The sequence below is a fragment of the Bufo gargarizans genome, unplaced genomic scaffold (assembly GCF_014858855.1).
Source record: "Bufo gargarizans isolate SCDJY-AF-19 unplaced genomic scaffold, ASM1485885v1 original_scaffold_2114_pilon, whole genome shotgun sequence".
Taxonomy (NCBI): Eukaryota; Metazoa; Chordata; class Amphibia; order Anura; family Bufonidae; genus Bufo; species Bufo gargarizans.
Window position 1 is genome coordinate 58,053 of NW_025334648.1, and position 72,089 is coordinate 130,141.

General features: G+C 47.0%; 2 protein-coding genes across 9 annotated transcripts in view; both read left to right on the forward strand.

Annotated features, from left to right (window-relative positions):
• The first annotated feature begins 12,338 nt into the window (after positions 1–12,338).
• Positions 12,339–50,608, forward strand: MAVS (mitochondrial antiviral signaling protein). 7 transcript variants are annotated; one of them, XM_044274881.1, is made up of 11 exons: positions 12,379–12,397; positions 29,888–30,001; positions 35,007–35,134; positions 35,740–35,917; positions 42,779–43,179; positions 43,811–43,946; positions 44,043–44,135; positions 44,820–44,922; positions 45,072–45,167; positions 46,259–46,357; positions 46,937–48,249. In XM_044274881.1, exons 7-11 carry the CDS (start codon positions 44,071–44,073, stop codon positions 47,549–47,551), a joined length of 978 nt encoding a protein of 325 aa, XP_044130816.1. In that variant the 5' UTR covers positions 12,379–12,397; positions 29,888–30,001; positions 35,007–35,134; positions 35,740–35,917; positions 42,779–43,179; positions 43,811–43,946; positions 44,043–44,070; the 3' UTR covers positions 47,552–48,249. The 7 variants fall into 7 exon arrangements, with proteins under 7 accessions (XP_044130818.1, XP_044130823.1, XP_044130822.1 ...); XM_044274883.1 differs by lacking the exon at positions 29,888–30,001 and having other exon boundaries at positions 12,339–12,397; positions 46,937–48,248; XM_044274886.1 differs by lacking the exon at positions 29,888–30,001 and having other exon boundaries at positions 12,375–12,409; positions 46,937–48,248.
• A 4,568-nt stretch (positions 50,609–55,176) lies between these two features.
• The window catches only part of PANK2 (pantothenate kinase 2), a 19,684-nt gene continuing 2,771 nt past the window's right edge, over positions 55,177–72,089 (forward strand). Inside the window, exons 1-6 of one of the 2 annotated variants that reach the window (XM_044274889.1) lie at positions 55,177–55,426; positions 58,494–58,846; positions 66,550–66,803; positions 70,017–70,193; positions 70,300–70,423; positions 71,491–71,616. In XM_044274889.1, coding sequence (XP_044130824.1) covers positions 55,246–55,426; positions 58,494–58,846; positions 66,550–66,803; positions 70,017–70,193; positions 70,300–70,423; positions 71,491–71,616 — 1,215 coding nt within the window. In that variant the 5' untranslated portion in view covers positions 55,177–55,245. The remainder of the gene's footprint in view (positions 55,427–58,493; positions 58,847–66,549; positions 66,804–70,016; positions 70,194–70,299; positions 70,424–71,490; positions 71,617–72,089) is intronic. The other variant, XM_044274890.1, reaches the window with a different exon arrangement.

Here is a 72,089-nt window from a genome sequence, read left to right on the forward strand (position 1 = left end):
GGTATAGGAGTGGAACAATCGGGTCTATATCGCAATCGTATCAGTTCAGCTGAACTGGCCCCAGGATCATATGTTCGTATGCACTCATAGATGTTATAAGCCACACAAAGTCAATGGTATTATATTAGTTGTTTTACATTACCAAATCTTCATCTGTTATCGCCAATGTCCACCATCATCTGCATGAAGCTGTAGGTGAAAATTTCCCCCGCTCTTGTAGACACGGTGCGATAATGTAGCATAGTTCACCGTTGTTAAAGTTTTGGAGCGGAAATTCGGATCACCTGTAGATGTGGGTAGTCGATTCGAAGATCGCTACTATCCCCAATATTGGAATGTGCGATATTTGAAGAATGCAGTTATTGGAGCGCTCCTTTCTTGATGATCCCTCACTGTTAATTACCAAATGCGTTTCGGGGTGAAACAACCCCTTCTTCAGTGGTTTAAACAGTGATGGTCTCTTGTCCTTCTTTATATGGCATCCATAATTAGGACAATGCATGCTGGGACAGTGAGGGATATCTGGAAAAGGTGGATAAGGGTCCCATTTGTATTAAAAGGAACTCGCGAATTCTTTCTTTCCAGAGTATATGTAGTGGTCATTAAATCGATATTATATTCCTATCGAGTGTCCATATTTCTGTAGTTTTCATATGTCACTTTGTTAGGAACTTCAAAGTCCTTATGTTTCCAACAATTCCTTATTTTTGTGATATCTGTTAGTAATATTTGTAACGGTATGGGGTAAAATATATATCAAACACATATAAATCCTAAACATTTCAGTGCGTTTTTTCTGAATTTGCTAAAACAATGAGTGCTATAAAATTGGATACATAGATATTACAAACATTATGTATTGGCTGTGCTGTACCATGTATACACATAAATGTTACGCACACGCATATCCGTATAGCAGAGATATGGTATGCTTGCTGATGTTAATAACAATATAGATACATAGAACCAGCCAAACACATGCTAGTTGAAAAGAAAACGCTGGTGCGGTTCCTTTGCGTCTTCAATGCGGTTTTTCACAATTTTCCTAAAATAATTCAATAGGGTGAGGTAAGATGCAGGAGACAGTATATTAAAAATATCATGCATGGGACAATACATGACATATATATCTAATATTGCTTGTGTCAAACTTGAATAGCTCCAAGGGGGTATAAACATAGAAGACAGCCCGCGACCGGGTTTTCTAGGAGAAGAGGTACCGGCCCCTCTGTCTGATGCAAGAGAGGCGGCTGCCACAGTAAAAATTGCTGACAGCCTCTCCTCCAAACAGACTCAGGCGGCCAGGGAGTTCGTTAGTCGGAACTTGGAACTCTCTGGAAACACTTCCATAATCCAGCATGACCTTGTCACTGAGCCTCAGGCAAAAGTCTGATTAAAACCATACCAGGTACCCGAGGCTCGGCGACAAGCCATATCGGAGGAGGTGCAGCTAATGTTGCAGCTAGACTTCATTGAGGAGTCAAAAATTAAGTTGGCCAGCCCTATAGTATTGATACTCAAGCCGGACAGGACGTTGCGGTTTTGTAACGACTTTTGAAAACTTAACGAGGTTTGCAAATTCGATGCGTATCCCATTCCCCGGGTGGATGAGCTCATTGAGAGGTGAGGACAAGCCCGGTATTTTTCTGTTTTGGACCTTAACGGAGGCTGCCAAAGAGAAAACTGCCTTCATCACGCCTGAGAGGCTGTATCAATATAAGGTCTTACCCTTTGGTCTGCATGGCGCCTCTGCCACTTTTCAACGACTAATGGACATTGTGCTTCGTCCACATCATCGGTACGCTTCGGCTTACCTGGACGATATGGTCATCCACAGTACCGACTGGGAAAGTCACCCACCCAAAGTGTAGGCTGTAGTGGTCTCCCTTCGGAAAGCTGGCCTAACTGCTAACCCAAATAAATGTGCAATAGGGTTAGAAGAGACTAAGTACCTGGGGTATGTCATTGGGCGCGGAGTCATCAAACCCCAAGTGAACAAAATAGAAGAAATATGGAATTGGACTTCAAAAGGGAGTTTATAGTACGGACCGATGCCTCCGAAGTAGGCCTCAATGATGTACTGTTTCAGGAGGTCAACGGGGAGGCGCATCCCGTTGTCTTCCTTAGCCGTAAGCTCACCCCAGCCGAGACCAGGTACCGAATAGTGGAGAGAGTGTGCCTGACTATCAAGAGGGCACTAGAATCTCTCCGCTATTATTTATTGGGGAGAAAATTCCGCTTGGTGACTGAACACTCCTCTCACAAGTGGATGGGCCAGGCCAAAGACAGGAATGCCCTGGTCACCAGATGTTTTTTCTCCCTACAAAACTTCAAGTTTTCAGTGTAACACAGGACAGGCCGGTTACAGGGAAACACGGATGCCCTGACCTGGGTACACTGTCTGTCTGGCGTGTGTTCACCCCCTCAGGGTTGAACAAAGGGCGGGAGTATGTGACGCAGTGAGCGGTTTTGTCTGGGAAAACAGGTATTTTCCTCCCAGCGTGTGCTGCTAGTCTTATTTACAGCCAGGTGAGGTCAAATACCAGACCGGATTTTAAGTGACACTCCAGGTTTTGGCAGCACCTGGCTGTCCTTAAATAGGCAGCTGGGCTCAGAAGCGAGGACTGTGTTGGGATCTGGGAGCCTTGTGTCTAGATGAAGGCTTGCTACCTGTTTGGCATGAAAACAGGATGGGGACTCTTTGAGGCAGAATTGCCGCATGGTGTGAATTACCACCAACACCGCAAGGTGACTTTTTGCTTGATTATGACTGCTCGTTTTGTCACGTGCCTAAAGCGTTTATACGTCTCCTGTCAGCCACATGCTTATACCTGTTGCCCATCTTTTTCAGGGTATTTTAAGTTTTGCGCCAAATAGATGACAAAGAAGAGAAAAATCGTTCCTCTTCAGGAATACCGGAAGACTAAGAACCAGAAAATGTGCCAAACTGCAGATGCCTAAAAAAAACTACGACTTATCAGTCGACTGTCTACGGTTATTAATGGCAAACGCGGCTAACGACAAAATAGAATACCACTCCTCCTGGTTCTCCGAAACAAAGCATCTCAAGTAAGTCTCCAGATTCTGATTAGTGCGCTCAGTCTGTCCGTTCGACTAAGGATGAAAAGCCGAAGAAAAGGACTACTACCCCCAGTCAAGTACAGAATGCTTTCCAGAATCTGGAAACAAACTGAGTCCCCCGATCAGACACTACATCTGAGGGAATGCCATGTAGTTTCACAATATTATCGACAAACACCTGTGCAAGAGTTTTGTCATTAGGTAGAGCTGATAATGCTATAAAGTGCGCCATTTTACTATACAGATCAACTACCACCAGCATCACGTTTTTTCCCTGAAGAATTCGGTAAATCCGTGATAAAATCAATGGACAAATGAGTCTAAGGTCTGGACGGGATGGGTAATGGAAGAAGAGATCCAGAAGGCCGAGTGTCACCTTAGCACGACCACAGGTACAACAGGCTGATACATAGTCCTCAACACACTTATGCAACCCTGGCCACCAAAATATCTGAGAGATGAGATTGACAGTGGATCTGCTCCCCGGGTGTCCAGCAAGCACCATACAGTGATGTTCCTCGAATACCTTGTGACGTAATTCAGAAGGAACAAACAACTCTCCCGGAGGACAAGAGTCCGATGCATCTTCCTGGGCCTCTAACACCTTTGCCTCAAGGTCAGGATATAGGGTGGATATGACTACCCCTTCAGACAAAATAGGACCAGGATTTTAAGAATCACCCTCCCAGGAAAGCTGCGTGTCAAAGCATCCGGCTTGACGTTCTTAACCCCAGGGCAGTAGGTGACAAGTTAAATCTGGTGAAAAACAACGACCATCTGGCATGCCTTGGGTTCAGTCGTTTAGCCGACTCCAGGTAAACCAGATTTTTGTGATCAGTAAGCACCATAATAGAATGAATTGCTCCTTCCAACCAATGACGCCATTCCTCAAAAGCCAACTTAATGGCCAACAACTATTACCTACATCATAATTTCTTTCAGCAGCCGAATTTATTTTTTAGAGAAGAACGCACATAGTCGCCATTTACTAGGTGAAGGACCCTGCGACAAGACCGCTCCTACCCCTACCTCGGATGCGTCAACTTCCACAATGAACGCCTGTGACACATCCGGTTGCACAAGTATAGGGTTAGAAGCAAAACACTCCTTCCCCACTGAAAAGGCTTGTAATGATGCATCAGACCAGACTGAGATATCAGAACCCTTCCTAGTCATTTCTGTTAAAGGTTTAACCACAATCAAATAGTTTAGGGTGAATTTATGGTAGTAGTTGGTGAACCCAAAAAAAACACATAATCGCTTTCAGATTTTCGGGTTGATCCCAGTCCAACACAGCACGGATCTTATTGGGTTCCATACGAAAACCTGAGGATGAGAGCAGGTAACCCAGGAATTGCACCTCCTGAACTGCAAATACACACTTCTCCATCTTAGCATACAATTTATTCTCGCTTAGGATCTGTAACACCTGTCTCACGTGATCCTGATGAGTCTCCATGTCTGGAGAATAAATTAGTATGTCATCCAGATATTCAAAAACAAACCTCCCCACCAGATGATAAAAGATGTAATTGACAAAGTGTTGAAAAACCGCAGGAGCATTGGTTAACCCAAAAGGCATGACCAGATTCTAAAAATGACCATCAGGGGTATTAAAAGCCATCTTCTATTTGTCCCCATCCTTGATCCTTACCAGATTATATACCCCCCTCAGATCCAATTTAGAGAACACCTTGGCATCTACAATCTGATTAAACAAATCCGGAATTAAAGGAAGGGGGTAAGGATCATGGACCGTAATACGATTAAGCTCATGGAAGTCCAGACATGGCCTAAGAGTACCATCCTTTTTTTTTAAACAAATTAAAATCCAGCCGCCACTGGGGATTTGGACGATCTAATATGTCCCTTAGCCAAACTCTCGGTGAGAAAGATTATACAACCGAGATTTGGGCAGCTTAGCTCCAGGAATAAGATTGATGGGACACTCATACTCCCGCTGCGGAGAAAACTCTTAGTTACCACTCTCAAACTACATCAGAAAATTCGGAAATGAACGAGGGTGCAGTTTTAGTGGTTACAACAGAGAGAGATGTATTAAGACAGTTGTCTATGCAATAATCACTCTAATCGAGAATCTGTCTTGCTTGCCAATCGATGGTAGGATTATGTTTGCTTAACCATGGCAAGCCCAAAACCAAGGGAGCAGGCAGACCCTCCAACACAAAACATGAAATGGATTCCTGATGAAAATCACCTACTCTTAAACGGATGTCCTGCACTACCTGCGATAAACATTTCTGGGTAAGAGGTGCTGTGTCAATTGCAAACACAGAAATATTTTTCTCTAATGTACTAGTAGTCTTTCCATGAATACAAATGTACTGACCATCAACCAGGTGAACCCCTGCCTCACTGTCAATAAACACCTCAATTCCCACAGTTTTGGACTCTAGCACCGACTCGGCAGACAGGAGAATTTGGGTACTACCAGTAAATCACAAAAGTAAGTTTTCTGACTCCCGACCCACACCACCAATAGTAAGTTGGGGATTAAATGTTTTCTTTTTGTTTTCACCTTGACGCTGAATGTAAAGACAAATATTCACAAAATGTTACTTCTTTCCACCAAAAAAACAAACTCCCTTCATATGACCAAGGCTCTTGCCAGCAGCTCCAGGAGTAGCTCCCCCTAACTGCATAGGTTCGTCATAAGGCATAACCACAGGTGTCTCTCCACCATAAGTGTCAAAGGAAGCCGCCACATTATTTGGCAGTACGTCTTGAGGGTGAGGAACCCTAGATCTCTCTCTCAGGCGTCTATCAAGACGTACAGCAAGGGACATAGCTGCTTCCAATGACACAGGATTTTCGTAAAGGTTCAGGGCAGGCCTGGTACCCACCACCGGAACCAGCCGCCCTTGGTCTTTGGATCTGCAAGACGGTCGTGCGGAGGTCAGCTACCTCCAAAAATAGATTCTGCATCTGTCCGACCAGTGCAGACATCGGGTCAGTGCAGCTATGGATCCTAACAAAAATTACTGTTTTTTTGGGCGGTTGATAATGTCACGGATGAGGTATGGGAGGGAACACCACACAGACAACAGGAGCGAATGGAAAAGCCACTAGGCCTCAACACAAAGGAAAGGGTCACCTCCTATAGAGACCCTACTCCTTGCCCTGACTCCTATCCGTATGGGCACACCTTGAAGGTAGGAATACCCATACACCGTAACCTGGAGACCCTGAAGAGCCCTAGGGTAGTGGCAGGGCTTTTGACGACCCGTTCCTTCCCAGATAAAAGAACCAGTGTCTATCTGAGGCCTAGTAACAACAGATCAGCATCTGATCGGCGGGGATCCGACACCCGGGACCCCTGCTGAACAGCTGTTTGAGAAGGCAGCGGCAGTAGTGCCGTGGCCTTCTCGCTGTTTATCGCAACCCCAGTGACGTCACGACTGGCCTGGGCGCAGTTAAGCTCCATTCAAGTAAACAGAGCTTAGCCCCGCCCAGGCCATTTATACTAGTAGTGACGTCACTGGGCATGCGGTAAACGGCGAGAAGGCCGCATCGCTACTGCCTTCTCAAACTGCTGATCGGTGGGGGTCCCGGGTGTCGGACCCCCGCCGATTATATGCTGATGATCTGTCCAGAGGATAGAGCGTCAGTTTAAAAAAAAACTACAGAACCCCTTTAACTTCTGTAGTGGGATGGACGAGCAGGAACTCAAGAGAGGACCACAGACCAGCTCTTCCAAAACCAAATGAAGCGATCAACCGAATAGTCAGGAGGGTGAGGTCGGACTATATAGAGGAAGTGTAATGACCACTAAGCTACACCTGAAACAAGTGGTGTGGTCATTAACAACAACCGCACTGAAGCAAGAGTAGTCACTGTGTACATACATTACATTACTTTTCCTGTACTGATCCTCAGTTACATCTTGTATTATACTCCAGAGCTGCACTCACTATTCTGCTGGTGGAGTCACTGTGTACATACATTACATTACTTATCCTGTACTGATCCTGAGTTACATCCTGTATTATACTCCAGAGCTGCACTCACTATTCTGCTGGTGCAGTCACTGTGTACATACATTACATTACTTATCCTGTACTGATACTGAGTTATATCCTGTATTATACTCCAGAGCTGCACTCACTATTCTGCTGGTGCAGTCACTGTGTACATACATTACTTATCCTGTACTGATCCTGAGTTATATCCTGTATTATACTCCAGAGCTGCACTCACTATTCTGCTGCTGGAGTCACTGTGTACATACATTACATTACTTATCCTGTACTGATCCTGAGTTACATCCTGTATTATACTCCAGAGCTGCACTTACTATTCTGCTGGTGGGGTCACTGTATACATACATTACATTACTTATCCTGTACTGATCCTGAGTTATATCCTGTATTATACTCCAGAGCTGCACTCACTATTCTGCTAGTGCAGTCACTGTGTACATACATTACATTACTTATCCTGTACTGATCCTGAGTTACATCCTGTATTATACTCCAGAGCTGCACTTACTATTCTGCTGGTGGGGTCACTGTATACATACATTACATTACTTATCCTGTACTGATCCTGAGTTATATCCTGTATTATACTCCAGAGCTGCACTCACTATTCTGCTAGTGCAGTCACTGTGTACATACATTACATTACTTATCCTGTACTGATCCTGAGTTACATCCTGTATTATACCCCAGAGCTGCACTCACTATTCTGCTGGTGGACTCACTGTGTACATACATTACATTACTTATCCTGTACTGATCCTGAGTTATATCCTGTATTATACTCCAGAGCTGCACTCATTATTCTGCTAGTGCAGTCACTGTGTACATACATTACATTACTTATCCTGTACTGATCCTGAGTTATATCCTGTATTATACTCCAGAGCTGCACTCATTATTCTGCTAGTGCAGTCACTGTGTACATACATTACATTACTTACCCTGTACTGATCCAGTGTTACATCCTGTATTATTGTCACAAAATGGTAGGGATAAGTGCAGTCCTAAACTCCACCCACTCCTCTATCCCTACCTACTGGCACGGTCCATCCTAACCGACGGGGTACAACTGGGCAGCAGTCCCTAGCTTACGTACGTTCATGGGGCCTAAAGGAAGGGAACAAGGGGAGAAAACAAAAGACGCAAAGCTTCCCAGGCTGGGTAAGTACCGCAACAGGAACCAATGGAAGCCGAGGTCAAGAGCCAGGAGGTAACACAGGCACAAATGGGTTAATACAAAATCGAAGTCAATACAAGCCGAGATTGCGTCAGTACAAGGGGTAACAAGGTCAAAGTCAAATACAAGCCGAAGTCAAACAAAGTCACACATGCAGAGAACGCTAGTGAGGTAACAAGACCAATCACAGGCAGCCTGTGGCCAGCAGGTTACCTGTTTAAATAGGTCTAATTGATGGGTCACGTGACCCATGTCCAGAAGATCTAAACACCTGAGCGCTGACTCATTGCCATCGGCGCTCAGTCCCCCCCCTGCTCGTTGTCTATCTAGGGCAGTGATAGGCAAACTGCGGCTCTCCAGCTGTTGCAAAACTACAACTCCCACCATGCCCTGCTGTAGGCTGAAAGCTGTAGGCAGCCTTTGCATGCTGGGAGTTGTAGTTCTGCAACAGCTGGAGAGCCGCAGTTTGCCTATCACTGATCTAGGGGATGAAGGACGCTGGCCACGCCGAGGAGACGTGTGCAGCCGCATCCTCGCACCTTCTCAGGAATGGTATGCCAGCGGCGCTGCAGGGAGCTTACATGTATTACTTATCCTGTACTGATCCTGAGTTAAATCCTGTATTATACTCCAGAGCTGCACTCACTATTCTGCTGGTGCAGTCACTGTGTACATGCATTACATTACTTAGGCCTCTTTCACACTTGCGTTGTCCGGATCCGGCGTGTACTCCACTTGCCGGAATTACACGCCGGATCCGGAAAAACGCAAGTGTACTGAAAGCATTTGAAGACGGATCCGTCTTCAAAATGCTTTCAGTGTTACTATGGCACCCAGGACGCTATTAAAGTCCTGGTTGCCATAGTAGTAGTGGGGAGCGGGGGAGCGGTATACTTACAGTCCGTGAGGCTCCCGGGGCGCTCCAGAATGACGTCAGAGCGCCCCATGCGCATGGATCATGTGATCCATGCGATCACGTCATCCATGCGCCTGGGGCGCCCTGACGTCACTCTGGAGCGCCCCGGGAGCCGCACGGATGGTAAGTATGCTGCTCCCCGCTCCCCACTACAGTTTACCATGGCTGCCAGGACTTTAGCGTCCCGGCAGCCATGGTAACCATTGAGAAAAAGCTAAACGTCGCATCCGGCAATGCGCCGAAACGACGTTTAGCTTAAGGCCGGATCCGGATCAATGTCTTTCAATGGGCATTCATTCCGGATCCGGCCTTGCGGCAAGTGTTCCGGATTTTTGGCCGGAGCAAAAAGCGCAGCATGCTGCGCTATTTGCTGCGGCCAAAAAACGTTCCGTTCCGGAACTGAAGACATCCTGATGCATCCTGAAGGACGGACTGTCCATTCAGAATGCATTAGGATAATCCTGATCAGTATTCTTCCGGCATAGAGCCCCGACGACGGAACTCTATGCCGGAAGACTATAACGCAGGTGTGAAAGGGCCCTTATCCTGTACTGATCCTGAGTTACATCCTGTATTATACTCCAGAGCTGTACTCACTATTCTGCTGGTGGAGTCACTGTGTACAAACATTACATTACTTACCCTGTACTGATCCTGAGTTACATCCTGTATTATACTCCAGAGCTGCACTCACTATTCTGCTGGTGGAGTCACTGTGTACAAACATTACATTACTTACCCTGTACTGATCCTGAGTTACATCCTGTATTATACTCCAGAGCTGTACTCACTATTCTGCTGGTGGAGTCACTGTGTACAAACATTACATTACTTACCCTGTACTGATCCTGAGTTAGATACTGTATTATACTCCAGAGCTGCACTCACTATTCTGCTGGTGGAGTCCCTGTGTACATACATACATTACTTATCCTGTACTGATCCTGAGTTACATCCTGTATTATACTCCAGAGTTGCACTCACTATTCTGCTGGTGGAGTCACTGTGTACATACATTACATTACTTATCCTGTACTGATCCTGAGTTACATCCTGTATTATACTCCAGAGCTGCACTCACTATTCTGCTGGTGGAGTCACTGTGTACATACATTACATTACTTATCCTGTACTGATCCTGAGTTACATCCTGTATTATACTCCAGAGCTGTACTCACTATTCTGCTGGTGGAGTCACTGTGTACAAACATTACATTACTTACCCTGTACTGATCCTGAGTTAGATACTGTATTATAATCCAGAGCTGCACTCACTATTCTGCTGGTGGAGTCCCTGTGTACATACATTACCTATCCTGTACTGATCCTGGGTTACATCCTGTATTATACGCCAGAGCTGCACTCGCTATTCTGCTGGTGCAGTCACTGTGTACATACATTAAATTACTTATCCTGTACTGATCCTGAGTTAAATCCTGTATTATAATCCAGAGCTGCACTCACTATTCTGCTGGTGCAGTCACTGTGTACATATATTACATTACTTATCCTGTACTGATCCTGAGTTACATCCTGTATTATACTCCAGAGCTGTACTCACTATTCTGCTGGTGGAGTCACTGTGTACAAACATTACATTACTTACCCTGTACTGATCCTGAGTTACATCCTGTATTATACTCCAGAGCTGTACTCACTATTCTGCTGGTGGAGTCACTGTGTACAAACATTACATTACTTACCCTGTACTGATCCTGAGTTAGATACTGTATTATACTCCAGAGCTGCACTCACTATTCTGCTGGTGGAGTCCCTGTGTACATACATACATTACTTATCCTGTACTGATCCTGAGTTACATCCTGTATTATACTCCAGAGTTGCACTCACTATTCTGCTGGTGGAGTCACTGTGTACATACATTACATTACTTATCCTGTACTGATCCTGAGTTACATCCTGTATTATACTCCAGAGCTGCACTCACTATTCTGCTGGTGGAGTCACTGTGTACATACATTACATTACTTACCCTGTACTGATCCTGAGTTAGATACTGTATTATACTCCAGAGCTGCACTCACTATTCTGCTGGTGGAGTCCCTGTGTACATACATACATTACTTATCCTGTACTGATACTGAGTTACATCCTGTATTATACTCCAGAGCTGCACTCACTATTCTGCTGGTGCAGTCACTGTGTACATACATTACATTACTTATCCTGTACTGATCCTGAGTTACATTCTTTATTATACTCCAGAGCTGCACTCACTATTCTGCTGGTGGAGTCACTGTGTACATACATTACATTACTTATCCTGTACTGATCCTGAGTTACATCCTGTATTATACTCCAGAGCTGTACTCACTATTCTGCTGGTGGAGTCACTGTGTACAAACATTACATTACTTACCCTGTACTGATCCTGAGTTAGATACTGTATTATAATCCAGAGCTGCACTCACTATTCTGCTGGTGGAGTCCCTGTGTACATACATTACCTATCCTGTACTGATCCTGGGTTACATCCTGTATTATACGCCAGAGCTGCACTCGCTATTCTGCTGGTGCAGTCACTGTGTACATACATTAAATTACTTATCCTGTACTGATCCTGAGTTACATCCTGTATTATACGCCAGAGCTGCACTCGCTATTCTGCTGGTGCAGTCACTGTGTACATACATTAAATTACTTATCCTGTACTGATCCTGAGTTAAATCCTGTATTATAATCCAGAGCTGCACTCACTATTCTGCTGGTGCAGTCACTGTGTACATATATTACATTACTTATCCTGTACTGATCCTGAGTTACATCCTGTATTATACTCCAGAGCTGCACTCACTATTCTGCTGGTGCAGTCACTGTGTACATACATTACTTATCCTGTACTGATCCTGAGTTAAATCCTGTATTATAATCCAGAGCTGCACTCACTATTCTGCTGCTGCTATTGCTTGCACGATGAGAGCATAATAATAAACATTTATTTGGGGGAAGTGTTTGCATGAACCTGCTGGGTCCGCTCTGCAGCCTGCATCATCCAGCTCTGCTACATTGCACAGTTTGCATAATGTAGTGGCAGGTAGAGAGTTAACTAGTGTGAACATGAGGAGCCTGTACCACCCCGGGGCGGCCTCTCTGGTGCCTGTCCTATCAGCAGGCAGCACTGGGTTGTCCTGTCATACAAGGAAATATCAGCTAGAAGAGAACACTCTTCCTGCAACCGTCCAGAGACAGCCGCCACATCAGGTAGGTGCCCGGGTATGTTACTTACCTCTGAGCACTTTCTATATTAACACCTTTATTTACTGACGTATGTACTGTGTGATCGAGGGGCCTCATAAAGGGGTGCTCCCACTATAATGATGACATAGCTACAGGATACATATCTGATAGGTCTTGTGACCCTCACCTACCTCCTTACTGGGGTGACCCTGTTCTTGCAAAAATGTGGGGCCTCTACCTCTCAGACATTGACGGCATGTCCTGTGTATGTGACCCCATTGTCTACAGTGGGAATTCCCCTTTAAATGGCACAAAGGTTTGTTGCATTCTTTTGTTTTTGTCCTTGAAGTGACATGAATTCCTCGGTTCAACCAGTTCTCCTGGAAAACAACGTCCATGCGGAACCTCCATATTAAGGGGGTCCTCCTATGAATTAAAAACTCTTTATCACTTATCTGGGTGGGCAGCAGCAGCTCCTCGAGCACCCGTTTCCCCCAGGATGCATTGCACTGAGCTCTTGTTCACCCCCAGAGATATGTACGGTGTGTGATGCCCCCACAATGTCCTCCTCCACTATATACTTGGAGGAATTTGGAAGGATGACTGAAGGAAAGGTGTCTGGACCACTTCACCTTCTTCACGATGAGATCACTACATCGGCACCGAGAGAAGGAAGCTACTGAGCATGTGTGTCCACCACTAAGTGCAGGAGAAGGTGGACCTGAGGGATAAACAGCAGGGGGCGCCATCAGAGAGGAAAATGTAATCCCCCCCCCCCCAAAAAAAAAAATAACTAAAACAAAAAACATGTTTATCACAGTAACTTTATTTGAAATGCCCTGTTTATTGTACAGTAATACTATCTAAAAAAGACACTCCTATGGAGCCCTCAGTAGTAATGTACACCACTGCCCACAGTATTTATAATGCCCCCTCAGTGCCCCCTGTAATTATAATACCTCCTGCCGTACTCCTTCTCTGTAGTGCTCCCATAAATTATCATGCCTGTCCTATCCCTACAGTCATCTATGCCAAGCAGTCCAATGGAAATAACACCAGTCCTCTCTCTCTAGCCTTTTATACCATGCAGTCCCATGTAAATAACCTCTTCCTTACAGTCTTCTATATGATACAGTCCCATGTAAATAACCTCTCTTCCTTACAGTCTTCTATATGATACAGTCCCATGTAAATAACCTCTCTTCCTTACAGTATTTTATATGATACAGTCCCATGTAAATAACATCACCCCTCTCCCTCCAGTCTTCTATATAATACAGTCCCATGTAAATAACCTCCAGGGGCGTTGCTAGGGTCTCAAAGGATCCGGGGCACAAGCCCCAATAAATACGTCCCCCCCCCCCCCCCCGCACTATGCTGTACTTGCTATACAGCGGCACTTACCTGTCACATCCAGGGCCTCCAGATGACGTCTCCTCTCTGTCATCATCTTCTCCACTCGGTCGGGACAACTTCTCTCAGCCGCCTCGTCTCTGCAGAGTGTGACACACAGACATCTTAGGCTACTTTCACACTTGCAGCAGGACGGATCCGGCAGGCTGGTCTCCCTGTCGGATCCGTCCTGCGGCTATTTCGCCGTGCCGCCGGACCGCCGCTCCGTCCCCATTGACTATAATGGGGATGGGGGCGGAGCTCCAGCGCAGCACGGCGAAAGGCCGCCGGACTAAAATTACTGCATGTCAGGCTTTTTAGTCCGGCGGCTTTCGCCGTGCAACACCGTGCTGCGCCGGAGCTCCGCCCCCGTCCCCATTCAAGTCAATGGGGACGGAGCGGCGGTCCGGCGAAATAGCCGCAGGACGGATCCAACATGGTGAACAGCCTGTCAGATCCATCCTGCCGCAAGTGTGAAAGTAGCCTTAGCTTCCTCACATTCTATCATTATCCCCCAACTGGAGTCCCCACAGTGTTAGGCCTCATTCACACGTCAGTGTTTTGGTCAGTGATTCCCATTAGTGATTGTGAGTCAAAACCAGGATTGCAGGATTGGAGCCTTCACAGACATGAGGTATAAGGGAAAGATCCTGCACCTGTTCTGTGCCTAGAGCCGCACCTGGTTTTGGCTCAAAATCGCTGATGGAAATCACTGACAAACACTGACGTGTGAATAAGGCTTTATCCTGCTGCTTGCTGTGCCAAACCTCAAACCCCCCCAATACCCCCAAATACTATCCTAAAGAAACATTACTGCCCCCATAGTAATAGTGCTCCTCATAGTCCCACCAATAGTAATTCCCTTCTAGAATGCCCTTATTAGTAACACTGCCCCAACTGACCATACAGTCCCATGTAAATAACATCACCTCCTCTCCAGCGGCCTCCAACGCACAATCCCATGTAAACATCACCCCCTAAGGCTACTTTCACACTTGCGTTTGTGCGGATCTGTCCTGTACTTGTACCCAGGGCTGCCATCAGAAATTTTGGGGCCCCTTACACAGCTCAAGGCCTGGGCCCCCCCTCCTACCCTTTAGAATCCGTCCTGACTCCACCTCCCCTCCACCCCCAAGGACCTACAGTAAAAAGTGATAATCAGTGATTTCAGTAAGGAATTAATTTTTGACCAAATAGTATGAAGCCTGCTACCACAACAAGGTAGACTCTTTTAAGCAGCTGTTATGGGGGATCTGTGGAGGACACAGTGTTATGGGGGGGGGGGGATCTGTGGATGACACTGTTATGGGGGCTCTGTGGATGACACACTGTTATGGGGGGGATCTGTGGATGGCACTGTTATGGGGGATCTGTGGATGACACACTGTTATGGGGGATCTGTGGATGACACACTGTTATGGGGGATCTGGGGATGACACACTGTTATGGGGGGATCTGTGGATGACACTGTTATGGGGGACCTGTTGATGACACACTGTTATGGGGGATCTGTGGATGACACTGTTATGGGGGATCTGTGGATGACGCACTGTTATGGGGGATCTGTGGATGACACACTGTTATGGGGGATCTGTGGATGACGAACACTGTTATGGGGGGGATCTGTGGATGACACACTGTTATGGGGGGGATCTGTGGATGACACACTGTTATGGAGGGGATCTGTGGATGGCACTGTTATGGGGGATCTGTGGATGACACACTGTTATGGGGGATCTGTGGATGGCACTGTTATGGGGGATCTGTGGATGACACACTGTTATGGGGGATCTGTGGATGACGAACACTGTTATGGGGGGGATCTGTGGATGACACACTGTTATGGGGGGGATCTGTGGATGACACACTGTTATGGGGGGGATCTGTGGATTGCACTGTTATGGGGGATCTGTGGATGACACACTGTTATGGGGGATCTGTGGATGACACACTGTTATGGGGGATCTGTGGATGACACACTGTTATGGGGGATCTGTGGATGACACACTGTTATGGGGGATCTGTGGATGATGAACACTCTTATGGGGGATCTGTGGATGATGAACACTCTTATGGGGGATCTGTGGATGACACACTGTTATGGGGGATCTGTGGAGGACACACTGTTATGGGGGATCTGTGGAGGACACACTGTTATGGGGGATCTGTGGAGGACACACTGTTATGGGGGATCTGTGGATGACACACTGTTATGGGGGAACTGTGGATGACACACTGTTATGGGGGATCTGTGGATGACACTCAACCACTCTCAAACCCAACTGGTCAAACTTGTTAAATGGATCCCAAACACAATATGCACAATAACACCCCCCACCCCCCACCCCCTCCAACACTTAAATAACCCCTTCATGGCCTAAACATTTTTTTCAAAGCAGAACACAAAGCTAAATAGGGCTGGGTGGGCTGGCAAGGGATGGGTTAATAACAATAAGTGATGGAGGATCCTGGCCCTGTGGCATAATCCAGAAAACAGCTTTGCATTTTACCCCCGAGCAAAGACCACACAACATAGAGCTGCCGAGCCAAGTGGACAACATAAGGATCAATATGAAAAGAAATAATTTGGAGCCTTTGAAATAGCTCAGCTCAGTATGCGGCATAGGCTACTTTCACACTGCCGTTTCTGGGTCCGCCTGTGAGATCTGTTTCAGTGATCTCACAAGCGGCCCCGAACGGATCGTTTTGCCCCAATGCATTCAGAATGGATAAGGATCTGTTCAGAATGCATCAGTTTAGCTCCGTTCTGCCTCCATTCCGCTCTGTAGGCGGACACCAAAACGCTGCTTGCAGCATTCGGGTGTCCGCCTGGCCGCGCGGAGCCAAACGGATCCGTCCTGACTTACAATGTAAGTCAATGGGGAAGGATCCGTTTACATTCACACAAATATGGTGCAATTGCAAACGGATCCGTCCCCCATTGAATTTCAATGTAAAGTCAGGACGGATCTGTTTGACCTACACTTAGACTTAGGCCTCATGCACACGACCGTTGTGTGCATCCGTGGCCGTTGTGCCGTTTCCCGTTTTTTTTTCTCGGACCCATTGACTTTCAATGGGTCCGTGGAAAAATCGGAAAATGCACCGTTTTGCAGCCGAGGCCGTGATCCGTGTATCCTGTCCGTCAAAAAAATATGACCTGTCCTATTTTTTTGACGGACAACGGTTCACGGACCCATTCAAGTCAATGGGTCCGTGAAAGAACACGGATGCACACAAGATTGGCATCCGTGTCCGTGATCCGTGGCCGTAGGTTGCTTTCATACAGACGGATCCGAAGATCCGTCTGCATAAAAGCTTTTTCTGACCTAAGTTTTCACTTCGTGAAAACTCATTTCCGACAGTATATTCTAACACAGAGGCGTTCCCATGGTGATGGGGACGCTTCTAGTTAGAATACACTGCAAACTTTGTACAAGACTGCCCCCTGCTGCCTGGCAGCCCTGATCTCTTACAGGGGAATATGATAGCACAATTAACCCCTTCAGGTGCGGCACCTAAAGGGGTTAATTGTACTATCATATTCCCCTGTAAGAGATCAGGGCTGCCAGGCAGCAGGGGGCAGACCCCCCCCCTCCCCAGTTTGAATATCGTTGGTGGCACAGTGTGCCCCCACCATCGCCCCCCCTCCCTCCCTCTATTGTATTAAATCGTTGGTGGCACAGTGTGCCAACCACCATCGCCCCCCCCCACCGCTATAGCAGTAACATTGGTGGCAGTGTGCGGTCTCCCATTCCCCCCCCCCCCCCTCATCATTGGTGGCAGCGGAGTTCCGATCGGAGTCCCAGTTTAATCGCTGGGGCTCCGATCGGTAACCATGGCAACCAGGAAGCTACTGCAGCCCTGGTTGCCATGGTTACTTAGCAATAGTACAACAGTAGAAGATTCATACTTACCTGCTTGCTGCTGCGATGTCTGTGAACGGCCGGGAGCTCCTCCGTTGAATTTTGCGGAAAAGAATAGGACATGTTTTATATTTAAACGGACATGCGGAACGGAACAACGGCCACAGGGCCAGGATCCTCCATCACTTATTGTTATTAACCCCTCCCTTGCCAGCCCACCCAGCCCCAGCTATTTAGCTGTGTGTTCTGCTTTGAAAAAATACTGTATGCCACCATTAACAGTAAAATGATAACATTATTTATGGAAACAAGTAACCTAATGGACCCTAATGAATCGTTGGAGTCCGTCCGGTCCAACATGTGATGGAGTGGAGCATGGAGCCGGCACCGACTCCTTCCTGGGCTGGCTAAGTGGGGCGAGGGGCGAGGGCACTAGGGCAGCTGGGCAGGCTTCCACCACAATTCTTTCCAGATTCGATTCCAGTCCCACTCCCAGAGGCCAGAACAGAAGTTCCCGCCGCGCCTGGCTGCAAGCCTGCAAACCAGAATATGTCTGGCAGTGGCAGGCAGGCTGCGGCGCGCTAATCTGAAGGCGGCGTCACGGCATGAGGCGGCAGCAGGCAGCGGACAGCGTTTGCCGTCACCTGCCGCTGCGCAGCTACATTCCTCTGCGCAGCGGCTCAGAGCCTTTTAAAGGGGAATGCAGCCGGAGCCGGTATACCAGGTATAATATGGGAATCAGTGGAGCGGGGGGGGGGGGGGGGGGGGCGGGCAAGGAATAGAGATAGGAAGTTCGGATCTTTCAGATCAATCGGTTCATTTGAATCAGCTCATTCATGAATCGGATCTTCGGTTCACTTGCTGAGTCTACTGACTGAAGAGCTTAGGTGGTGCGCATGCGCGGATGCTTCGATTCACTTGCTGACTCGCTGAGTCGGCTCTTGGTACATTGTCTGAGCTCTGACTGAGTGAGTCAGGACTGAAGGGAAGCGGACAGGAGGACTCAGGAGCCGTGTGCCGGGCATGCAATGCATTGTCACCCACAGTGACAGCAGTCTGACAGCAGGACAACCAAGTGAACGCACAGGGAGCACTGGATGTGCTAAGGTGATAACAGTAACACTGGCTGATAATAAAACAGTCCTCACAGTCCACACAGACATCACTCAGGAAAATAACTAGTGTGCAATTTGTGCACGATTTTCTAATAAACCTGAAGAGAGATTGTCACCCTGTCGGATCCGTCCTGCCACCGCTCCGTCCCCTTTGACTATAATGGGGACGGGGGTGGAGCTCTGGCGCAGTACGGCAGTTCGCGGTGAGAGGCCGCCGGACTAAAAAGTTGGACATGCAGTACTTTTAGTCCGGCGGCCTTTCGCCATGCACTGCCGTGCTGCGCCGGAGCTCCACCCCCGTCCCCATTATAGTCAATGGGGACAGAGCGGCGGTCCGGCGAAATAACGGCAGGACGGATCTGACAGGGTGAACAGCCTGTCGGATCCGTCCTGCCGCTAGTGTGAAAGTAGCCTTACAATCTCATGGCTTCTGAGCAACAGATCGCGTGGTCTTCACAGTCATCTGTCACTTCTCTCATCTCTCTGCTCCTGTCCCTTAATCTTATCACTGCTGCAAAAGCATCAGCCTCAGTGTAAACTGTTCTAGTGACTCACGGCTCTTTTAACTCAAAGAATCGAATGAGTCTCTAACTAAGTCTGATCTTTAGATTCTTTTAACCTGAGACTCATTCGATTCTTTCTTAGACTCCCTGCACTTGTGTCAGTGACTCAGACTCAGAGCTGCTAGTGCTTGCCTTGCCTCAGCTCTGATTGGTTGGTGGGCGGGGAGGGGAGGGGCTGGCAGAAGCAGCTTCCACTCTAGGATCAGATTACACTCCTCCCGAGTCCCTCCCCTCCCTGCTGCCAGCGGCTCTGCTATTGTGTGCTGTGACTCACTGACTCAGCTCTGATTGGTTGGTGGGCGGGGAGGGGAGGGGCTGGCAGAAGCAGCTTCGACTCTAGGATCAGATTACACTCCTCCCGAGTCCCTCCCCTCCCTGCTGCCAGCGGCTCTGCTATTGTGTGCTGTGACTCACTGACTCAGCTCTGATTGGTTGGTGGGCGGGGAGGGGAGGGGCTGGCAGAAGCAGCTTCGACTCTAGGATCAGATTACACTCCTCCCGAGTCCCTCCCCTCCCTGCTGCCAGCGGCTCTGCTATTGTGTGCTGTGACTCACTGACTCAGCTCTGATTGGTTGGTGGGCGGGGAGGGGAGGGGCTGGCAGAAGCAGCTTCCACTCTAGGATCAGATTACACTCCTCCCGAGTCCCTCCCCTCCCTGCTGCCAGCGGCTCTGCTATTGTGTGCTGTGACTCACTGACTCAGCTCTGATTGGTTGGTGGGCGGGGAGGGGAGGGGCTGGCAGAAGCAGCTTCGACTCTAGGATCAGATTACACTCCTCCCGAGTCCCTCCCCTCCCTGCTGCCAGCGGCTCTGCTATTGTGTGCTGTGACTCACTGACAGCTCTGATTGGTTGGTGGGCGGGGAGGGGAGGGGCTGGCAGAAGCAGCTTCGACTCTAGGATCAGATTACACTCCTCCCGAGTCCCTCCCCTCCCTGCTGCCAGCGGCTCTGCTATTGTGTGCTGTGACTCACTGACTCAGCTCTGATTGGTTGGTGGGCGGGGAGGGGAGGGGCTGGCAGAAGCAGCTTCCACTCTAGGATCAGATTACACTCCTCCCGAGTCCCTCCCCTCCCTGCTGCCAGCGGCTCTGCTATTGTGTGCTGTGACTCACTGACTCAGCTCTGATTGGTTGGTGGGCGGGGAGGGGAGGGGCTGGCAGAAGCAGCTTCCACTCTAGGATCAGATTACACTCCTCCCGAGTCCCTCCCCTCCCTGCTGCCAGCGGCTCTGCTATTGTGTGCTGTGACTCACTGACTCAGCTCTGATTGGTTGGTGGGCGGGGAGGGGAGGGGCTGGCAGAAGCAGCTTCCACTCTAGGATCAGATTACACTCCTCCCGAGTCCCTCCCCTCCCTGCTGCCAGCGGCTCTGCTATTGTGTGCTGTGACTCACTGACTCAGCTCTGATTGGTTGGTGGGCGGGGAGGGGAGGGGCTGGCAGAAGCAGCTTCCACTCTAGGATCAGATTACACTCCTCCCGAGCCCCTCCCCTCCCTGCTGCCAGCGGCTCTGCTATTGTGTGCTAGGTCAGACTGATGCATTTGGGGCTGCTTGTGAGAGACCTGAAACGGATCTCACAAGCGGATCCCCAAACGCAAGTGTGAACGTAGCCTAAACATTAAGTCCCATGTACATAAACATCATTCCCCCCACCATCCACTTTCAACATACAGTCCCATGTAAATAACATCACTCCCTCCCCCAGCCACCTCAAGCACACAGTTCTATGTCAATAACATCCCTCCCTTCAGCCCTAACATACATTCCAGTTAAATAACTACAACTCCCAGCATCTGCCTCTCCCTTCACTTACCTCTCCTGTACAGACATCACCATTAGGCTCCTTCTCCTCTTCACTCCGGTCCAATCCTGCACTGGTCACATGATGGTGACATCATCCAGGTCATCCTATCACAGCCTGTTTTGCTGATCACATGACCTGTGATGTCACCACAGGTCCTTCACCTCTTCCCAGTGTATTAGATTCAATTGTATTGCCGTTCTGTGTACGGCAATACAGTTGTATCTAGCAGGCAGGCAGGCAGGCAGGCAGGACATTCGGGCATGGGACAAAACATCCTGGGCCCAGGCCCTGAATGTTTTAACCTAGCGATGCCCTGATAACCTCTCTTCCTTACACCCCTCCCTCCCTTCAGCCCCTCTGTGAGGAATATGGATTAATATTTACTGTCAGCCATGTCCTTACACCCACCATTTGCTGAAAGATGGCAGAGGAAATCAAGCTCCACAGGGGGCCCTGCTTCAAAGCCGCAGCCATATATCAGGAAACTCCTAGCAGGCCACATTTGGTTACATTTTACACCTCCAGTCAGACAGCACGGATCCTGCAGGAAAACCCCCAGCAGGAGGTATCAGCCCTTGCCAGGGCACAGGCGCAAACCGGATACATATTTGTGTCCCAGTGGCCACGATAAACATGCCCATGGTCTTTGTTTGAGGATGGGATGCCAGGGAAGGGAGATATCCATATCTCCCCACAGAAACCAACTAACAGTACCATGTTTAGACTCTAGTTGTAGCCGGAACCCAGGCAGATCAATTGGGCCCAGAACCATCCTGCGACATTCTGGTCTGGGGCTATGAGCCCTAAGGGGTTTTATGGGTCATTTGCTGCCAGCACCAAAGTAGGAGGGGTAGACCGTACCCATAGGGGAGGGGAGCAGCCGGCTACAGGTCATAAGCCCAGCGGGCTGGGTCTTTTCTCTGAAAGGGGGTCACATCGTGCAATGTGTTTGGAGGGACCTGCAACCGGCTGACATCACTATCTCCGACGTGAATACAGCTAAGAACTCCCCACTACCCAAAGGACTCATATATTTGGTAAACTGACTTATTGTTCTGCTTAACCCTGTTGTACCTATATCTGTAACCTCCGACCACTGTATATATTCTCTGTGTATATTGTGTCATCTAGTGTGCCCTTAAGGCGATTCAGTATATAATTTAATCTTGTGCTATCTTGTATCTCGATCACGAATCCCCACATCCGTGTTTCGGCCTAGTTATAAGCTACCGTGGGTTGGTTTCTCACCCTATATAATCCCGTTAGCAGACTGGGCTTATATCAAACGAGAAGCTGGTGGCAGATCAGCTCAACACTAGACAGTCTGAGTGCAAATACATAAGGTGTGTGCGCATCAGGTTGCAGTCTGTGTCAGGGACCATCCGTGGCAATGATGGTCAGTTACACACGAAGCAAGGCTAAGGAGATGGCTGGGGCTTTGAATGATGGACCACCATCCAGCAGCTGAAGGAGCTCATCGCCACAGAGCAGTTCTTGTGGAATTGCCCAGAGGACCTACAGTAGTACCTCCGCGACCGGAAGCCAGAGTGGGCCTCCGCAACAGCAGCCCTCGGCCGATTAATACACAAACAACAGGACTTCAGACGCCTGGAAACCTGTCGGCTGGAGAGGGGGTAAGACTGACGCTGTACCTGCTGCCCCTAGGCCCAAGTGGGCACCAGCCCCTGCTACAGTTTCCACGTCAGTGGGGGAACCCCGACTTTGCCACTTGTGTAAGCAGCCAGGACACTTCAAGGCCACATGTACCCAGCACGCGAGGGACCCGTCCTAGTCATCGACCCGCAAAACTGTCCACTGTGGTGTGTGTGGGTGGTGGAAGGTCCCTTGACAATTTTCAACCGCTCACCGTGGGCCAGGCCGTGGCCATGGGACTTAGAGACACCGGTGCTGAGATGACAATGGTACGGCCTGAACTGGTGGCACCCAATGATTTATTGCCTGGGAGATCCCTTACTGTCTCCGGGATCGGAGGAGTAGAACCGGTGCTGCCTGGGGTGCCGGTCGAGGAATAAGGGAGGTGGGGGTATCCTCAAATATCCCTGCCAGTGTTTTGCTGGGGACAGACCTTGTGTCTAAGTACGTGGCCGCTGACACCCCGAGGTCCGATCCCCCAGAATGTGATGTCATGTCCACCCCTGTTGATACTGTTATTGTTCATAACATGCCTGTTGATGGGGATGTGGGGTGAGGGGATGTTATGTGTGCCTCTCCCCTCAAGGGGGAGGGGGTTATTCACGCCAGCTGTGCTGAGGCCCCAGGCTGTGGCCAGAAAGCATGCTGGGACCTGTTGTCCTCAGGTGTGGCTACTGAGGGGACAAGCAGGGGGCAGACAGCTGTGGGGGAGGAGAATGCAAATGAGGTCAGGGTTGTCCCAGGAGAGATAGGGCTCCCAGGTAAAGCCTCAGTGCAGGATTCCTCCACAACCGGGATGTCAGAGGGCCAGGTTAGTCCGTCTGGACTGGTGACTTGGCTGGAAGCCAAGGGGAAGCAGGCACTACCAGCGGTGGCAGCGACCATAGCTGCTGTCACGCGCAGTGGGAGTTTTGGGGCCCTAGGGGCCCCTCAGAGGTCTGGTGGCTTTCCCCCTTCCGACCAAGTGGCTGCCAAGTCAGATGGAGGCCAGGAGACAGGTCCAGGGGACCTGACAGAGGACGTGGCAGTTTTGTCTATTCTTGCCACGTCCGGTCAGGGGTTTCAGGTGGTGTTAGTGGCTGACGCCAGACTGAACGCTCTCAAGGAATAAGCGGCACCGCCTCCCTCTGACTCAGACTTCGAGTGGGTAGTCTGGGACCAAGGACGACTGTGCCGGGTCACAGTCCAGCAGGGCTCAACAGAGGTGTGGCCTAGGGAACGGCAGTTAGTAGAACTGACAGGAGTCGTGGCAGTCTAGTCTATTCTGACCACGTCCCACCAGGGGTTTCAACTGGTACTAGGGGCTAGCGCCAGCTTGAAAGCTCTCACGGAGCATATGGCATGGCCTCCCTTGGATTCAGACCTCCAGAGGGCGGCCTGGGACCAAGGACTGTTGTACCAGGAAACGGTCCAACAGGGCTCACAAGAGGCGTGGCCTAGGACCGACAATTTGTGGTACTCTATCCATTCAGGGTGGAATTTCTGTGGGTTGCGCATGAGATTCCGGTGACCAGATACCCAGGGACCGCTAAGACAGAGGCGTGGACGGGAGATGTAGCCACCCCTGGGGCATCGGTCATCGAGTGTGTCGTGCGCTTCCAGGAAAAGGCACAGGCCTTGTTGCGGTTGGTGCATGACAGTATGGGGCAGGCCCAGACCGACCTGAAATCGGGAGTACAGCCAGGAGGTTGTGAGAGGACCCACCACGTGGTTCAGCAAGTGTGGATCCTGGTCCCAGTACCTCAGGACAAGCCTTCAGGCGGCCTGGGAGGGCCCGTACCTCGCGCACCAGCGGCTCAATGCCAGGTAGTACCTGGTCACCCTGGACAACGCCCGGGGAAGGCAGAAGGCCTTCCCAGTGAACCTGATGCAGGCGCATCACGAGCGGAAGGCAGGTGCCCTCTCACAATGCCGCCCCTTCCGGGAATGGTTTACCAACACGCCCGGAAGGACGACGTCCACTAAGATACCATTGGGCATGGAGTATGCCCCTGCCACTTCTAAGAGGATGGTCAAGCTGCTTAAGGGACTTAAAGGACTACGCGGCCGTGTACCTGGAGGTCATTGCTCTCTTTGGTCCTACATGGGAGGATCTCCGAGAGCATCTGGCGCAGATGCTCAGGCAGATCTGCCAGGCAGGCTTGACGCCAGGAAAGTGCCAGCTGGGCATGAGCAAGGGGCCCCGGGCAGGCAGGGAAGCTTTGGAACCGGAACATGGGAGAGTGGATGCCAGCTCCTCCTGGCTCACCCTCCGGGACAAGCACCAGGTATTGTCCTTCCTGTGCACTGCCGGGTACTATAGGGAGTTCACGCCCCACTATAGTATCCTGGCGATGTCCCTGACGGACCACACCAGGAAAAAGCTGCCCTCGGCAGTCGATTGGACAGACGACTGCGAGACGGCCTTCCAGGCTCTGAAGGACGCCCTTTCCAGCTTCCCGGTACTACAAGCAGCTCACTTCACGCTGCAGTTTATAGTACCGACTAATGCCAGTAATTTTGGCCTCAGTGTCAGGCTCAGTCCGGGTGACTCCAGGAGTCAGATACGAAGGGGAGGTGGATACGCGAGAGACTGGCGCTCCAGTCGTACCACTTTGCCATTCACCACCAGAGAGGGTGCGGATGGGCGCACAGGGGAACACAGGAATTTGCTGCCCCCTGGCGCCCCCTAAAAGGGGGAGGTGTGAGGAATATGGATTAATATTTACTGTCAGCCATTTCCAAACACCCACCATTTGCTGAAAGATGGCAGAGGAAATCAAGCTCCACAGGGGGGCCCTGCGTCAAAGCCGTAGCCGGATAGCAGGAAACTCCTAGCAGGCCACATTTGGTTACATTTCACACCTCCAGTCAGACAGCACGGATCCTGCAGTAAAACCCCCAGCAGGAGGTATCAGCCCTTGCCAGGTCAATGATACCTCCCAGACATGTTGGCACCTACATTTCATAAGGAATTATGAATCGCCCGGCCATCGCAGGCGCAAACCGGATACATATTTGTGTCCCAGTGGCCACGATAAACGTGCCCATGGTTTTTGTTTGAGGATGGGATGCCAGGGAAGGGACATGTTTGGACTCTAGTTGTAGCCGTAACCCAGGCGGAATCAATTGGGCCCGGAACAATTTTCCTGCGACATTCTGGTCTGGGGCTATAAGCCCTAAGGGGTTTCATGGGTCATTTGCTGCCAGCACCAGAGTAGGAGGGGTGGACCCTACCCATAGGCGGGGAGGGGAGCGCCTGGCTACAGGTCATAAGCCCATGCAAGCCAGCGGGCGGGGTCTTTTCTCTGAAAGGGAGTCACATCGTGTAATGTGTTTGGAGGGACCTGCAACTGGCTGACATCACTGCCTCCAACGTGAATACAGCTAAGAATTCCCCACTACCCAAAGGACTCATATAGCTGGTAAACTGACTTATTGTTCTGCTTAACCCTGTTGTACCTATATCACCTATATCTGTAACCTCCGACCACTGTATATATTCTCTGTGTATATTGTGTCATCTAGTGTGCCCTTAAGGCGATGCAATTTATAATTTTATCTTGTGCTATCTTGTATTTTGATCACGAATCCCCACATCCGTGTTTTGGCCTAGTTAGAAGCTACCATGGGTTGGTTTCTCACCCTATATAATCCCGTTAGCGGACTGGGCTTATATCAAACGAGAAGCTGGTGGCAGATACCCGGGCTGAGACAGCGCTGTTTTCACTGCGGCAGTGAAAAGGCTCTCTCAGCTTGTTGCCTCTCTGTGCCCGCGTGGACAGGAGGTGCCTGTGTAAACTGTACCAAGCTGCCCTTACCTGCTCTTCTGGAGGGCGCAACGTCACGCTTTGATAACAAGTGACCATACTGCGTCTCGTGAGCTCGACATAGGTGATATCAAGTGGGCACGAGGCGTGGTATTCGTCACACCCTCTAACATACAATCCCAGTTAAATAACATATCTCCCCCCCCCCCCCACTAAGCAGGGAGGCGGTATAATGGGGAGAACAACATCTCCAAGCATTTCTCTATGGCATCACAGGTCTCCACTGCTGAGCACTGCCTCTTTCTGCACTAGTCACATGATGGTGACCTCATCGCAGGTCCTTCAGCTATGGAGTATAGGCAGAATGGGCAGCAGATTCACAATAAGTCTTAATCAGGTCCCCCCTCCACCTTAAGGTGACCAGGTTACTCTGGCAGAGGAAGGGAGGTAAAAAAATAAATAAAAAAACACCTCAGCTGCCAAAGGGAAGGGCCCTCTCCATCTCTGGGCCCCTGTGCAGTTGAACCAGCTGCACAGGCCATATTTCCACCCCTAAACTTTATAGACTTCACTGCTCTTACAGTAAAGAATCCTTGTCTACGGTGAAACCTTCTCCCCTAGACCTAGGGCATGCCTTCATGTCGTGGTTATGGTTTAAGTATAAAAAGATCATTAGAGAGACCTCTGTACTGACCCTCCATATGGATGTTCATAGTAACTAGGTCTCCCCAACTTGAATAACTTATTAGGGACCTCTTCCCTTAAAACGGTTGTCCGAGATTCTGATATTGATGGTCTATGCTCAGGATAGGTCATCAATATCGGATCTGTGTTAGTGTCAGACGGCCGGTACCGCTGTTTACTGAGAACTATGGGGGAATTTACCAAACTGGTGTAAAGTAGAACTGGCCTAGTTGCCCATAGCAACCAATCAGATTCCACCTTTCATTTTCCAAAGGAGCTTTCCAAAATAAAAGGAGGAATCTGATTGGTTGCTATGGATGACTGAGCCAGTTCTACTTTACACCAGTTTGATAAATGACCCTCTATGTTCTTATCATGTGTTCCTAGGCCATCCTTTGGAGCATCTGTCAGGTGCTTTAGCAGCAGCTGCCTGGCATTGGTTTTTACAACCTCCCCCAATATCCTTACCACCCACATACATTTTACGTTTTTGCCACCTTTCCACCCAGGCCTCCAACTTCCCCAGAATTTTCCTCTTTTATTTTACTTATTCTAGAGAGCCTAAAACCACTGCGCCTCCTTCTATATATCTCCCCTCCGCACACCTCCATGTACCGTGCAGCTACTGCTGACACCCCCGACCCCTTCTTCACTATTGTGATCGGTCCCTGTGGTCAGACCCGAGCAATTACCAAGTGAGGACAGTCTAGGGACGTGGCAGCACTTCCTACTGATGGAACGCCTTCCTGATATGCCCACTAGAGAAGTGGCTTTAGGAACAGTGTGGGAGATTTATCAAACTGGTGTAAAGTAGAACTGGCTTAGTTGCCCATAGCAACCAATCAGATTCAACAGCTCCTTTGGCAAATGAAAGGTGGAATCCAAATGGTTGGTATGGGCAACTAAGCCAGTTCTACTTTACACCAGTTTGATAAATGACTCCAAGTGTTTACAAGTCGTTAAATAGTAAATTCACAATTCTGTAATCCCTTTCAGCAATCCTCACTTATTCAGTGTTTGTATGTACGTAGTGACTCCACCAGCTGAATAGTGAGTGCAGCTCTGGAGTATAATACAGGATGTAACTTAGGATCATTACAGGATAAGTAATGCAATGTATGTACACAGTGACTCCACCAGCAGAATAGTGAGTGCAGCTCTGGAGTATAATACAGGATGTAACTCAGGATCAGTACAGAATAAGTAATGTAATGTATGTACACAGTGACTGCACCAGCAGAATAGTGAGTGCAGCTCTGGAGTATAATACAGGATGTAACTCAGGATCAGTACAGAATAAGTAATGTAATGTATGTACACAGTGACTGCACCAGCAGAATAGTGAGTGCAGCTCTGGAGTATAATACAGGATGTAACTCAGGATCAGTACAGGATAAGTAATGTAATGTATGTGCACAGTGACTCCACCAGCAGAATAGTGAGTGCAGCTCTGGAGTATAATACAGGATGTAACTCAGGATCAGTACAGGATAAGTAATGTAATGTATGTACATGGTGACTGCACCAGCAGAATAGTGAGTGCAGCTCTGGAGTATAATACAGGATGTAACTCAGGATCAGTACAGGATAAGTAATGTAATGTATGTACACAGTGACTGCACCAGCAGAATAGTGAGTGCAGCTCTGAAGTATAATACAAAATGTAACTCAGGATCAGTACAGGATAAGTAATGTAATGTATGTACACAGTGACTGCACCAGCAGAATAGTGAGTGCAGCTCTGGAGTATAATACAGGATGTAACTCAGGATCAGTACAGGATAAGTAATGTATGTACACAGTGACTCCACCAGAAGAATAGTGAGTGCAGCTCTGGAGTATAATACAGGATGTAACTCAGGTCCAGTACAGGACAAGTAATGTAATGTATGTACACAGTGACTGCACCAGCAGAATAGTGAGTGCAGCTCTGGAGTATAATACAGGATGTAACTCAGGATCAGTACAGGATAAGTAATGTAATGTATGTACACAGTGACTGCACCAGCAGAATAGTGAGTGCAGCTCTGGAGTATAATACAGGATGTAATTTAGGATTAGTACATAACATGTAATACATTATACTTACAAAGATAAATAAACTGTTAAAAAAACACAAATGTCTCTCAAATTACTTATTTTTATCTAGTTTAATTCTAAGGTGTAGGATGGAAACAAGCGTTTTAAATATTGTGAAAAATATTGGAAATGTGACCTCGTCTCCATCTTCTGTACCCCTCCGATCATGAGCGGGTGTCATAGGTGCAGATGTACTACAGGTGAATATCCTGCTGACGTATATGTGCAGGAGTGGTGTGAGGAAGCAAAGTACAAAATGAGCATATAAACTGCTGTCACGTAAGCATCATCCCCCAGGTTCTTAACAGGTAAACCAAAGTAGTCCTAAGTCATTTGACCAAACCTCTGGGGCCATTCATTGACCTCCATGGGAGCCATAATAGCAGCCGAATCAGCTGTCCACCACCTTTTCCAGACTGATGTGACCTGGCAGAAGAGGACAAATCAAGGAACCCTGATGAAGCAAAAAAAAGACTAAGCAGAAATCCAGGTTTTATGAATATAAAGGTTCTTCCATATAAGTTCAATAATTCTGCTTGCTGTTAGTGAATAGAGATATTCAATATTTAAAATCTCCGGATGAAAACCTGTCCTTAAGATGTGCTCTCAGGCAGATGCATGGCCTATTCCTGTCTATGAGTGAGCAGGATGCAGATAAATGGATGATGGAGAGATGAAGCCATGGACTTATGGATGTATTGGCAAATGGATGGAGCGAGCAAAGGTACGGGATGAGTAGGGGGTTTATGGTTGGATTGATGGACCATGCAGTGGATGAAGGGGGTGATGGACAAACGGATAGTGGATAGTCAATGGATGGAGGCTAGTGTGGATGGATGAATGGATGATTTCTTAGATGTATAGATGGATGAATGATGGACAGATGAATGGATGGTTGGCTAGATGGCTACAAGTTAGGATAAATGATGGACAGGGGAATGGATGGTTAGCTAGATTGAAGCTTGTCTGGGTGGATGATGGACAGATGAATGAATGGTTGGATGTAGGTATGTAAGGATGCATGATTGACAGATAAATTGGATCGTTTGCTAGGTGGGTGCCTGGATGATGGACAGATGAAATAATGAGTGGTCAGGTAGACAGATGCTTGTATCGATGGATGATGTGCAGGTGAATTAATGAATAGTTGTTAGATGGATGCATGTTGGGACTGATGATGGACAGATAAGGGGATAGTTTGATAGATAAATACAAGGGTGGATGAATGGAAGACTGGCCAGATGATGCACAGAAGAAAGGTTGGATGTATAAATGAATGAATGGATAGGTGAAGGGTAAAGATGGTTGGAAAAGATGCATGGAAAATGGATGGATAACAGAGAAGGAAAGATAGTATAGATGAGTGAACAGAATAGATGGATGGATAGTGTAAATAGATAATGTAGATAGATGGAAAGTGTAGATCAGGGCTGGACAACCTGTGGCTCTCCAGCTGTTGTTAAACTACAACTACCACCATGCCCTGCTGTAAGCTGATAACTGTAGGTAGTCTGGGCTTGCTGGGAGTTGTAGTTTTGCAACAGCTGGAGAGACACAGGTTGGCCATCCCTGGTATAGATAGATGGATAGTTTGGATGATAGTGTAGATGGATGCATAATATAGATGGATAGTGTAGATGGATAGTATAGATAAGTAGATAGTGTAGATGGATAGTATAGATAAGTAGATAGTGTAAATGGATGGATAGTGTAGAAGGTTGGATAGTGAAGGTGGAAGCTAGTATAGATGGATGGATAACATAGATGGATGGATAGTATAGCTGGATGGATAGTGTAGAAGAATTGATGGCATAGATGGTTGGATATTATAGACTAATGAATAGTGTAAATTAATGGATTGCATAGATGGTTAGATAGTGTAGATAGATGGATAGATAGTGTATATTGATGAATGGTGTAAATGGTTGGACAGTGTAGATTGATGGATAATGTAGATGGTTGGATAGTGTAGATGTTGGATTGTTTAGATGGAAGGATATTGTAGATAGATATATATATAATTGATGGCTAGTGTAGATGGATGTATAGTGTAGATGGATGTACAGGGAGTGCAGAATTATTAGGCAAGTTGTATTTTTGAGGATTAATTTTATTATTGAACAACAACCATGTTCTCAATGAACCCAAAAAACTCATTAATATCAAAGCTGAATATTTTTGGAAGTAGTTTTTAGTTTGTTTTTAGTTTTAGCTATTTTAGGGGGATATCTGTGTGTGCAGGTGACTATTACTGTACATAATTATTAGGCAACTTAACAAAAAACAAATATATACCCATTTCAATTATTTATTTTTACCAGTGAAACCAATATAACATCTCAACATTCACAAATATACATTTCTGACATTCAAAACAAACAAAAACAAATCAGTGACCAATATAGCCACCTTACTTTGCAAGGACACTGAAAAGCCTGCCATCCATGGATTCTGTCAGTGTTTTGATCTGTTCACCATCAACATTGCGTGCAGCAGCAACCACAGCCTCCCAGACACTGTTCAGAGAGGTGTACTGTTTTCCCTCCTTGTAAATCTCACATTTGATGATGGACCACAGGTTCTCAATGGGGTTCAGATCAGGTGAACAAGGAGGCCATGTCATTAGATTTTCTTCTTTTATACCCTTTCTTGCCAGCCACGCTGTGGAGTACTTGGACTGCGTGTGATGGAGCATTGTCCTGCATGAAAATCATGTTTTTCTTACCTTGCAGACTTCTTCCTGTACCACTGCTTGAAGAAGGTGTTTTCCAGAAACTGGCAGTAGGACTGGGAGTTGAGCTTGACTCCATCCTCAACCCAAAAAAGCCCCACAAGCTCATCTTTGACGATACCAGCCCAAACCAGTACTCCACCTCCACCTTGCTGGCGTCTGAGTCGGACTGGAGCTCTCTGCTCTTTACCAATCCAGCCATCTGGCCCATCAAGACTCACTCTCATTTCATCAGTCCATAAAACCTTAGAAAAATCAGTCTTGAGATATTTCTTGGCCCAGTCTTGATGTTTCAGCTTGTGTGTCTTGTCCAGTGGTGGTCGTCTTTCAGCCTTTCTTACCTTGGCCATGTCTCTGAGTATTGCACACCTTGTGCTTTTGGGCACTCCAGTGATGTTGCAGCTCTGAAATATGGCCAAACTGGTGGCAAGTGGCATCTTGGCAGCTGCACGCTTGACTTTTCTCAGTTCATGGGCAGTTATTTTGCGCCTTGGTTTTTCCACACGCTTCTTGCGACCCTGTTGACTATTTTGAATGAAACGCTTGATTGTTCGATGATCACGCTTCAGAAGCTTTGCAATTTTAAGAGTGCTGCATCCCTCTGCAAGATATCTCACTATTTTTGACTTTTCTGAGCCTGTCAAGTCCTTCTTTTGACCCATTTTGCCAAAGGAAAGAAAGTTGCCTAATAATTATGCACACCTGATATAGGGTGTTGATGTCATTAGACCACACCCCTTCTCATTACAGAGATGCACATCACCTAATATGCTTAATTGGTAGTAGGCTTTCGAGCCTATACAGCTTGGAGTAAGACAACATGCAGAAAGAGGATGATGTGGTCAAAATACTCATTTGCCTAATAATTCTGCACGTAGTGTATAGTGTAGATGGATGTATAGTGTAGATGGTTGGATAGGGTAGATGGATGGATAGTGTATATTGATAGATAATGTAGATGGTTGGATAGTGCAGATGGATGTATAGTGTAAATATTTAGATACTGTAGATGGTTGGATAGTGTAGAAGGACGGATATCATAGATGGTTGGATAGTTTAGATGGATGGATAGTGTATATTGATGGATAATGTACATAGTTGGACAGTGTAGATGATTGGATAATGTAGACAGCTGGATAGTGTAGATGGATGGATAGTGTAGATGGATATATAGAATTGATGGATAATATAGATGGATGTATAGTGTAGGTGCATGGATAGTGTAGATGGATGGATAGTGTATATTGATGCATTGTGTAAATAGTTGGATACTGTAGATGGTTGGATAGTATAGAAGGATGGATATCATAAATGGATGTATGGTGTAAATGGATGGATAGTGTAGATGGATGGATAGTGTGGATGGTTGGGTACTGTTAGATAGTTGGAAAGTGTAGATGGTTGGATAGTGTAGATGGACAGATAGTGTAGATAGTTGGATAGTGTAGATGGTTGGATAGTGTAGATGATTGAACAGTTTAGATGGCTGCACAGTTTATATTGATGGATAGTGTAGATGGCTGGATAGTATACATGGATGGAAAGCATAGATAGTTGAATAGTGTAGGACGGATAGTGTAGATGGTCGGATATTGCATATGGTTGGATAGTTTAGATAGTTAGTGTAGATGGTTGGACAGTTTATGTGGATGGATAGTGTAGATGGCTGGATAGTATAGATGGATGGATAGCATAGATGGATGGATAGCATAGATAGTTGGATAGTGTAGGTGGACGGATAGTGTAGATAGTTGGATAGTCTAGATGGACGGATAGTGTAGATGGACAGATATTGTAGATGGTTGGATAGTTTAGATGAAAAGATAGCGTAGATGGTTGGATAGCGTAGATGGTTGGCTAGCGTAGATGATTGGATAGTGTAGATGGTTGGATAGTGTACATGGAAAAATAGAGTAGATGGTTGGATAGTGTAGATGGTTGGTTAGTGTAGATGGTTGGATAGTGTAGGTGGTTGGATAGCATAGATGGTTGGATTGTGTAGGTGATTAGATAGCGGGGATGGTTGGATAGTGTAGATGGTTTAATAGTGTAGATGGATGGTTAGTGTAGATGGTTGGATAATGTAGATGGATGGTTAGTGTAGATGGTTGGATAGTATAGGTGATTGGATAGTGTAGATGAATGGGTAGTGTAGATGAATGAATAGTGTAGATGGATGTATAGTGTAGTTGGTTGGACGGTGTAGATGGATGGATAGCATAGATGGTTGGATAGTATGGATGGATCGTGTAGATGGTTGGTTGGTGTAGATGGTTGGGTGGTGTAGATGGTTGAATGGTGTAGATAGTGTAGATGGTTGGATAGTTTAGATGAAAAGATAGCGTAGATGGTTGGATAGCGTAGATGGTTGGCTAGCGTAGATGATTGGATAGTGTAGATGGTTGGATAGTGTACATGGAAAAATAGCGTAGATGGTTGGATAGTGTAGATGGTTGGTTAGTGTAGATGGTTGGATAGTGTAGGTGGTTGGATAGCATAGATGGTTGGATTGTGTAGGTGATTAGATAGCGGGGATGGTTGGATAGTGTAGATGGTTTAATAGTGTAGATGGATGGTTAGTGTAGATGGTTGGATAATGTAGATGGATGGTTAGTGTAGATGGTTGGATAGTATAGGTGATTGGATAGTGTAGATGAATGGATAGTGTAGTTGGTTGGACGGTGTAGATGGATGGATAGCATAGATGGTTGGATAGTATGGATGGATCGTGTAGATGGTTGGTTGGTGTAGATGGTTGGGTGGTGTAGATGGTTGAATGGTGTAGATAGTGTAGATGGATGGATGGTGTAGATGGTTGGGTGGTGTAGATGGTTGAATGGTGTAGATAGTGTAGATGGATGGATAGTGTAGATGGTTGGATGGTGTGTAGATGGATGGATAGTGTAGATGGATGGATAGTTTACTGTCTGAAGGGATCTGTTAATATTGATGAGTGCAGTGATGGATGAGTTGATTTTTTTTCTCTCGTTTCTTCTAGGGTGAACAATGACTTTTGCAGATGACAAGTTGGAGAAGTATCTGCAAAATAATCTGAGGTGTCTAGAAAACATAGCACTTGATGAGCTGTTACCACATCTGACCCCCTGCCTCACCCTGGCTACTGTGGTAAGGCTCACAATCCAACAACTGGCCATTTATTTCCAGAGCTGTATTCAGAATTCTGCTGTTCTACAGTTTTAAAATGTCCATACACCTTCGATAGCTTTCTCCTATACACGACCAGATATAGAGTCTTACCACACAGTGTCAATGTAAATCGTAGCATACAGCATCCTGATATATAGTGTATACATCCTCTACATATATCTTATATATGCATTTGATATTATATTGAAATATACAGGTTACATCATAGTTTGTCCCAAGAAATAGTGCCATACGCTGCCCTTTACTGCCATACAGTACCCCCTTAGTGGCATGCAGCGATCCATTGCTGCCATACAGTACCAATAGATGCCATACAGTGCCCATGTTGAACATTTAAACTGAGCATGTCCAACCAGATCAGTGAGACGGACAAAAATAAAAGGAAAAGGACAAACAGCAGGTGGCGCTATACAGATAGATTTCAGTGAATAACTCAGAGGCTATGCAAAATTTTTAACGACATGCAATTATAAAAGTGTTCCGATCCAAGGGCTGGTTTGAAAAAATGTAGAATATGTTTTGTGACACAACCCCTTTAATGGGTGTATTATATATTTGTACAGGAGAAGCTGAAAGCCCATTTCAAAAATGAGGGCATCAGGAAATCGGTGATGACCTTCTATCTAGATCTGATCAGAGGTGATGACTGGCCGAAACATTTTATCAATGCTCTCAAAGCGTGCAAACATGAAAAGCTGGCGAAAGAGTTCGAGGAGGTCTATGCTTCGTATCAGCTGCCAAGTAAGACTACATACCTTTCCCAGAAACAGCTGGAAGAAGCATTGCGTGTTTGATGGTGAGGTCTGTCAGATACATGTCTCCGTGTCCTGGTTCTAATCTGTTTGGCGGTACATCCTATATACTGCATGGAGCATTCAACACATGTCAGGCCGCAAACTCAGTGTTGCCGTTAATATATTGTTTTATTTTGTGACTTTTGCCATTCCCTGTGGACGTGACTGTTTAACTAAGGCTCCATTCACACGTCCGTAACCTGTTTTGCAGATCCAAGGGCAGTGCGTTCCAAATTTTGCGGACTGCACATTGCCGGCACTAAAAGAATAGGACATTTTCTTTTTTTTCCGGGAACGGAAATGCGGACCCGGAAGTGTGGGTCCGCATTTCCGGAGTCGGGCCGCACATCGTGCGGCCCCAAAGAGATGAATGGGTGCGCAATTCCGTTCCGCTAAATGCAGAACGAAATTGCGGACGCGTGAATGGGGCCTAACAGACATATATGTTCACAGCACGTGCATTTTCTGTGACCGCATTTATAGCTGCCCTGATACGAAAGCCATACTGGTTTGGCCTTCAGGCGGTCACAGAAAAGGCCGGGACTGATCCTATGAAACACCGGAGACCTGGAGAAAATAACTGCGATCAAACATTTTAAAAATTGTGTTTCATTAAAAAAAATCAACTGAAATGCAATTGAAATCTTGCAACTCCACAGTATAATTGCTGTAATTTCCTAAAAAACATTTGAGGGCAGAAATTGCCAAATTATGAGGAATGTTCGTATATAATGAAACCACATCGGCTGTAATCCATGTGAAAGCAGCACACCATTCAAAATGATGAAAAGATTGCAAAACTGTATCCTTAAGGAAGCCTGGTATGAGCTGCACCAAAGGTTGAAGGAGAGTGTCCACCCATTCCGAGAGTGTCCACCCATTCCGAGAGTGTCCACCCATTCCGAGAGTGTCCACCCATTCCGAGAGTGAACGAAGGGTCCAGGTTCCAGAAAGTGACGTTCTTTATTCCAAAAAGCACATGTACATTAAAAATCCAACATAGCAACCAGGTCTACGCGTTTCGGATCCCCTAATACTGATCCTTACATGTGTTGAATGCTCCATGCAGTATATAGGATGTACCGCCAAACAGATTACAACCAGGACACGGATCTGACATACCTCACCATCAAACACGCAATGCTTCTTCTGCCACTTTGCCATTGTACATAAGGGTAATACAAAAGGTTTTAGAGTTCAGGGTGTGGAGAGGGTCACGCTCCCAGTTAGGGGGGGGGGGGGGTGACCATAGACGCAAACTGCTAAGATGAGAGGTATATTGGATGTTCGAACTTGATAGCCCCACAGGCATGAACAAGAAGCAGGACCTGACTTTACAGTATCAACGAATTTGTAACGTTTTTTTTTTGTTTCTCCTGCACATGTTGGGTTTGTCATTCCATGTTTGTGATTAGACCACACTTGATTAACACGTGATGTTGTCTCTATGCATGTGATTGGAGGAAGTGTATTTATGTGGAAGAGTCACAAATGGCATTTTATATTATGAGTAAGGATCGGTAATTTGAGATCCGAAACGCGTTGATTTTGTACCTGTCTTGTTTCGTATGGATTTTACCACATCAAATAAATATCGTTTAATCAGAAGCTGGACCCCTCTACTTCTTACACAGTGACTGGCACAGGTTGGAGGTACTGGTGCAGTGACTGGTACGAGGTGATGCTTCAGTGTAGTGGAACAGGTTGGAGGTACTGGTGCAGTGACTGGTACGAGGTGATGCTTCAGTGTAGTGGAACAGGTTGGAGGTACTGGTGCAGTGACTGGTACGAGGTGATGCTTCAGTGTAGTGGAACAGGTTGGAGGTACTGGTGCAGTGACTGGTACGAGGTGATGCTTCAGTGTAGTGGAACAGGTTGGAGGTACTGGTGCAGTGACTGGTACGAGGTGATGCTTCAGTGTAGTGGAACAGGTTGGAGGTACTGGTGCAGTGACTGGTACGAGGTGATGCTTCAGTGTAGTGGAACAGGTTGGAGGTACTGGTGCAGTGACTGGTACAGGGTGATGCTTCAGTGTAGTGGAACAGGTTGGAGGTACTGGTGCAGTGACTGGTACGAGGTGATGCTTCAGTGTAGTGGAACAGGTTGGAGGTACTGGTGCAGTGACTGGTACGAGGTGATGCTTCAGTGTAGTGGAACAGGTTGGAGGTACTGGTGCAGTGACTGGTACAGGGTGATGCTTTTGTGCAGTGACTGGCACAGGTTGGAGGTACTGGTGCAGTGACTGGTACGAGGTGATGCTTTAGTGTAGGGCATCAGGCATCACTCTGTTTCTATGGCAACCAGCCCGCTGACCGTGGAACTGCTTGCTTGACCTATCAGGGAGCTAGGACGCCAGACCAATCAGACTTTGTGCTGGCGTCACATGTCTCCTGAGGCGGGCTATTTAAACAGGCATCTCCCGGCAGCAGGTATTCTTGTCTCGCTAGCTGTGTGTTTGCTACTCTGGATTACTGACCTTTGCCTGCTGACTTTGACTTCGCTTCTGATTACTGATTTTGCCTCTGATGCCAATTTTATTGATTTTAATTTTGCTGTTTCTGTGGGTATTCCATTACTTACTCTCCAGGACCACGTATAGGTCACCGCTGTAGATGCCACACCCTTGGCCAAGGGTTTGATTGAATATTTCACCCCTCTATGCTGAATGCTGATATGCATTCGGAGGTTTGTTTTCTGTTTGTAATGGAAAATTTGCTAGCTAACGTGATCTCGAGTCAGCCATGGCTCCAGCCACATAATCCTGTTATTAACTGGTCATCTGGTGAGCTGGAGAAATGGGGACCCAAATGTTGCAGTACCTGTACATTTAGGTCTAGTTCAAAGAATATTAAGGCAATTGCTGTATCTAGAAGTCACCTCACTTAGCTAGCTGTGTGCTTGCTACTCTGGATCACTGACCTTTGCTTGCTGATTTTGGCATTGCTTCTGATTACTGATTTTGGCTGCTACGTGACCTCCTGGTGTTCGACTCTGCTTGTTGTGACCTCGCCTTTGCCTTTTGACTTGGTCTTTGACATGATCTCCTGGTTTTACTTTGCTGTGTATTTGTATCTGATTTTGGATCCTGATCCCGTCCTGGTTTCGCCTGTCTGATTTTCACTTCTTTCTGTTTTACTACTCCTTTCCCATTTTGGTTTAGGCCCCTGCACTTCGGTAAGAAGGGACTGTCGCCCAGTTGTGGGATATCACTTAGGATGGGTCGTAAAAGTAGGTAGGGACAGTGGTGTGGGTGGAGCCCAGGGCTGCACTGTACCTTTTTATGACAGTAATGCATCAGTGCACAGGGTGACAAATCAGTGCAATAACTGGCACAGGATGATGCATGAGTGTAGTGATTGGAAAAGGGTTTACGCATCAGTGCTCTGACTAGCAGAGGGTGGAGATACACTGTACCCACTGCCCAGTGGCGTAACTACCGGGGAAGCAGGGGAAGCAGCTGCTTCGGGGCCCGGGCTGCCAAGGGGGCCCGGCGCCCCAAGCAGCGTGTGTGACAGTTTATTTTCAAGTTAGATAAATATTGTGTTCAGGGCCCCTTCACAGCCGCTAGAGTGATCTAATTTTACTGTCTGCTAAAAGTCTCCTGGTCTGGGATTCGAACCCACAACCTCCAATCTATAAGTGAATCAGTGGCAAAGCATTTACCCTCACAGCCATAAAGGCTGCATTACAACTGACTGTAAAAAAAAAAAAATACATCTATACACATGACAGCTGCCCAAACACACCTAGCACTGCTATATCTGTATATGACAGCTGTCCCTGCACATTCAGCTCTGCTACATCTCTATATATGAACAGCTGCCATGTGTATAGATGTACACTTAGCCAGCTATAACAGTAGAAGTCTCATATTTTTTCACTCAGCCTCAAGGCAGCTCTTATGGTCTAGTGGATAGCTGCTCTGCCTCTGAAGCAGAAGGTCCTGGGTTCGAATCCCAGCAGACTCTTTTCTGAAATACAAGCACTGACTCCATATAAGGGCATACAGGGCGGGACAGAATACAAGGCGGGACACAGGAAGAGGCTGCATCGCATCGCTGACATGGAGGTAAGTAGAAGTGTTTATTATTTTTTTTTTAATACCCGACTGTTACTGCCATGGGGGAGCGGAAGGCACCTGATACTGGCACATGGGGGGAGGGGGGTTGGCACCTGATACTGGCACATGGGAGTGGGGTTGGCACCTGATACTGGCATGGGGGGGGAGGGAGAGAGGCACCTGATACTGGCATTGGGGGGGGGGGGGGAGGGAGAGAGGCACTTGATACTGGCACTTTTTTTGTGGTGGTGGTGGGGGGGGAGATGGCACTATGATACTGGGACATAGGGGGGGGGGAGGCACCTGATACTGGCACCTGGAGGGGAGAGGGGGGGTTGGCACTTGATACTGGCACATGGGGGGGGGGGGGCACCTGATACTGGCACATAGGGAGGGGGGAGGGAGAGAGGCACTTGATATTGGCACTTTTTAGTGGGGGGGGGGGAGATGGCACTATGATACTGGGACATGGGGAGGAGAGAGGCACTTGATACTGGCACATGGGGGGTGGGAAGGAGAGAGGCACTTGATACTGGCACATGGGGGGAGATGGCACTATGATACTGGGACATGTGGGGGGGGAGAGGCACTTGATACTGGCACATGATAGGGGCACTTACTGGCACATTATTGGGGGGCATTATGGGGGACACTAGGCCGGCAGCCTATCAGAGGCCGGACACTGAGCGGCATCTACTGGGGCACTATATATGGGGCATTTTATACTGGTACATTTTGGGGGGGCACTAGCAGGAAGGGGGGAGAGGAGCACTATGGGGGAAGTTACTGGGGGCACTATATAGGGGTATTTTATACTGGCACATTTTTTGGGGCACTATGGGGACATTAGCTCAACTGGGGGCATTACAAGGGGGTATTTTTTGCACTGTCACATTATAAGGAGAATTATTACTACTGGGGGGGGGGGGGGCATTATGGTGGGTTTTATTACTGCCCCATGGTATGACCCCCTAGTAGCGGCACCAGCCTCTCCCTGCTCTGCTATCCCTCTGCCCCTTCTCCAAATCCTTATTATAAAATCTTTCTCATTAGGATAAAACACAACATCAGCTCCGCCGAGCCCCCGGCCAAAGTGTGGAAGTGGTGTCCGAGATCCCCAAGGACCAAGCCATGTAACTGTAAGTGTTCATGTGGAGTATGTTTATGTTATACACATATAGCCTACACTGTGCCACACAATATACAGTATACCTCTATACTGTGCCTCACAATGTACAGTATACCGCTACACTGTGCCCCACAATATACAGTATACCGCTACACTGTGCCACACAATATACAGTATACCTCTACACTGTGCCTCACAATATACCGCTACACTGTGCCACACAATATACAGTATACCGCTACACTGTGCCTCACAATATACCTCAACACTGTGCCACACAATATACAGTATACCGCTACACTGTGCCTCACAATATACCTCTACACTGTGCCACACAATATACAGTATACCGCTACACTGTGCCACACAATATACAGTATACCTCTATACTGTGCCACACAATATACAGTATACCGCTACACTGTGCCACACAATATACAGTATACCTCTATACTGTGCCACACAATATACAGTATACTGCTACACTGTGCCACACAATATACAGTATACCGCTACACTGTGCCACACAATATATAGTATACCTCTACACTGTGCCACACAATATACAGTATACCGCTACACTGTGCCAAAGGAGTGGGGTTTACACAGGAGGAGGGAGGTGCGAAGCGCGCTGAGGGGGGCCCTTACAAATATTTGCTGTGGGGCCCAGTCACTTCTAGTTACGCCCCTGCCACTGCCACAAGGTGTAGGCATCAGTGCAGTGACTGGCACGGAAAGATGCACGAGTGCAGTGATTGAAACAGGTTCGAGGTACTGGTGTAGTGACTGACATAGGATGACACATCAGTGCAGCGACTGGCACAGGGTGATACATCAGTACAGCGACTGGCACAGCATGATACATCAGTGCAGCGACTGGCACAGGGTGATACATCAGTGCAGCGACTGGCACAGGGTGATACATCAGTGCAGCGACTGGCACAGGGTGATACATCAGTGCAGCAACTGGCACAGGGTGATACATCAGTGCAGCGACTGGCACAGGGTGATACATCAGTGCAGCAACTGGCTCAGGATGATACATCAGTGCAGCGACTGGCACAGGGTGATACATCAGTGCAGTGACTGGCACAGGGTGATACATCAGTGCAGCGACTGGCACACAGTGGAAGCTTCTACATTCAGGACAGATTGGAGAGAGGGGAATTTACTGAGGGGGAGACCGATACAGTAATCCAGACGAGAATGGATCAGGGCAACAATGAGGGTTTTTGTTGTTTTTACAGTAAGAAAAGGGAGGATTCTGGAGTTGTTTTTGAGGTGCAGACAGCATATGTAGGCAAGTACCTAACTGAAAATAGCGGATGCATGAAAGACCAGCATCAAACATAATACAGCAGGCGTGCTACTAGGAGTTATGGTAGTTCCCAACACTGAAATGGAAGTATCAGCATTATGTAGGTTAGCAGAAGGAGAAAACACAAGAAGGTTTGGTATCTAGTAAAGAGAGGATGTGATGTTGGAGACCGTGGACAGACAATCACAGGAGATTTGTCATAGTGCAGGTTAATATCACGGGAAGAGGTGCCATGAGGATAGACAATACTGAGGGCCATATCGGCTGTAGCTAAATGAATATATACCCATTTCATTTGCAGCTAACCAGTCTGGTCCTCTATCACTCCCTGCATCACTGAGTCAACACAACCATCAACCAACTCCGGAAAGTCCACAGCGTAGCTCCAGCCTCCCAGGACAGATGCCGTCAACATCCCTTGACACGCAGCCAGGTCCTTTACCAGAACCTTCCCAAAGGTTCAACCCGATCCAACCTGAGCAGCAGATGACGCAAAGATCGCCATCCCTACATAACCATGAGTTTAGAAGCCTTCCTCCATTCCCACAAGACCCTCCTGCTCCGCCCAGAAACCCACTTTCCCACAATGTTTCAGAACCAGTACGCTCCGACGGTAGAACAGTAGATGATACGTCCAGAAATCCAGTCCCAGAAACAACTCCATACCAGACTACACTCCTTGAATTTGAGGCTTTACAGAAGGTAAGTTCTTCTTCACATCGTTGTCTATAGAAGATATGAATGCAAAACAGTAATTTTGTGGGTATAGTTGGCGCAAAAAGAAGACAAGCCAACAGAGGCAGTGTAATGCCCTGGGCAGTATTCTGTTAGAAATCTTGGGTCCTGACATTATGTGGATGCGACATGTACCACCAACCTAACCATTGTACAGACAAGTAGCAGTTGCTCAGTGGTAGCTTGGGGAACATGAGAAAGAGATCAAGGTGATGACTTGGCCTCTAAATTGCCCAGATCTCAAGCCACTTTAACATTGGTGGAATGTTCTGGAAAAACAAGTCTGATTCATGGAGGCCACACCTTGAAAATTAGTGCAAAGGTACCGCAGGACACTTACAGAATTCTTGTGGAGTTTATGTCTCGATGGGTCAGAGCTGTTTTGTTGGCACAATCTATGCTATATTTGGTGGTTTAATGTCAAGGCTGGTCGGTGTATAAGCTATCTGATCTTCAAGGCTAAGGATCTGCTGTGGTATCGGCTTTGGGTAGCCAATGTCTTGGCATGGTCACATTTATATATAGGCTGGGATCCACACACAGCCACAGCAGAGAGATCATAACAAAAGTTCACATTTTCTATCTGAATGTTTTATAGGATGAGTCTTCCATCTCAGAAAATCCACATATTGGGTCGGATCTTTTACCTAGTCATAAGCTGTCACCAAACTTAAAAGAGCCACTACCAGGGGTGTCCATCAAACCGTCCCTCTCAGGATGTATCTCCGATAAAGGTTAGTCTATTTGACTATTTAAAAAAAAATGTCATTAAGGAACATATCCTGGACATGAAGTAGTCATGTAATACCAATTTTGATTTTTCCAATAAGATTCCAGAGGCTCAAACAAACCTGTCTTATGGTCCTTCTTCAAGCAGTGATGGAGGGGGTGACATTGGGAGAGGTCAACCTGAGCACAATAAGGTGAGAAATGAGAGGCATTTCTACTTCATTTTCTATTGCCATGTCCTTATTTGTGGGTTAATGGAACGTCAGCTTCCCAAACCATTATTGAAAATATGATTAGACTGCAAGGAGACCAGAGGACCCTCTGCTGGACCCAACGGGTCCCATGAGGTCACCACTTGGGGTTTAGCCTTAATGATATGACCTGTGGGTGCAACAATAAAGTTCAGGATGGAAGAGGGAATACACTCTATATACTGGGCATTTAGAACCTCTCTCTACCATGATGCCCCAATTATTGACCCACTATAGTGCTTCTCAGAGGCTCAGACCATGAGCGCCACATTTACAAGTGTGCATAAGGGTCCATTCACACGTCCCCAAGTTGGGTCTGGATCCGTTCCGCAATTTTGCTGAACGCGTGCGGACCCATTAATGGGGCCGGAACGGATGCGGACAGCACACTCCAAAAAAATAGAACATGTCCTATTCTTGTCCGCAGCTACGGACAAGAATAGGCGTTTCTATTAGTGCCGGCCATGTGCGGTGTCCGTGTTTTGCAAAACACTTGTGAACGTGTGAATGGACCCTTTTGTCATGTTCTTGCCTGATTAGGCAGGATCCGATAAGCTGCTAGTCTGGTATATGGCAGGTCTATTTATTATTCTGTATGATAATACTTCCTACGGTATTTTACTATAGACACAGAAGCTACCAGAGCAAGTTCCTGCCTATATTACTGTTAAGTCTATACAGAAGGAACATGGGGAGACTGAGAACAAAGAGCAGTCTGAACACCCACGAGGTGAGAACCCGACCACTATTAAGCTTGACGTCTTATTCTCCATTCACTTCCAAAGCTGCAGGAGTTTTTGTTGTCTGTGTTGTTTTTCTACAGTGGACTATTTTACTGTGCCTGATGAAAGCATTCAATTATTAATCATTTTTATCTAGGCATCAAACCTTCAGGAACGCCCTGTGTCATCTTCACGCGTTCACTCGGTGAGGGAGAAGGTTGTACAGGGCAATGGACGTCCAGCATTCCAGGCAGTGAGTTTGTGTTCTGTTCGGCTTTATGCAGTATTTTCAGCAGTCCCACCATAGTCTTGGATCACTACAATGAGAGCCATAACTTTTTTTATTTTTCTATTGACATGGTGTTATGTAGCATCCATACTTCTGTACTACAGCGATTTACTGACAGGCAGCAAAAAACAAATGGCAGCTGATGCAGTAACAGACGTAGCACCCTCCCCCTGTTAGGCTATGTTCACATCTTCACCAGTCTATGCCTGGTAACCTTGGTGGGATGGTGCCTCTGCAACAGGTTACCTAGCTTGCTAGTTGCTGCAAAGGTGACTTCTGTCTGCATACTGACCCTCCACTGTCTGACCTTGCTTAACCTCTGTACTGACCCTTAGCTGCCTGCCCTGACCTTGGACTGTTTATCGGTCTGCTTGTACTCTGCCTGCCTTGACCTTAGCCCGATTTCTGGTGTCTCTGACCCCTGTGGTTCAGCTGTCAACCACACAGAGACTACTCCAGGAGGTAGCGGCTTGGTGGCTCCCCTGTGGCGATGTCTGGATCCCTGTATAGGGGTTAAAGGGTAAAAACCAGGGGACTGCCAGAATAGCACCCTTAGGATTAGCCCTAAGTCAAATCTGTTAGTCGACATAGAGGTTCCACACCGATTGCAGTAACACCTATGCATTGCAATGGATCAAGTCTGCAGTGAAAAGAACTGAGATGCTGCTGTTTTAAAATCCACACCGCATGACAATTTACCAATTCTATCTATCATATCCACCAAGTGTGAACATACCCTTTGATGCCATGGTCAACACTGACTGCACAATCTAAGAGGATGCGTCTAACACTTTTGCTGTGGATGGCCCAGGCACTGCCTCTGAGCCCATCCCTGTGATGTAACCGTATGCCAAGGAGAGCAAAATCAGTCAAACCCAAACAGGCAGCGTTAGAATGGAGCATCTTGGCTCCACTGTGGGAAAAGCTTTGGTGACAGTCTATAAAAGGTCATTTTGGCCTCCATAGATTGCATAGTAATAATCAGAAAGGAGGAGTTCAGAGATTGCAAGAAAAGAGTCTGATCAAAAATAATTCTGATGATATTTTGATAAAAGGTGGACAATGTTCCAGACAGGCATCCAGCAAGCTACCGTCCTGTAAACAGAGAAACTGTCCAAGGGGAACCGAGCAGGACATGGCAAGCAGATCAATGGGTAAGATACTTCACCCCTTCGCTACCCTAGACCACCAGGAATCGATTAGATTCATTTTGTGCTTGAGGTGTTCCAACCCCCTCTCCGATTGATTTCAACATGCCCAATCCCTTTTTTTTCTCGGGGAGCTAAATGGCTGCTAGAGGCCTTTCTCTCCTCTCCCAGTTGAGAACACATCCATGCTTGCCTGAGTGTGCTTCTCTTTGGGTGGTTAAAAATATGGAGGTCTGTTCAGCCAGCAGTTATTTTATAGTTTATGGTCAGCCTAACAGCCCACTACTTCAGACTACCACAAAATTACCAGTAGGTAGTAGCTCCTCTGCAACATACCAGGGAAGCAAACATTAATCATTCCAGTACCATCAGAGAAGACGGCAATTACCCAGCAATTTAACAATTGTTTCCCTTGCTTTCTCATGTCGGGATAGGCTGGAAAGCGTTGCCCGTGGTCAGTCGAAAGTACATGTGTATATTATCAGCCAAAGTCAGCTGATTATATTCCATTTTACTCAAGGCAATGCGGCCAATCATGGTCTTTAGTCTATTGTAACTACTTGGGTTTTGATTGTATTCTTCTAGGCTTCTTCAGGTCCATCTTGCAGACCGCTGGACAGAAATAATGAAGAGGAGTATTTAAGCAAACCAGGAGCTCTGGTGTCTACTGATGACCTTTCATCTGCAAACTCTAGTGTAATTTCCCATCCTCATGACTTACAAATAAGTAACTATACAGAGATGAACGAATCAAGTAACTCTACTGGTCGGTCTTCTTCTCCATCCATCACGCAGAAGAAAGTCCCACTTGCGAGCACTCCAAACAACATGTCGCTAAAACACAGTGCTGAGGAGGATGACTTCATGTTTGACTCGAGGTCTAGTCCAGGACGTAACAGATTTGATCATTTCTCATCAAAGCAGCCAGAGGAGAACAGCTTTGGAAGTAGTGATGTCCGCCGCTATAGCCTTCATTTTAACGAAAGACCAGAAGAAAACCTCATGGGAAGCAATGATGACGCTTTGAGGAATAGACCAAGAAAGAGTCCAAATACCAGTGAGCCAAATGATCAGAATACGCAGAAAAAAACTAGCAAAACGGCAGAAGGAAGGGATCGTGAAAGAACCGTCTTGGTTACAATCACTGTTGCTTCAGTTTGCCTTTCTTTATACCTCTTATGGAAAATTCAACAAAAGTAGATGCTTCAGATTTAAAGGGCCACTAAAGTACAAAGAAGCTGCTAACTGCACTGACACATACACTATATGAACAGAAGGGTTGGGACACAACTCAGTTGTTGAATTCAGGTGTTTCATTCAGTCCCATTGGCACAGGTGTATAAAATCCAGCCCCTAGCCATGCACTCGTCTTTACAAACATTTATGAAAGAATGTCTCATTCTGAAGAGCTCACCGAATCCCAGCGTGGTCCTGTAATAGGATGCCACCACAACAAGTCAGTTCCTGAAATTTCCTCTCTCCTAGGTAGGCATTGTTGGGTATGTTTGGTGTGGGAGAACTTGACTGGCTGCACAGAGCCCTGACCTCAACCCCATCCAACATCGTTGGAATGAACAAGAATGGAGATGGTGATCTAAGCAAAATCATATAATATCAGTGTCTGACCTCATAAATGTTCTTCTCGATGAATGGGCAAATATTTCCAAAGACACACTCCGAAATCTTGTAGAAAAACCAGAAGAGTGGAAGCTGGTTTAGCTGCCAAGGGGAACGCAACTTCATATTAGTGCCTAAGATTTACAAAGGGATGTCATAAAACCTCCGGTAGGTGGAATGTGTAGGTGTCCAAACATTTTTGTCCATATAGTGTATGTAGGTTAAAGGGGTTCTGCAGTTCTTTTAAACTGATGACCTATCCTCTGGATAGATCATCAGCATCTGATTGGTGGGGGTCCGACACCCGGGACCCCTGACGATCAGCTGTTTGAGAAGGCAGCGGCGCTGGCAGTAGCTGTTTACCGCAGGCTCAGTGACGCCACGACTAGTATCACTGGCCTGGGCGCGGCTAAGCTCCATTCAGGTGAACAGAGCGCCAGTTAGTCGCGAGGTCACTGGGCCTGAGGGAAACGGAGAGAAGGCCGCGGTGCTCCTGGAGCGCCACTGCCTTCTCAAACAGCTGATCGGCAGGGGTCCTGGATCCCCGCCGATCAGGTGCTGATGATCTATCCAGAGGATAAATCATCAGTTTACAAGGACTGCAGAACCCCCTTAAGATTCTTGGAGTTACTCTCTCATTAATTGTATAGTATTGCCGTTTACACTCTACGGGTGCCATGGGAGATGAACTTTTTGTCAGGAATACAAATGAGTACATTTTCTACAATCGACCTCTGTCCAACCTGAAATTAACCCTTCCTGAAAACAGCTGAAATCCAAAATGCCCTATTCTTCTTTCCCCCTGACATCTAGTGTTGGTCAGTGGACGGAAGGCCGTCCAGGCACATTTGCTTGTTGGCTGTTCAGTTGAGGGTTATCTAATGTGTACGTTCTTGTTATCAGTGGTAAACGTTACGATCGGGACAAGAAAAAAATATGCGTGGGGGAATAGAAAGATATATTTCATCTGCTTTACCAAACCTTGTCCCCAATCAGAAAAATATCTATTTGTGTAAGCCTCTTTTCCAGAGAGCGATCCAGTCTTTACAACTTGGGCCTTTCATAAAGCTTGTGCCACCACTTTTTTCTCAAGCAGTGGTTACTTGAGGAGGTGGATACACCAGGAAAATTATTATTTTTTTTCCTATTATTATTTTTTTTGATTTTACAGAAACGATCACTTTAGATCATGTGTATACAACGTCCATGTCAATGGCTCTTAAAATCTGTAGCACGAGCAACACATCTCACTATACCAGAAGCACACCTAGCGGGTGCGAGATGCCAAGGGGGCCACCAAGTCACTATGTCATGGCCAGAGTATTTACATATGGGTTCAGGTAGTGAACTGAACCTGTTCTCCGAGTGAAGTAAAGCCTGTAGCACCTCATATATAAAAGTCTTATACAAGCCGATTTGAACCTCAGTTACCTTACTTTTTACAAAAACTTAGCCATGTGGCTCATACACGCTTTTACACCTTTGTATAATTTTTAAGAATCTGCTGCTTCTAAATAAAAATGGGATTAAGTCGGTTGAACTGTAATTTGCAGAACTGAACTTTCTTGCAACCACAGTGCTCCATCTCTGGCTTCTTTGCTTGAATATCATTAATAGAACTCCTCGAAAGTCATCTGCATGTCAGAATAGATCATTTTTAGTAGAATTGAATGTCTAGTTGTGGTCATGCTTGTCTTTCCTCTGCAACTTCAGCTGAGCTGCATTGTCTAATGGAGTCTGGCACAGTCTGAGATCCCTCTCCTTTCTCTGATTATCAGTCTGCAGCTCTGCATGTTCAGGTTGGCTGCTGTGTCTACGTACAAGCTCACCAAGAAGTCATGGAGAGCATTGAGCAAAAAAAAACTAAACATTCAGTGAAGAAGATTGGATGAGGAGCTGATTTAAAGGATTCACTGAATAGTTTTGTGGAAGCATGAGGGAGATAAGGTGGTGTAAGATCAGGCAGGCTGTTCCGGCAGGATTCCGGCATTGCTGGAACCAACCGCATCACCGTCTGTCCCCACTCACCATCATGGGGACTGACAGATCTGGTCGCAACCCGGCAAACATGCCGAGAATCGGCTGGACAACTACCGCTGCACGGTAATATATCCACCCAAATTCATATCTATATTAACTGGATTCAAAAAATTTAAAAAGAAGGGTGTATACTGCTTTTCATGCCTGATGAAGCCCCATGTGCAGGTTGAAACGTTGCAGTTTTTCTTTTAAGCCGGAACAATAAAGTTTTTAGATTCAGTCACCTTCTCTTAATTCAACATGGTACATTTCCAAAGGGGGTTCTTGATGTGACGTGCCTCCTATGTGCCCTGTGAGAGCTACTGAATTTGTGAGTAAGCTAAGGACGTACAATTCCTGTGAACGAGAAGCTGCATCCAACATGAGGACAGTAATACAGTAAGGAGGCCACAAATAACCAATTGTGGTCCAGAGAAGGCCATGAGAAGTCAACATGAACTCTCCCTCTTCTGAATAGTGTTGAGGGAGCCTGGTGAGAAAAGGGTTATTGGCTTCATCCTTGGCGTCCAGAAATTACACTGGTACCACAGAATGTACTTATCACTCGGCAGATGCACGGTGAGCAAGGAATGATGTATATATATGAAAATAATTCTTGAGATGGGGTGAAGTATAGGAGGAAATTGCAAAGGTTTGGAGGACCCATCTCAGGTCCTTCTAGTACTGAAGTCGGTGCTACTGTATATATAAATCATTACCCCATGTTTCCCCTTTCGAATATGGGTCAAAATACAGGTCAATGCCTTGAAACAAAAGCTTTAGCAAGTTTGGTATCCTGTTTCAGTTTGTAGGACTTCCCAATTTTTTTGTGGTAAAAAAAACAGTTACTGGAGGGATTACGACAGAGCACAGCCTAGATGTCTCCTAATATGAGAGTGCTTGGTCAAGCCCCTCTCTAATTGTGAATATACACTAACCTCATCAATATTAAATAAGTTTTCAGGTGTTTATCCTCAGGATAGGCCAAGTATCAGATCTGTGGGGGTCTGACTCCCAGAACTCCCGCCGTTGAGATGTTTTAGGAGGCCGTGGCACTCTTCAGAGAGTCTTGGTATTGCAGCCCAGGCCCAGTCACTTGAATAAGACTGAGCTGCACATAGGCCATGTGACCGATGAACTTGACATCACTGGCCTAGGAAGAGGCTGCAGCGCTCACCCGGAGCCCCACAGCCTCTTCAGTTGATTGTCGGGGATGCTAGGAGTCGAAACCCCACTGATCTGATATTGATGGCCTATCCTGAGGATAAAACATTAGTATGAAAAGCTCAGAAAACCCCTTTAAAAGGATAGTCCCCCACCTCTTGGACGTGCTGCTATCTCAGGGCCCCAAAATGAATGGGGAGCAAGTCATGCATGCATGGCCACCCCTTTTTAAAATTGTTGAGCAAGCAGAAGTCCCATAGCAGTGAATGGAGAGGACGCCACACATGTCCGGCATGCTCGCCATTCATGGCGCGGTCTCGTTCTTGAGATAGGAGTGGGTGTCAGAGGTGGGACCTGTACCTATCGGACATAATATCCAGCTGGGACAACCCCTTTAACACCTCTTGACAGGAGGTGCTTAGTAAGGATAGTTCGATTTTCCTTTTAGTTGATCGCTGTGGGCCTAGGAGCTTAAAGGGCATTTTACGACTTTACTACTACTGACCTATCACTAAGATAGGTCATCAACGTCAGATCAGTGGAGGTCCAATTCCCAGCACCTCCGAGGATCAGTTGTTTGAATGGGGTCGCTGTGCCCCAGAACCAGGCACCGAAATTACACATTCCTGTTCCGTACACTGTGTAGTGGCCATGAATGTTACAGCAGCGCCTGGCTCCTGATGCCTGGTCCAGAAAACATCTTATAGGTACTGATAGTCAGACCCCCAAAAATCTGATATTGATTGTCCATCCTAAGGATAGGTCCTAAATAGAAGTTCCCAAAAATCCCTTTGTAGTCTATCACAGTTGTTATTGTCAGGGAAAACTGCTACTCCAGTAAAGGGGTATTCCCAAGATTTACATTTACGGGACGGCCATAAATGTGTGACTTTTGGGGACCATGTTTAGGTTACCAGGGTAATGGACTTAGCCTGCCCCCTGGTTAGTTAGTCCAGGAGTATAGTCTGACTAGCCTACATGTGAAAGATCCTGAGACCTAGGCCCAAGTCCAGAGAACTTTTATCACTGAGGCTGACTGCCGGGATCGGCACAAACAACTGATAAAACACAGAACACTCGGAGCCCACCTCGCTCATGTTGGCCAAAATCGACTTTACTCAGAAGATGCCTGGGAGACCCGTCATAGTCCATGGGCGAGACATCAAAGCCAATGTTTCCGAAGACACTACAGGTCTTATGGCACCTGCTTAAATAGCGCAACGTCACACGGCTTCCCCCGACTCTTACATTGACCAAGATGCCATAAATAAAATGGCTACCCGGGTCATTCTATGTCAAGTGCACCAACCTAAAAATCCCACCCTCTCCAAATTGAATAAAATTTTGCACAGATGTTCCCTAGGGTCCTAAATGAAATCTTACAAATGTTTTCATCTGGGCCTCTGTTGGTTCCAGAGTTTCAGGCAGCTGATGATGGACCAGCTGTAACGCGCTGCTTGCTGCGTGACCCAAAGGGGCAACTTCATCAAGGAACAGTATCATCAGCTGCCTGAAACTCTGGAACCAACCGAGGCCCAGATGCAAACATTTGTAAGGTTTCATTTAGGACCCTAGGGAACATCTGCAAATTTGGAGAGGGTCGGATTTTCAGCTTGGTCCACTTGACATGGAGAGACCACCTAGAAGAGAAAAATACAGTACAGACCAAAAGTTTGGACACACCTTCTAATTCAAAGAGTTTTCTTTATTTTCATGACTATGAAAATTGTAGATTCACACTGAAGGCATCAAAACTATGAATTAACACGTGGAATTATATATATAACAAAAAGGTGTGAAACAACTGAACATATGTCATATTCTAGGTTCTTCAAAGTAGCCACCTTTTGCTTTGATTACTGCTTTGCACACTCTTGGCATTCTCTTGATGAGCTTCAAGAGGTAGTCACCTGAAATGGTTTTCACTTCACAGGTGTGCCCTGGCAGGTTAATAAGTGGGATTTCTTGCCTTATAAATGGGGTTGGGACCATCAGTTGCGTTGTGGAGAAGTCAGGTGGATACACAGCTTATAGTCCTACTGAATAGACTGTTAGAATTTGTATTATGGCAAGAAAAAAGCAAAGAAAAACGAGTGGCCATCATTACTTTAAGAAATGAAGGTCAGTCAGTCCGAAAAATTGGGAAAACTTTGAAAGTGTCCCCAAGTGCAGTCACAAAAACCATCAAGCGCTACAAAGAAACTGGCTCACATGCGGACCGCCCCAGGAAAGGAAGACCAAGAGTCACCTCTGCTGCGGAGGATAAGTTCATCCGAGTCACCAGCCTCAGAAATCGCAGGTTAACAGCAGCTCAGATTAGAGACCAGGTCAATGCCACACAGAGCTCTAGCAGCAGACACATCTCTAGAACAACTGTTAAGAGGAGACTGTGTGAATCAGGCCTTCATGATAGAATATCTGCTAGGAAACCACTGCTAAGGACAGGCAACAAGCAGAAGAGACTTGTTTGGGCTAAAAAACACAAGGAATGGACATTAGACCAGTGGAAATCTGTGCTTTAGTCTGATGAGTCCAAATTTGAGATCTTTGGTTCCAACCACCGTGTCTTTGTGCGACGCAGAAAAGGTGAACGGATGGACTCTACATGCCTGGTTCCCACGTGAAGCATGGAGGAGGAGGTGTGATGGTGTGGGGGTGCTTTGCTGGTGACACTGTTGGGGATTTATTCAAAATTGAAGGCATACTGAACCAGCATGGCTACCACAGCATCTTGCAGCGGCATGCTATTCCATCCGGTTTGCGTTTAGTTGGACCATCATTTATTTTTCAACAGGACAATGACCCCAAACACACCTCCAGGCTGTGTAGGGGCTATTTGACCATGAAGGAGAGTGATGGGGTGCTGCGCCAGATAATCTGGCCTCCACAGTTACCGGACCTGAACCCAATCGAGATGGTTTGGGGTGAGCTGGACTGCAGAGTGAAGGCAAAAGGGCCAACAAGTGCTAAGCATCTCTGGGAACTCCTTCAAGACTGTTGGAAGACCATTTCAGGTGACTACCTCTTGAAGCTCATCAAGAGAATGCCAAGAGTGTGCAAAGCAGTAATCAAAGCAAAAGGTGGCTACTTTGAAGAACCTAGAATATGACATATTTTCAGCTGTTTCACACTTTTTTGTTATGTATATAATTCCACATGTGTTAATTCATAGTTTTGATGCCTTCAGTGTGAATCTACAATTTTCATAGTCATGAAAATAAAGAAAACTCTTTGAATGAGAAGGTGTGTCCAAACTTTTGGTCTGTACGGTATATAAAAAATACATGGTTGCCTAGAGATGTGGCGCCCATGACCTCATATGACGACGTTACATATTCTTCGCGAGGTCAAAATTCTCAGAGCCATTTCCGTTTTTTCTGTTTACTTCTCTCGGCGTATACAGGGTGTCCGGAACCAATTTGGCGCCCGATTTACCACTATAATTAGTTGTTATGAGCCCCGTGGGCCTTCATACCTGTGGCGGGTGACACGGGCTCCTGTATATTTTTCACGCCATCGCTATATTATACTGTTAGTACTGTGGTGAGTAGTCTCACGTAGGATGGGCGCCACCCCTTGGCTTTCGCTGCTCATTGGCAATATTACGCCTTATACTTTTTTTTACTGTATGCCATTGTATCATATACCGTAGACGACGACGCTATTCTATACCGCAAAAGAAACGGTATACGCAGTGTGAATACATACTGAGGCAGATATACATCTCCTCTATAGGGACGCCGTGCAGCTTCTATTGGCTGGGAAGAGTCCGGCTGTGCCAGCTGCAGACATGTTCTTCCCGGTAACAATGAGGATGTACAGTGAACGCTCTGCTTCTTCTGCTTCCAAAAATAGCCCCTCCGGAGGCTCCTGACTGACATCCCCTGCCGTTACCATGGAAACCACCCAGCTGTCACTCACTCCGTAGCTCCGCCCATCGCCATAGCATCTTCCGCGCCTATTGGCTGCCGCTTACGTCAGTAACACGTCCGCTCGACTCTGATTGGCCGCTGCGGCTGGCCGGATTCACAGCGCATGCGCCATCTGTCAGTGACGGGCTGCTGCTGCTGGGAGCCGGCGGCGGCGGGTTGGTGATGGCGCAGAACGGTCCGTTGGGTCCTGATCAGAATGAATCGGGAGGACAAGACTCGGCTTTCCGACGGAGAATCAGCTCGACCGACGCCCCGTCGGCGTCCGCCGGAGCTTCCTGGGAGAGACTGAGTTCGGTTCCCCGGGCGCGGCCGCGCCTCGACTCCCTGCGGAAAAACAGGCCGCGTAAGTGACGGATGGAAGGTGAAGGGGGGGAGGGGCTTTCACGAAGGGGCACTACATTCGGTTAGGGGGGGGGGGGTACGAGGCGGCCATGTTTGTAATGATCCGCTCTTGTATGGGGGGAGGGGGGTTACGGACCGTGTGAGGGTATATATGGAAGGGCGTGGTTGTAGAAATAGGCGTGGCGAGTGGACGGTTGCTAGCGAGAGGAGGGGCGGTTGTGGTTAAACTGGGGGCGTGGCTTTCTTGACACGGAATCTAGAGAGGGACGTGTGCATTGACTGGGCGGGGTCATATGGAGAAGTGGGTGTGTTTACTGTAGTGAGGAGATGGTCTTATCACCCCGCCCTTCCTGGCAGTCACGTGTCCCTCTGACCCCGCCCCCATCTGGTTCTCATTACCGTGCCTGTTAGAAGTGGACCCCCGGTAATTCTATCACTTGTACATGTGCAGTGTATACGTCTCGGCCTTCATGAAGTGTGGCCCCAGGATGGGAGAAGGAAATGCTTTGTATCGGGGTCATATCATTACAGCCATAGAGGCGAGGGGGTGGAGCCATCTGGATGTAGTTATTAGGGGGTGGGGTGTGTATGAGAAGGGGCGGACCCATAGTTACATAAAGGTGTGTATAATGAGAAGGGGCGGGGTCAGGTACAGGGAAGTGTGTTTAATGAGAATGGGTGGGGTCAGGTACATGGAGGTGTGTATAATGAGAAGGGGCGGGGTCAGGTACATGGAGGTGTGTATAATGAGAAGGGGCGGGGTCAGGTACATGGAGGTGTGTATAATGAGAAGGGGCGGGGTCAGGTACATGGAGGTGTGTATAATGAGAAGGGGCGGGGTCAGGTACAGGGAGGTGTGTATAATGAGAAGGGGCGGGGTCAGGTACAGGGAGGTGTGTATAATGAGAAGGGGCGGGGTCAGGTACAGGGAGGTGTGTATATTGTGTATAATGAGAAGGGGCGGGGTCAGGTACAGGGAGGTGTGTATAATGAGAAGGGGCGGGGTCACAGACACAGGGAGGTGTGTATAATGAGAAGGGGCGGGGTCACAGACACAGGGAGGTGTGTATAATGAGAAGGGGCGGGGTCACAGACACAGGGAGGTGTGTATAATGAGAAGGGGCGGGGTCACAGACACAGGGAGGTGTGTATAATGAGAAGGGGCGGGGTCACAGACACAGGGAGGTGTGTATAATGAGAAGGGGCGGGGTCACAGACACAGGGAGGTGTGTATAATGAGAAGGGGCGGGGTCACAGACACAGGGAGGTGTGTATAATGAGAAGGGGCGGGGTCACAGACACAGGGAGGTGTGTATAATGAGAAGGGGCGGGGTCACAGACACAGGGAGGTGTGTATAATGAGAAGGGGCGGGGTCACAGACACAGGGAGGTGTGTATAATGAGAAGGGGCGGGGTCACAGACACAGGGAGGTGTGTGTAATGAGAAGGGGCGGGGTCACAGACACAGGGAGGTGTGTATAATGAGAAGGGGCGGGGTCACAGACACAGGGAGGTGTGTATAATGAGAAGGGGCGGGGTCAGACACAGGGAGGTGTGTATAATGAGAAGGGGCGGGGTCACAGACACAGGGAGGTGTGTATAATGAGAAGGGGCGGGGTCACAGACACAGGGAGGTGTGTATAATGAGAAGGGCGGGGTCACAGATACAGGGTGAAGTCTATAATAAGGGGTGGGGTCACAGATACAGGGAGGTGTGTATAATAAGAAGGGGTGGGGTCACATACAGGGAGGTGCGTATAATAAGAAGGGGCGGGGTCACAGACGCAGGGTGGTGTGTATGATGAGAAGGGGCGGGGTCACAGACGCAGGGTGGTGTGTATGATGAGAAGGGGCGGGGTCACAGACGCAGGGTGGTGTGTATGATGAGAAGGGGTGGGGTCACAGACGCAGGGAGGTGTGTATGATGAGAAGGGCGGGGTCACAGACGCAGGAGGTGTGTATGATGAGAAGGGGCGGGGTCACAGACGCAGGGAGGTGTGTATGATGAGAAGGGGCGGGGTCACAGACGCAGGGAGGTGTGTATGATGAGAAGGGGCGGGGTCACAGACGCAGGGAGGTGTGTATGATGAGAAGGGGCGGGGTCACAGACGCAGGGAGGTGTGTATGATGAGAAGGGGCGGGGTCACAGACGCAGGGAGGTGTGTATGATGAGAAGGGGCGGGGTCACAGACGCAGGGAGGTGTGTATGATGAGAAGGGGCGGGGTCACAGACGCAGGGAGGTGTGTATGATGAGAAGGGGCGGGGTCACAGACGCAGGGAGGTGTGTATGATGAGAAGGGGCGGGGTCACAGACGCAGGGAGGTGTGTATGATGAGAAGGGGCGGGGTCACAGACGCAGGGAGGTGTGTATGATGAGAAGGGGCGGGGTCACAGACGCAGGGAGGTGTGTATGATGAGAAGGGGCGGGGTCACAGACGCAGGGAGGTGTGTATGATGAGAAGGGGCGGGGTCACAGACGCAGGGAGGTGTGTATGATGAGAAGGGGCGGGGTCACAGACGCAGGGAGGTGTGTATGATGAGAAGGGGCGGGGTCACAGACGCAGGGAGGTGTGTATGATGAGAAGGGGCGGGGTCACAGACGCAGGGAGGTGTGTATGATGAGAAGGGGCGGGGTCACAGACGCAGGGAGGTGTGTATGATGAGAAGGGGCGGGGTCACAGACGCAGGGAGGTGTTTATAAGGAGAAGGCGCTGTGGACACCGGGACGAGGACGTAGCAGATTCCCCCCGGATTGTGCTGTGATGATTATTCAGTGATCCATCGGCTGAGCCGCCTGCTGATAACAATAAGCTGAGCACAATCCAAGCTGCCACACTTCCTGTCGTCACCACAAGGGGGTGATCTATAAGGCTGCTAGTATCTGTCACCAGCTCGCCCCCTTGTGGTGAGAAAAGGTCTTATCGCTGGACCACCAATAAGTGAAACGTTCCCCACCCCCATATTTCCTGTGCTTGTAGGATACGGCTTATCTCCGGATAAGATGACATAAGAATGCTGTCCTTCCTTGGCCGCTCAGGGACTATAACGTGTGTATCTTTTGTCCTAGCCTTCCCTTGGTTTGGCTTGGATATTGGTGGGACGCTGGTCAAACTTGTCTATTTTGAACCCAGAGATATCACGGCTGAAGAGGAGCAAGAGGAAGTGGAAAGCCTCAAGAGCATCCGGAAGTACCTGATGTCAAACGTGGCTTATGGGCAAACTGGCATACGTGACCTCCACCTGGAGCTGAAGGATCTGACCTTGTGCGGTCAGAAGGGAAACCTACATTTCATCCGATTTCCCACCCATGACATGTCTGTCTTCATCCAGATGGCACGGGATAAGCAGTTCTCCAGCCTTCACACGTCCTTGTGTGCCACCGGCGGCGGGGCCTACAAGTTTGAGGAGGAGTTCTTGACCGTAAGTAATATGAGGTGGAAGCTCATGAAAGGAGTCAGAAGTAGCAGACAAGGTGGGGGCCAGGCTAGAGGACATCCTCAGTTGAGGGCATTGAGTCGACCTCCTTCTAAACTTGATATCTGGTCTCCCGGTCTTCTTTCTCAAATAACATGCTCTTGTGATTTTGGGACCTCTTACTTATGTCCCTGTTAGTCATTTGGTCAGAAGGTCCCAGTAGGGACTTTCTATTATTTAGTTTGGAGCAATAACACAGGATTCAACACCATACCCGGGAGCAAGACCATATAACTTGCCATGTGAAAGATGCAGAGCAGCTGAGATTGAAAGGTTAAATGCTGCCCATCGAAGTCTACGGAGGGGGTGCAGAGACACTACTGCATCTAGTAAGTTTTCTACCTTGCCCCAATGCTGCATCCCAGCCACACTGCTCAGTACTGTGTTCTGCAGAGAGATGGAGGAGTAGGATCTTCTGTGTGTGAGAGACCTCATAGCAGCCAGTCTACAGCCACCGGGAAAACATTGGTAAATGCAGAGTACATTTTTCCTCAAGTACATACAGTGCTGCCCATAATTATTCCTACCCCTGGCAAATTTTGACTTAGTTACTTTTATTCAACCAGCAAGTAATGTTTTGACGGGAAATGACATAGGTGTCTCCCAAAAGATAATGACTATGTAGAAGAGGCATTATTGTGGAAAAATACATTTCTCAGCTTTTATTTACATTTGAGCAAAAAGTGTCCAGTCCAAAATTATTCATACCCTTCACAAACTGTCAGTCTGTGGGACAAATCCTATACCATTCCAAATAGTCCAAGCTGTTCTAAAGCATCCTAATTACCCTGATTAATTGGGAACAGCTGTTTTAATCAACTCAACAGGTGAAAAACAGCAGCTCTCTGCAGTTTGTGGACAGTCATGGCTAAGACAAAGAAGCTCAGTGAGGACCTGCGGCTGCTCACAAGTCAGGAAAGGGCTACAAGTTCCAGTGGCTACAGTGCAAAGTATTATTAAAAAATACAAGATGTTCCGCACTGTGGAAAATCTCAGAGGACGTGGTCGGAAGCCAAAAGTGACACCAGGAGGATAGTTAGAGAGGTGAAAAAGGATCACCACCAAGGTCATCCTGGTGAATCTGGGCTCTGCTGGTGGCAATGTCTCAAGGCAGACAATCCAACGGACGCTGCACAATGCAGACCAAGGAGGACGCCACTTCTCCAGATAAGGCACACAAAAGCTCGCTTGGCCTTTGCAAAAGCTCATCTAGACAAAGAAGACGACTTCTGGTCTTCTGTGTTATGGTCAGATGAAACAAAAATTGAATTGTTTGGTCCTTCATTTGGCGTAAAAAAAGGAGAAACCTTCAACCCAAAGAACACCATCCCCACTGTCAAACATGGTGGTGAGAACCTAATGCTTTGGGGGTGTTTTTTAGCCAATGGACCAGGGAACCTAATCCCAGTAAACGGCACCATGAAAAAAGAGCAATACATGAGGATTCTCAACGACAACATCAGGCAGTCTGCAGAGAAACGTGGCCTTGGGCACCAGTGGACATTTCACTATGACAATGACCCAAAACACACAGCAAAAGTGGTGAAGAAATGGTTAGCAGACAACAACATTAACGTCTTGGAGGGGCCCAGCCAAAGTCCAGACTTGAATCCAATCTGTGGAGGGAGCTAAAGATCAGGGTGATGGCAAGAAGACCCTCCAACCTGAAAGATGTGGAGCTCATTGCTAAAGATGAAAGGGCAAAAATACCTGTGGAGACCTGCAAAAAGCTGGTCTGCAATTATAGGAAGCGTCTGATCGCTGTAATAGCCAATAAAGGCTTTTCTATTGATTTATTGAGAAGGGTATGAAGAATTCTGGACTGGACACTTTTTGCTCAAATGTAAATAAAAGCTGAGAAATGTTTTTTTCCCACAATAATGCCTCTTGTACATCGTCTTATTATCTTTTGGGAGACACATATGTAATTTCCCGTCAAAAAATTACTTGCTGGTTGAATAAAAGTAACTAAGTCAAAATTTGCCAGGGGTATGAATAATTATGGGCAGCACTGTATCTTATCCTGAAAGTTACCTGAAACTACAGGTACCGTTAGCAAATACCTCATATACATCTAGTCCCTGAATGTATCCTATTAGCAGGAGAAGAGGATCTCCACACCTAGTAAATGCCTGGAGATGTCGGCTCACCCAGTCAATAGCTGAGGAGGGTTACCGGTCAGTGGAGAGTGGGATTCTCCAGACATTTCCTGTGTGTCGTGAGACACTATAAAGTAGAGTGCAGCCAGGATCCGGCCAGCATCGGGACCAGATTGACAGGGGATCGATGAGACGTAAGGTCCGCCATGTTTGGCTGATTTTAATATAATTTCATCAACATGAAAAACCCCTTTAACGTAACTAAGGTGAGATATAACCAGTACTGCTTCTAATGTACAAGAATATAACTACTATAATACTGCCTCCTATGTACAAGAATATAACTACTATAATACTGCTTCTAATGTACAAGAATATAACTACTATAATACTGCTTCTAATGTACAAGAATATAACTACTATAATACTGCCCCCTATGTACAAGAATATAACTACTATAATACTGCTTCTAATGTACAAGAATATAACTACTATAATACTGCTTCTAATGTACAAGAATATAACTACTATAATACTGCCCCCTATGTACAAGAATATAACTACTATAATACTGCCTCCTATGTACAATAATATAACTACTATAATACTGTCTCCTATGTACAAGAATATAACTACTATAATACTGCTCCTATGTACAAGAATATAACTACTATAATACTGCCTCCTATGTACAAGAATATAACTACTATAATACTGCCTCCTATGTACAAGAATATAACTACTATAATACTGCCTCCTATGTACAAGAATATAACTACTATAATACTGCTCCTATGTACAAGAATATAACTACTATAATACTGCCTCCTATGTACAATAATATAACTACTATAATACTGTCTCCTATGTACAAGAATATAACTACTATAATACTGCTCCTATGTACAAGAATATAACTACTATAATACTGCCTCCTATGTACAAGAATATAACTACTATAATACTGCCTCCTATGTACAAGAATATAACTACTATAATACTGCCTCCTATGTACAAGAATATAACTACTATAATACTGCCTCCTATGTACAAGAATATAACTACTATAATACTGCCTCCTATGTACAAGAATATAACTGCTATAATACTGCTCCTATGTACAAGAATATAACTACTATAATACTGCTCCTATGTACAAGAATATAACTGCTATAATACTGCCTCCTATGTACAAGAATATAACTACTATAATACTGCCTCCTATACAGGGAGGTGTATATAATATAAAGGGGCGGGGTCACAGATACAGGGAGGTGTGTTTAATAAGAAAGGGCGGGGTCACATACAGGGAGGTGTTCATAAGGAGAAGGCGCTGTGGACACGGGACAAGGACGTAGCAGATTCCCCCTGGATTGTGCTGTGATGATTATTCAGTGATCCATCGGCTGAGCCGCCTGCTGATAACAATAAGCTGAGCACAATCCAAGCTGCAAGTGGTCCTGCCACACTTCCTGCCGTCACCACAAGGGGGTGATCTCTAAGGTTGCTAGTATCTGTAACCAGCTCGCCCCCTTGTGGTGAGAAAAGTTCTTATAATACTGCCTCCTATGTACAAGAATATAACTGCTATAATACTGCTCCTATGTACAAGTATATAACTACTATAATACTGCCTCCTATGTACAAGAATATAACTACTATAATACTGCTCCTATGTACAAGAATATAACTGCTATAATACTGCTCCTATGTACAAGTATATGACTACTATAATACTGCTCCTATGTACAAGACTATAACTACTATAATACTGCTCCTATGTACAAGAATATAACTGCTATAATACTGCTCCTATGTACAAGAATATAACTGCTATAATACCGCCTCCTATGTACAAGAATATAACTGCTATAATACTGCTCCTATGTACAAGAATATAACTGCTATAATACTGCCTCCAAGTAAAATAATACAATTAAAGGGTTTCTACCACTTAGGTGTCACATATTTAGCTGTCAGACACTAGCGATCCGCTAGTAGTTTTTTTAGCCAAACACCGCCCCAAAAGCAATTATATTAGGATGGTTGGGCAGAGCAGACACTAGCGGATCGCTAGTGTCTGACTGCCAAATATGTGACACCTAAGTGGTAGAAACCCTTTAACCACTTCAGCCCCGCTAGGTGAAACCCCCTTCATGACCAGGTCACTTTTTACACTTCTGCACTACACTACTTTCACCGTTTATCGCTCGGTCATGCAACTTACCACCCAAATGAATTTTACCTCCTTTTCTTCTCACTAATAGAGCTTTCATTTGGTGGTATTTTATTGCTGCTGACATTTTTACTTTTTTTGTTATTAATCAAAATGTAACGATTTTTTTGCAAAAAAATGACATTTTTCATTTTCAGCTGTAAAATTTTGCAAAAAAAAACGACATCCATATATAAATTTTTCGCCAAATTTATTGTTCTACATGTCTTTGATTAAAAAAAAAATGTTTGGGCAAAAAAAAAATGGTTTGGGTAAAAGTTATAGCATTTACAAACTATGGTACAAAAATGTGAATTTCCGCTTTTTGAAACAGCTCTGACTTTCTGAGCACCTGTCATGATTCCTGAGGTTCTACAATGGCCAGACAGTAGAAAACCCCCACAAATGACCCCATTTCGGAAAGTAGACACCCTAAGGTATTGGCTGATGGGCATAGTGAGTTCATAGAACTTTTTATTTTTTGTCACAACTTAGCGGAAAATGATGATGATTTTTATTTTTTTTATTTTTCTTACAAAGTCTCATATTCCACTAACTTGCGACAAAAAATAAAAAATTCTAGGAACTCGCCATGCCCCTCACGGAATACCTTGGGGTGTCTTCTTTCCAAAATGGGGTCACTTGTGGGGTAGTTATACTGCCCTGGCAATTTAGGGGCCCAAATGTGTGAGAAGTACTTTGGAATCAAAATGTGTAAAAAATGACCGGTGAAATCCAAAAGGTGCACTTTGGAATATGCGCCCCTTTGCCCACCTTGGCAGCAAAAAAGTGTGACACATCTGGTATCGCCGTACTCAGGAGAAGTTGGGGAATGTGTTTTGGGGTGTCATTATACATATACCCATGCTGGGTGAGAAAAATATCTTGGTCAAATGCCAACTTTGTATAAAAAAATGGGAAAAGTTGTCTTTTGCCAAGATATTTCTCTCATCCAGCATGGTTATATGTAAAATGGCACCCCAAAACACATTCCCCAACTTCTCCTGAGTACGGCGATACCACATGTGTGACACTTTTTTGCAGCCTAGATGCGCAAAGGGGCCCAAATTCCTTTTAGGAGGGCATTTTTAGACATTTGGATCCCAGACTTCTTCTCACACTTTCGGGCCCCTAAAAAGCCAGGGCAGTATAAATACCCCACATGTGACCCCACTTTGGAAAGAAGACACCCCAAGGTATTCAATGAGGGGCCTGGCGAGTTCCTAGAAATTTTTTATTTTTTGCATATGTTAGCGGAAATTGATTTTTTTTGGTTTTTTTCTCACAAAGTCTCACTTTCCGCTAACTTAGGACAAAAATTTCAATCTTTCATGGACTCAATATGCCCCTCAGTGAATACCTTGGGGTGTCTTCTTTCCGAAATGGGGTCACATGTGGGGTATTTATACTGCCCTGGCTTTTTAGGGGCCCTAAACCGTGAGAAGAAGTCTGGAATATAAATGTCTAAAAATGTTTACGCATTTGGATTCCGTGAGGGGTATGGTGCGTCCATGTGAGATTTTATTTTTTGACACAAGTTAGTAGAATATGAGACTTAGTAAGAAAAAACAAAAAAAAAAAAAAAAATTCCGCTAACTTGTGCCAAAAAAAATGTCTGAATGGAGCCTTACAGGGGGGGGGGGGGGTGATCAATGACAGGGGGGGTGATCAATGACAGGAGGGTGATCAATGACAGGGGGGTAATCACCCATATAGACTCCCTGATCACCCCCCTGTCATTGATCACCCCCCTGGTAAGGCTCCATTCAGACGTCCGTATAATTTTTACGGATCCATGGTTCGGATCCGCAAAACACATGCGGACGTCTGAATGGAGCCTTACAGGGGGGTTATCAATGACAGGGGGTGATCAGGGTGATCACCCCCCTGTCACGGATCACCCCCCCTGTAAGGCTCCATTCAGACATCCGCATGATTTTTTACGGATCCATGGATACATGGATCGGATCCACAAAAAACATGCGGACGTCTGAATGGAGCCTTACAGGGGGGTTATCAATGACAGGGGGTGATCAGGGTGATCACCCCCCTGTCACGGATCACCCCCCCTGTAAGGCTCCATTCAGACATCCGCATGATTTTTTACGGATCCATGGATACATGGATCGGATCCACAAAAAACATGCGGACGTCTGAATGGAGCCTTACAGGGGGGTTATCAATGACAGGGGGTGATCAGGGTGATCACCCCCCTGTCACGGATCACCCCCCCTGTAAGGCTCCATTCAGACATCCGCATGATTTTTTACGGATCCATGGATACATGGATCGGATCCACAAAAAACATGCGGCCGTCTGAATGGAGCCTTACAGGGGGGTTATCAATGACGGGGTGATCAGGGTGATCACCCCCCTGTCACTGATCACCCCCCCTATAAGGCTCCATTCAGACATCCGCATGATTTTTTACGGATCCATGGATCGGATCCACAAAAAACATGCGGACGTCTGAATGGAGCCTTACAGGGGGGTGATCAATGACAGGGGGGTGATCAGGGAGTGTATATGGGTGATCACCCGCCTGTCATTGATCACCCCCTGTAAGGCTCCATTCAGACGTCCGCATGTGTTTTGCGGATCCGATCCATGTATCCATGGATCCGTAAACATCATGCGGACGTCTGAATGGAGCCTTACAGGGGGGTGATCAATGACAGGGGGTGATCAGGGAGTGTATATGGGTGATCACCCGCCTGTCATTGATCACCCCCCTGTAAGGCTCCATTTAGACGTCCGTATGCGTTTTGCGGATCCGATCCATGTATCCGTGGATCCGTAAAAATCATACGGACGTCTGAACGGAGCCTGACAGGGGGGTGATCAATGACAGGGCGGTGATCAATGACAGGGGGGTGATCAGGGAGTTTATATGGGGTGATCATGGGTTTATAAGGGGTTAATAAGTGACGGGGGGGGGTGTAGTGTAGTGTGGTGTTTGGTGCGACTGTACTGACCTACCTGAGTCCTCTGGTGGTCGATCCTAACAAAAGGGACCACCAGAGGACCAGGTAGGAGGTATATTAGACGCTGTTATGAAAACAGCGTCTAATATACCTGTTAGGGGTTAAAAAATTCGGATCTCCAGCCTGCCAGCGAACGATCGCCGCTGGCATGCTGGAGATCCACTCGCTTACCTTCCGTTCCTGTGTGCGCGCGTTCACAGGAAATCTCGCGTATCGCGAGATGACGCGTATATGCGTGACTGTGCGCCAGCCTGCCACCTCCGGAACGCACATGTGCGTTAGGCGGTCCGGAGGTGGTTAATGGTTTATATTCTGGGGCCGTCATCTCACGACTCCTTCTCTTGTCTCCAGGTTGGAGGACTTCAGCTTTGGAAGCTAGATGAGCTGGATTGTCTTATTAAGGGCGTCCTGTTCATTGAGTCTGTTGGATTTAATGGACTATCTCAATGCTTCTACCTGGAAAACCCAAAGGACCCTGAAAATTGCCAGAAAATCCCGTACACCTTGAAGAACCCGTACCCAATGCTGCTGGTTAACATTGGATCAGGCGTCAGTATCCTGGCTGTGTACTCCCAGAATGACTACAAGCGGGTGACCGGCACAAGGTACGTCCGGACACATGTTGGGTTGTAATGTGGGTGTCTTGGTTTCATTGCAAAAATGGCCTTTGGACCTCATGTTCTAGAGGACATACAGTAGATACTTCTGGGGAACTGTAGGAGATTAATCACCATCACATCAGGAATATTTATAGAAGAAAATGCAGGAACATTAAACTGAGTGACAAATAATTGGCAGAAGTCAAGAGTGCGTGCGGCATGTAGTAATTAGATGAAAGTCCAGGAGGTGGAGACCGTCCTGAGAGGAGATCCGGTGTCCGCACCCTAAACCTGTGGAGCCGAGTCGTGAATTTGAAGCTAGTTTTGGGTGGAGTCGGTAGAAATGTACTGAGTCCATCTCAAGTAATTTACTAAGTTTCATATAAATTTAGAAATGTTAATCAGTCCTCCTCTCCCCTTATACTATAATCAGGGGGTTCTAGTTATTAGTGTTGTTTCTATACGAAACGGTTTCGATACTATAAAAAGTATTGCAATTTTCGATACTGCACACAAAAAAAATAAAAACACCCAAAAAAAAGCTGCGTGCATTCCGCTTTTTATGGATTGTCCGGCTCATAATCGAACATTCCAATCCTATTTTTGGGGGGAACAAAGTGACAAAAAAATGGCGAATTGCGCATTTTTTTTTTTTTTTCTGTTCTGTCGTTCACAGCATAGATTTTTTATTTTTTTGTAAATTTTAATAGTTTGGACTTTTCGGACGTGGCAATATGAGATTTATACTTAATATTTTGGTGGGGGGTTTTTGAACTTTTTTTTTTTTTTTTTTTTTCTCTGTTTTATTTATTAACCATTTTCCCCCATAGGGGCTAGAACCTGGGATTGTCTATTCACCCTAATAGAGCTCTATTAGGGTGCCTAGGACCTCACACTCTCCCTGCTGCCCTGTGCATAGTACACACAGCAGCAGTGAGATTACCATGGCAGCCAGGGCTTCAGTAGCGTCCTGGCTGCCATGAACCGATCGGAGCTCCAGGATTACACTGCTGGGGCTCCGATCAGATGCTGCCACCAATGGGAGAAGGTGATGGGACTCTGTGGCCACTGCTACTAGTGTTTTTAATGCTGGGACGGGAGGGGTAGGTTGCACTGCGTCACCAATGAAAGTTAACTTCAAATACAGGAGGCGGCAGGATCACATAGCCGGCACCCTGCTTCTATGACGGGGCGCTTCGATCAGCGGCAGTTAACCCCTCAGGTGCGACACCTGAGGGGTTAACTGCGGCTGATCACAACACCTTCCTCCCCCAATCTCTCCTCATTGGCAGCGGCGGCACAGGGGGGAGGGAGCGAGTGACTCCTTCTCCCCTGTGCTGCTAAGGGAACTTGGAGCGCCTTGACAGCAGCGCGCTCCAAGTTCTGTGATACTAGACTGCGCAGCCCAGTATTGAAAAAATGGAAATCCCGGTATCGTATCGAAACGGGTACAAAAGTATCGAAATTTCGATACCCAAAACAACCCTACTAGTGGTGATAGATAATCAGTCTTCTCCTGTCATTATACTATAATCAGTTCTCACCTCTCCTGTGTTCGCTCCTGTGCTTATATTATAATCAGAGATAAGCAGGGGGTTCTAGTGGTGATAGATAATCAGTTCTCACCTCTCCTGTCCTTATACTACAGACAGAGATAAGCAGGGGGTTCTAGTGGTGATAGATAATCAGTTCTCACCTCTCCTGTCCTTATACTACAGACAGAGATAAGCAGGGGGTTCTAGTGGTGATAGATAATCAGTTCTCACCTCTCCTGTCCTTATACTACAGACAGAGATAAGCAGGGGGTTCTAGTGGTGATGGATAATCAGTTCTCTCCTATCCCGTATACTAGGTATCTTCATGCTGCTCCAAGGTCTTTAGTTACAATGCCAGAACCTGTGCTGCACATGCTCAGTAGTGAAGACCAGAGGAGAATGTTCACTACTGGGCATGCCTGCCATCATCTCGGAACAGGAAGACGGCATTAAAGGGATTGTCTGGGAATCGGTCACCTCTCGGGTTCCGCAGCCTGCTTCTGCTATGGAAAGATTCCTACGTACCTGCCACCTGCAGCTCCGGTCCTGTGTACTTGCTCCCGTGTGTCTATCTTCTGGTCTGTGGCTTCATTTCCTCTCCAGCATAATCATCTGCTCCGCTGCAGCCAGAAACGATACATCAGCGGACACCAGTCATTGGCTGCAGCGGAGAGGACGTAGACAAGCCCCGGACTGGCAGATAGGAGTCGGTGCACAGGAGCTGCAGGTAAGTATGGATCTTCCCGCAGCGGAGGCAGGCTGTGTGCTCTTGTGCAAAGTGATGTATTCCCAGACAAACCTTTAATGGCTGCACTTCTTTTTTTTTTTTTTGTTCCTTTTCTTCTCCCTTAGACTTGCACAGGATTCTCTGCTTTTCCAGCACATACACATAGAACTGCTCTAACTTTTTCTCATGACAATTTTTCATAGATTCCTTACAATAATTTAATAGGGTTCTCAGAGATATTTGAACTGAGTGTCTGATAGGTGGGCGTCCAACACCCAGGACCCCAGCCAATCAGCTGTTTGAGAAGGCACCGGCACTCGCAGTAGTACTGCAGCCTTCTTGCTTACCAGGCACAGGGCCGTGCATTGCTCATCCCGATTCACTTCAATGGGGCTGACATGTGACCAATGAACGTAACATCACATGAGCTAGGCTAAGATGTGAGAAGGCCGCTACGCTACTGTGAGCACTGGGCCTTTCTCAGACAGTTGATAGGCGAGGTCTCGGGTGCTGACAAAGTATAGGTCATCAGTAAAAATATCTCAGGGAGTTGAGGCTTGGGGTTACTGACTCCCACCTATACTGGAACGCCCCCCTGAGGACCTCATCACAAGCCTGACCATTGTAGTCTACTGAAGCAGGGTGTAGATAGGTGACCTGGATTGAGCAGAGTACTGCGTATGCGCCGGAAACCATGGCAAGTAAGCTCGGCATGTGCATAGTGGTGCGTGCAGGACATCTCAGCCGGCTTGTGAGGATGCTCTCTGTCCTAACGGATGTGAAGAACGGCAGGCTGGGAGGTATTAGGGAGAGGCCATCTCAACTTCTCTCAGTAAATAGAATGATAATTGTGCGCCATAGTCACTGTCCCTGACCGTAACCTGCAAACTAAGATGCCGGACATTGTTGTCCTGTTTTCTCGGTCAGTAATTATCGCCGTCTTGTCTTCTTCCTCAGCCTCGGAGGTGGCACGTTTTTTGGCCTGTGCTGCCTTCTGACCGGATGCTCCACCTTTGAAGAGGCTCTGGAAATGGCCGCTCTGGGCGACAGCACCAAGGTGGACAAGCTGGTGCGGGACATCTATGGAGGAGACTACGAGAGGTTTGGTCTGCCAGGCTACGCTGTGGCCTCCAGGTGAGGACTAGGAATGGACATGTCACATATAGTGGTGATGGGGGTCTGGTTCTGGAATTGTGCCCCCCATCCATGCTGTCTTCTTACATTTCTCTTCCATCTCCAGCTTTGGGAACATGATGAGTAAGGAGAAGAGAGATATGGTGAGCAAAGAAGACCTGGCCCGAGCCACCCTCATCACCATTACCAACAACATTGGCTCCTTAGCCAGGATGTGTGCTGTGAACGAGGTGAACCTCTCACTATTGGACAAATTCTGTTAATCCAGCATGAGCTAATCTAGAAGGTCTGATGATCTGGCACATCTCCAGCACAGGACTGCAGTATAATGTGGGATTTTAGGACGTGTGTGCTGTAACAAGGCTGTGAGACAGACTCTGATGCTCAGAGCACGAGGTTTTGCTGAGTTCACACTTCAGTTATTTCCATCAGTTCTGACCAGGTTTTGGTCAAAACCACAGAAAAGGAGCAGATCTTTCCATTATACCTGATCTCTGGAGGCTTCACTACTGGTTTTGGCTCACAATAACTGATGGAAATCACCAACCAAATAACTGGTGTGAACTCAGCCTTAAAGGGATTTTCCATCTAAGGAACATTAGCCCAAGGTTGGTGGGGAGGACCTGGTAATCCCACCACCATGGCAGCAAGGTTATTCTCCTGGAGATCTGTTGGGCAGGGTCTGCTGCAGTCAGGCATAAGCCAGTAAGGAGAAGGCGGGGGGACATGGTGGAGCTCCTGCTGATCAATTCCATGTTGGGCTGATACATGAGCAGAGGGGGGAAGGCTCCTGCAGCAGGCGCTAGTCAGTGCTACACACAAGACAGTGAGGAGGAGGAGGACATGGCTGATCCGTTCCATTTTTGGAGGAGGAACGGGAGGGAGTTAAGGTAATGTGCAGAGTGGGGAGGTTCCTGCTGCAGCCACTTGACAATGAAGCGGAGGAGGTGGTATTTTCTGTTCCATGTCAAACACATTGCCGCTGTGTCTGGTACTTTCATAGTGTGACAGTGAATGTCGGCACTGGGGAGGATCTGCCGCTTGGCTCTGAGCTTTCAGCTTCTTTACAGTGCTGCCTTGTAGACCTAAGTCAAGCAGCATTGTACAGGGCTATGAAAGAGCAGAAGTCCCCTCGTCCTGTCCCGGAGGTCCTCCCTCTAGTGGTGAGACAGTAGTATAACATTCCTACTACTGTTTGTCGTCTGTCTCCTGATCCGACCTCAGTAGATCACCACCACCCCTTAGTTTCCACTTATGGTGCACACATGTGACTCTTCTGTCCTTCTACCTCCTACAGAACATCAGCCGCGTGGTATTCGTGGGCAACTTCCTCAGGATTAATACCATTTCCATGAAGCTCTTGGCCTACGCGCTGGACTACTGGTCCAAGGGGCAGCTCAAAGCGCTCTTCCTGGAGCACGAGGTGACTTGTTAGGGCCTAATGTCTGTGTCGCATTAGTAGAGGGTTATTTTGAAGTTTTTTTTCCGGGTTCAGGATATCAGGTGGGTGGTGGTCTGACTCTCCGAGCCCCCTACCAGTCTGCTGTTTTGTGCTTGTGCGAGTGTGGCAGTTTTTTCTATGTTCACCTTGCTCTGTGGACCTGCAGGCCGTCTACTTCGTAGCGACTGAGCGGAGTATTGCAGCTTCATCCCATTCACTAGCTGAAATACTCTGCGACGCTGTTACTGTATATGCTGCAGCGCATGCACAAGTGAAGAAAGCTGCTGCAGCCCTTTAAGGCACCTGTCGCCTCTCCTGACTTGTCTGTTTTAGTAACTACTTGCATTCCCCATGTAATGCCAGTTCTGGAGTATGGTTTTCATATTCCTCTAAAATTCCTACTAGAAGTTTATGAATTAATTGCCAGAAGGTCCTTTGGGCGTCACCAGTTGTGG

Bases quoted from the DNA above. Each gene is read 5' to 3' on its own strand.
- MAVS (XM_044274881.1), top strand. From the start codon at position 44,071: ATGGTCCTTCTTCAAGCAGTGATGGAGGGGGTGACATTGGGAGAGGTC. The intron at 44,923-45,071 runs GTGAGAACCCGA...ATTTTTATCTAG, and splicing joins GCAGTCTGAACACCCACGAG to GCATCAAACCTTCAGGAACG. The intron at 46,358-46,936 runs GTAAGATACTTC...GTATTCTTCTAG, and splicing joins CATGGCAAGCAGATCAATGG to GCTTCTTCAGGTCCATCTTG.